At 32.7% G+C, this 72,089-nt stretch overlaps 5 protein-coding genes across 7 annotated transcripts in view; 1 reads left to right on the top strand and 4 right to left on the bottom strand.

Annotated features, from left to right (window-relative positions):
- Window positions 1–5,146, bottom strand: part of LOC107629005 (Transducin/WD40 repeat-like superfamily protein) — an 11,126-nt gene extending 5,980 nt beyond the window's left edge. Inside the window, exons 1-10 of one of the 2 annotated variants that reach the window (XM_021117906.2) lie at window positions 4,986–5,146; window positions 4,804–4,909; window positions 4,655–4,708; window positions 4,520–4,569; window positions 4,204–4,237; window positions 3,759–3,846; window positions 3,430–3,521; window positions 3,046–3,120; window positions 2,803–2,891; window positions 2,053–2,182 (exon numbers count right to left, since the gene is read on the bottom strand). In XM_021117906.2, coding sequence (XP_020973565.1) covers window positions 2,053–2,182; window positions 2,803–2,891; window positions 3,046–3,120; window positions 3,430–3,521; window positions 3,759–3,846; window positions 4,204–4,237; window positions 4,520–4,569; window positions 4,655–4,708; window positions 4,804–4,909; window positions 4,986–5,044 — 777 coding nt within the window. In that variant the 5' untranslated portion in view covers window positions 5,045–5,146. The remainder of the gene's footprint in view (window positions 1–2,052; window positions 2,183–2,802; window positions 2,892–3,045; window positions 3,121–3,429; window positions 3,522–3,758; window positions 3,847–4,203; window positions 4,238–4,519; window positions 4,570–4,654; window positions 4,709–4,803; window positions 4,910–4,985) is intronic. The other variant, XM_016331671.3, reaches the window with a different exon arrangement.
- Window positions 5,147–5,304: 158 nt separating this feature from the next.
- On the top strand, window positions 5,305–11,589 carry LOC107629006 (mRNA capping enzyme family protein). Its single transcript, XM_016331673.3, has 14 exons — window positions 5,305–5,480; window positions 6,048–6,532; window positions 6,995–7,134; window positions 7,227–7,295; window positions 7,384–7,455; window positions 7,888–7,989; window positions 8,304–8,360; window positions 9,835–9,973; window positions 10,244–10,308; window positions 10,410–10,460; window positions 10,638–10,700; window positions 10,855–10,978; window positions 11,058–11,119; window positions 11,246–11,589. The coding sequence occupies exons 2-14, from the start codon at window positions 6,460–6,462 to the stop codon at window positions 11,339–11,341; spliced, it is 1,113 nt and encodes a 370-aa protein (XP_016187159.1). The 5' UTR covers window positions 5,305–5,480; window positions 6,048–6,459; the 3' UTR covers window positions 11,342–11,589.
- A 965-nt stretch (window positions 11,590–12,554) lies between these two features.
- Window positions 12,555–13,194, bottom strand: LOC107629008 (histone H3.2). The gene has a single exon (XM_016331675.2). The coding sequence runs from the start codon at window positions 13,102–13,104 to the stop codon at window positions 12,694–12,696; it is 411 nt and encodes a 136-aa protein (XP_016187161.1). The 5' UTR covers window positions 13,105–13,194; the 3' UTR covers window positions 12,555–12,693.
- A 2,685-nt stretch (window positions 13,195–15,879) lies between these two features.
- LOC107629007 (uncharacterized) lies at window positions 15,880–20,176 on the bottom strand. The gene is made up of 4 exons (XM_016331674.3): window positions 19,450–20,176; window positions 18,108–18,391; window positions 17,805–18,032; window positions 15,880–16,529 (listed from the first exon to the last, which is right to left on the bottom strand). The coding sequence occupies exons 1-4, from the start codon at window positions 19,913–19,915 to the stop codon at window positions 16,086–16,088; spliced, it is 1,422 nt and encodes a 473-aa protein (XP_016187160.1). The 5' UTR covers window positions 19,916–20,176; the 3' UTR covers window positions 15,880–16,085.
- A 23,358-nt stretch (window positions 20,177–43,534) lies between these two features.
- LOC107629009 (transcription factor bHLH122) lies at window positions 43,535–47,710 on the bottom strand. Of its 2 annotated transcripts, none has more exons than XM_016331676.3 (7): window positions 47,364–47,710; window positions 46,020–46,796; window positions 45,131–45,483; window positions 44,767–44,937; window positions 44,541–44,606; window positions 44,391–44,459; window positions 43,535–44,177 (listed from the first exon to the last, which is right to left on the bottom strand). In XM_016331676.3, the coding sequence occupies exons 2-7, from the start codon at window positions 46,696–46,698 to the stop codon at window positions 44,124–44,126; spliced, it is 1,392 nt and encodes a 463-aa protein (XP_016187162.1). In that variant the 5' UTR covers window positions 46,699–46,796; window positions 47,364–47,710; the 3' UTR covers window positions 43,535–44,123. The 2 variants fall into 2 exon arrangements, with proteins under 2 accessions (XP_016187162.1, XP_088365321.1); XM_088509195.1 differs by having other exon boundaries at window positions 46,947–47,366.
- Window positions 47,711–72,089: the final 24,379 nt, after the last annotated feature.

The raw sequence follows: 72,089 nt of genomic DNA, 5'->3' as shown, positions 1-72,089 counted from the left end.
AGTAATAAGGAACTCTATGACTCTTTGCACGAATACAACTTTCACATTTAAGTAAGGAAGAATCAATATTCTTAAACAAACTTGGAAACAAATGTTTGAGATATGAAAAATTAGGGTGTCCTAGTCTATTGTGCCAGAGCATTATTTGGTCCTTTATAGGCATAGAACTAATACCACTAAATCCTTGAGCTACTTTATCTTCCAAAATATCCTCAAAATGATAGAGCCCGTCCATCATTTTAGCACTGCCAATCATCTTCCCCGAGGTCCGGTCCTGAAAAATACCATGAGTGTCAAAGAATGTCACAGCACAATTGGAATCCTTGCAGATTTTACTAGTAGAGAGAAGATTACAGGAAAGTTTTGGTACATGTAGGACATTTCTTAGGTCAATATTTTTGGACAACTTAATGGTACCTTTTCCAGCAATGGATGAAAAACTACCATCAGCAACTCTAATTTTCTCATTTTCAAAAGGAGAATAAGTTTTAAATAAAGGAGAGAGGCTGGTCATATGGTCAGATGCACCTGAATCGACAATCCATGGTGCATTCAAGTTTGAGGTGCAGTTAAGGGACATAGGAATACTAAAATTACCTGTTTGAGCCAAAGAACCACTAGGAGTACTAGATAAAGAAATGGAATTTAACAGCCTTATGAGCTGTTCAACCTGTTCCTTACTCAAGGATGATTTTTCAGCCTCATGAGCAGTTGGGGTAGCACGTAATTTGGGACCAGATTTGCTACCTTTAAGATATGCTGGTTTCCCATGAATCTTCCAGCAGGTTTCTCGGGTGTGACGAGGTTTATTGCAGTGGTTACACCAAAGATTGGAGGGATGCTTCTGATTTGATGAACTTTTAAGTGCAGCAGGTGCCACTAAGAGTGCATTAGACTCCAAAGTCTGTTCAGTCTTGCCTTTTCCCATCATCACAACTCTACGAGTTTCCTCTCTTCTAACCTCAGCAAAAACTTCTCCAATTGAGGGTAGGATTGCTCTTCCAATAATTCTGCCACGAACTTCATCTAACTCCACATTGAGGCCTGCAAGAAATTGAAATATCCTCCCTTCTTCCACTGTTTGTTGGTGGTGTTTGGCATCAGCGGCTGAAATCCACTTATAGTTATTGAAGTGGTCAAAGTCCTGCCACACCCGCTTCAATGTGTGAAAATATTTGGTGACGTTGTCACTCACTTGTTGAATTTCTCTAACTTTTAGAGTAAGTTCATAAATCTGGGATTTATTCCCAAGATCAGAGTACATCTCCTTGACACTATCCCACAATTCTTTGGCAGTGGTATAGTACATATAGTTACTACTGATATCCTCCATTGAGTTCACCAGCCATGTCATCACCATGGAATTTTCGGTATCCCACACATTATATTGTGTGTCAGTGACGTTAGGCTGACTTCGCTCACCGGTGAGATATCCAATTTTCCCTCTTCCACGAATGTACATCTGAACTGATTGAGACCACCTAAGGTAGTTTGACCCATTGAGTCGAAATGTGATGATCTGAATTGAATGGGAGTCACCACTAACTAGAACCCGCTGCTCAGATTTTAAATCTGATGGAGTAGGAGTAGTATTCTCCTTTTGTTCATGATTAATGACGGAGGAACTGTCAGCCATATCTATAAATCAGAGGCACAGTGTAGAGATTCTGCTCTGATACCAACTTGAAGTGTCTGAATATTATGTATATTCAAATGTACAGGAAATCATCTCTTTATAGAGGAATTACAGAAATAGAAATAACTAGAAAATGGGAAATATACTAGCCTAAAATTAAGAAAGATTTCTAATCATAAAATTTCTAAAAATAAGCTAAACTAAAACTGGAAAGGATATTATAATTAATTCTATTTACAGAAAAGATTCATGAAATAAATTAGGGATCTGATTTTGATTTGATCTAGTCAACACAAGGTTTAAACATTTGGTAAACAGAAATGGATACTTCGAAATCAATATATCATTAGTCACCTAAACTAAAATGGCTAAAAGTCAATGGTGCACATTGACAGAGCACATGCAAAACTTCTAACCTGATTTTCAACATTTATTTGGATGCTGTTTAGGGTACTAGATGAACCAGATGTAAGCTCAAGAGAAGGTAGAGCTTTCACTCTTCTATCCCAAACATTGATCCCACCATGTGTATCAGAGGCAAGTATCCTGTTATAATTCACTGGAAAATTAAGAAGAGGATGATGATGGGAAATACATTCACAAAATGAGCATAGTATAGGATGTTATTTAGGATCAGGTGTGTAATGCAACTATACTTAATGAAACTTAGACAACAGCATATGAACCGCATTTTATCATCCTCAACTGAGCAAAAAAGTGTATAGTTAGAATAGTACATTATTTTGCTGTGCCAAAAGTACAAGTTAGTAACTATTGGAATAACATATCATTATTTACTGCTATGTTTTACTTCTCTAAATTTTTCCATAAATTTATCATGTCATGTTAGTTTGCGTTTCCCAGAAAAGAAGTATCTGTTCAGAACCATTATTGTAGAAAAGTCCAGTTTACATTCAATATGTAGGAATATATGTACATTAGGCATTCGCTAACTTGTTACTCAATATTAGGCAATCAACAAATTCCTGTTGCTTGAATTTTGAATCAAAATTTTATAACCCACATTTCATAGGCTTAGACAAGCACTGGCCCTTGGTAGAAAATGAGTACCATGTGTTAGGACTCATCACTCTCATCAGGGAAGGGAGGGGAGAAAAATAAAGGAGGGAGGGGGGGGCTTTATTGTTCAAGGCTCATCTACCAACCATGAGTCATTTGACGTGAAGGCAACATCAGAGAGACCTTTGTGTCCGTTGTACCCATGAACTGTTGCTGTATTTCGTGTCCTCAACACCTGCATTACATAAATCAAGGGGCAAAAAAAGATTAGGATATACAAAATAACATCAGTAAAAGGCTATATAACATAACATCATTGAAGAAATACAATGATAAATTATGAATATAGCAATATTGGATGACATAAGCAGATAAGAATGGAAAGTTACTTCAATTGGCTCTGATGATACATATCCAACATCAAATATAAGTACTTCACTACTTTTTACAGATGCACAGACAACCTGAAATAAATAAAGTAACAAGTAAATCACGGGGAAGACAGAATATTGAATCTTGTTCAAACTGCAACAGCAAAGCAATTATTAATAAATTTTACAAAGCACTGGTTTTACATCAAATGCACACCACTTGTATAGGGAAAAAGCACCCAAAAATTTTAACACTGTCCTTGACATGTAACAACAGTTGCACTAGATAAAACTAGAAAGGAAAAACCAAACCATTTTACACAATACACGTGGTAGACAACATCAAACTCTAAATTTGAAACTACAATGGTGAATAGGAACACAATTATAGTCAGTGAAAACCTCATCCTGGTTAATAGGATTCCATCTAACAGTATCAAGTTGTCGTTTTAGTGAGAGATGCAGTAAATGCTTGCTTTCGTCTTCTTTCAAGCCTGGCATAAAATTAACAAAAACTAAGTTAAACTCGGTATCACTTCTTTCGAAATGCCCTCAAACCAAAGGAGATCATAAATAAGAATGCTTCCGAATAAAGTAACCAATAAATCAATAAGTGAATGAAGCCCAAACTAGAGCCTTATTAAACATGTTCAACAGCATAAAATCAGAAACCATTGTCAACTCGGTGTACCAAAATTCGTTAAGCATGCTAGTACCAAATCCATACTTACAAGTTTGTTTATGTGTCTGACAATAAAGAGCTTCAAAGTCATGAACTGTTAAGCATCCCAACTTTGTCACAGATGCCAAGTATATTCCCTAGAATATAATTCAAAATGGAGTTTAATGAAAAGAAATACAAAACAATTAATGAAATTATTTGAGTTTTCACATAAACGAAAAGATAATTGCATAAAATCATTCCAAGATAACACAAGAAGAGTAACTAATTATACAAATTAGAAAGCACAAATGACCAAACAGAGGGCAATAAAGTCCTTGAACATGCAAAATTTGTCTCACTAGTCACAACTATTAAGCCGCAGATAGAAGTTTCACCTGAAAGTATATCTATGTGTACATGCCAAATATTTACTCTAAAGGCACTATAGTGGCATTAATGCAGAAAACTTCTCATTTGAAACATGCAATCTATCACCATAAATATCTGTATACCTTGTTGTCAAAGTCCACTGCAGAGATGCCTTGCCTGTTAGTAAAGAAACATAAGCTTTTGTATAATAAAAATCCTAATGAAATGAAATCAGATGTAAACCAAATGAAACATTTCACATCCGACAGCACATGCCATTGCTTCTTTTGATAAATCAACGGCAATATGGTTTGAACTAAAAGTTTTATGCAAACTACATAACCCTATCATGATTAGCCAACTTCTACTGGCAATATGGTTTGAACCAAAATAATAATTGCATGATTTGCATTTTTAATATCAGTTCATTTGATCAAACACAGAAGTTGAAAGACTAACTTGGATGGAAGATTTCCATCACCATTTGCTCTGGTAATAGCCCGTTGGATCTGTACGGCAAGCAAGCACAAGTAACTAAAATCACAGACTTAGGAAACTCCAAACCCCAATTTTCACACACATGATTATACCTACATGCGATTCGCAAGGCGTCTCATCTGCATGATACAGATGCGGAAAAGCACCCACCTATGACAAGATATAAAGCACATCATCAGAAGATGTAGATATCAGATGAATCATCATTGAAATAAGTTTAATCTTTTCTGCACTTCTAAACACACCTCAGAGTAGGAACGACTTAGCAAATCCAGCATCTCATGGCAATAGTTAGGTTCAAATCTTCCATTCAGTTCAACATTGCTCCTTTTCCAACGGCACCTTGCAATTCTTACCAAAACTGATTTCAACACCCATAGTGAAAATATATAAATCCATTTTTTCAAAAAATAAATAATAAATTTACCTAGGAAGAGGATGAACCTTTTCCGCTGAGGGTTTCAACGGGACCAAGTATTTATCCATTTCACGCACTTCCCCTTCTCAGAATTTAAGCTGCTGAATTTCTAATTCTAATGTCTCAAACAACAAAGGTTAGATAGATGCAGAAGTGCAGAACACTGAGAACAGGCCTTTCGCGCAACATTCACTCTTTTCTTTTCCCGCCAAAATAAAAATGGGCCGCAAGAAAGGCATATCGTATTTTGGGCCAAATGAAAAGCCCAGACCAGCCCAGCCCAATCCAGAAGGACAACCATCTATTCATTCTCTCTCGCTCACTCTCCTTGCGATGAATGTGGATCCGGAAAGAAATTGAGCAAATTACTTTACTTTAGATAGTTAATTAATTTAGTTTTAGTTTTAATTTTATAATTTATTTCATTTTTTTATCTCCCTAAAATATATTGACTGGTATCGCTGCTTGTTTAGAGGAGCTTCAAATTCTTCAGATGTTCTTCAGGTTGCGTTTTGCATCTTGCAATTTTTTTTTCCCAATTTATATGAATTGAAGTTTGATGTTGGATTTTAGTGGCTGAATGATGATTATGAACATGCTAAGTTAGCAACTTGGGATGCTCCACTCTGAAATCTTTATAGTGGAAAACGCTATCTGTTGGTTTTGCTTAGAACTTGAATTTCTTTTGTACTTTTTTTTTTCTCTTCTAGTTTTTATGCTTTACCTTGGAACTTCTATTTGTGGTTTTGCTACAGCCTTGAATTCTCTTCTGCTATACATATTTTTCAGTCTAGATTATAGCTTTGCTTTATATATCTTTTGTTGATAGTACTGATATACTTGTGTACAATAGTGGATTAATGGAGTGTTGTGATTTAACTGAAATTTTAGCCCATAAAAAGTTTACACTTCAGGTCTAGAGAGTAAAGAAGAGTTAATATATGGTACTCAGATTGCAAAGTTGAAAAGATCATTAATATACTATGATTACAGAAGTAAAATATTATATGTGCATGTCTCTTAAGAACCCAAGTGTCTGAGTGAAGCATATTCTTATTGTTCGTTGTGCAGGCTGTTGAAGAACGCTGGTGCTTGAGCAATCTGTAATTAGTTTCAAACACATATTAGTCTGGGTTGTAAAGTTTTCTAGATTTAAAATAAGTTATTTGTTAACTATGGGGTGTTTGTTGTAATCTCATTCTTGTGGCGTTAGTCTGAATGCCAGATACTTGTTAGTTATTACTCCGTAAAAGATTAAAGGAAAAAAGAATATTAGAATAACAGTTGAAAGTGGAATCGAATGCAATTCTGTCACAAAACACTTGGAGGAATATATAGATTTGATTACAGTACAAGAAAACCCTAGGAAGCAGGCTTATCCATAACCTTCTACATACATCTTAGGAAAATAACCCTAAGCCGCCTCTGTCCCGATCCTTTGAGGTACCTGAATACCCTTTGTTGCCATCCATCACTGGTACTCATGAAACGAGGATATCCGGATTCTCCTTCATCCTCGTTTGGTCCACCACAATCTAAAAGACCGCATACTCAAGGTGACTTTTTGATGCTATTTTTCACCACCTCATTTGTTCCTTTACTTCAAGTTCACTGTTTTGAAGGGTGATATTTATTGGTTTTTGATCTGCGTAGCTTGGTTTAGATGCTCTAGGCTTTTGTTTGGTTGTTCATGAATAGACCTTGTGGAAAAGTTATAATGTGGAGGAATGGTTACAGAAAAGGAATAAGTTTTGAGCTTATTGGAGTCCGAATTTAATTAACAAATAGAGTGTGGTTGAAGGTTCACCATAATTTTTGTGATGCCATGTTTTAGTTGGGAAATATAGGTAAAAAAGTTCGTGTTGACTGTGTAATGATACTAATCTAAGTTAATAGCATGTGTGTTTTCTTTCCTTTTATAGTGGAAACTTCAAGGGATTGTATAAAGATCATGTCTATTTTTCTAGCAGAAAGCTTGGTTATTGTGCTCATGTTATTTTCATTTTTGCTATGTTTAGGTGATGCACAATTTCTGGAGGATGAAAGCACAAAGATTTTTGCTAGGAAAGTAGCTGATCATTACAGTGCAAGATCCAACCAGACTCTAGAGGAACGGGAGGCTAGTCCTATAATACATTTGAAGAAACTTAACAACTGGGTATATGGTGTATTTTGCAATAAATATTTTATTAATGTAAGAATATTATATGACTTTTTATTAATAGTTTGGTCAATTATTTTATGGAACAGATTAAGAGTGTCTTAATTCAGCTTTACACCCGTCGGGGAGATGCAGTCCTTGACCTCGCCTGTGGCAAGGTGTTAGTGTTTTTTTGTGGTTTTTATAGAACTCATTTGTAGCTTTTGAGCTGAGCATTCTTTTATTTATTTCATATATGTTCATCAGGGTGGGGATCTTATCAAATGGGACAAGGCCAAAATTGGATATTATGTTGGTATTGACATTGCTGAAGGCTCAGTAAGTGTTTAAAATTTTCTGAAATTTGCTGCTTTGGTTATGCATATGCCTCTTAATGATAGTCTTCTTTTTTGCTTTTTAACAATATCCCAATATAGTTTCAATTTCTACCCAATTGCATTTGGAGAATTTTGTTTTTGGGACGTTAGGGGCAAACCTTTTGTAAAAATTAGTCACTTCTTTGTTCTAGGTAGAATTCAATCTTCACTATTCAAATTTTATACTAGAAACTGATAGCATTTTCATGCCATTGTGAGTAGTAATGAACTTGTCATTGCACTCTTATACTTCCTGATTATGAGCTTATATTTGATAAGCTCAAGTCCTTGCTGTTCATTGAAACGTTATTTACCTTATCGTGTCAAACTATCTGCAACTGCATTGTATTTGTAGCCATTAGTGTCAGCTCACTGAATTCAACAATCTATATAGATCAAAGACTGTCGCACACGATATAATGGAGATGCTGACCATCATCAGCGACGTAAAAAGTTTTCATTTCCTGCTCGCCTGTTATGTGGAGATTGCTATGAGGTGATTAATATTTATGGCTATTAATGTTTTGAAGTACACTTCACATTTCGACTATTGTCATTCTTGCATACATCAAGAATTTGCTCCTTTAAAATTATGTTTATAAAACAGCATGTTATTCTTGGCATCACTTGATTATAGTAGAGGAATGTCACAAAAATTGTGGTAGTCTAAATTAAATGTTTAGAAGTTAATTATCTTTCATAGAAAGTAATCCGAACTTTATGAAATTCTCTGTGTTTTCTTTTTTTTTTCTTTTTTGGGTAAACAATATTTGATTTAGGTTTCATTCTTCTTGTCATTAACATTTTCAGATTCGCTTGGACAAAGTTCTTGCAGATGATGCTCCATTTGATATTTGTAGCTGCCAGGTAAATATGCACCGTGAGTTAATAATAACCCTCCAAGTATATATAGAAAAATAAATGGACTTTTATTGCTGAATAAATATATTTAGAGAAAAGTATGGTTTTTGTCCGTAATGTTTGGGCTAAGTTTTAAAATTGTCCCTAACGTTTAAATCTTCTTATTTAAGTTCCTAACGTTTCAAAATCGTCTCAATGTTGTCATTAACGGTGGGACAAAATTGAGATGATTTTGAAACGTTAGGGACTTAAATAGAACAGAAACGTTGGGGACAAAAACAGTACATTACTCTTAGAAGAATTACCAAATCAAATAAAATAACAGTGAATTTTAATGGAATGAATTGCATTACGAATTCAAGATTTTTACTCATACTTATAGAATGGCTAGTATATAAACTTTTAGGAAAAAAAAGTGCATGATACATATATAATAAATTATACCTTTTACTCTTTAATATATCGAACGTTTTTAATGTTTAATTTAATTAAACTTTATTTTTAATTTTTAAATAAATTTTATTTTTTTTCCTTTAATAATTTTAATTTTTTTACTATAGATAATTATTCAATTTATTTTTTAATTTTTCTCTTAATAAAAAAGGTATAATTTATACTTTATTGTATATGTACTTTGCTCTTTTTCTGTTTCCTTCAAGTTTATGTACTAGTCATTTTATAAAAATTTTATGATGAGTAAAAATCTTTAAGAGTAAAATTAAAAAAGATAAATTTACTTAGAATGAAAGTAATGTGATTAAGAATAATTTACTTAGATGGAAGCAAAAAATAATTGAATAACTATGTATCATAAAAAAATTGATATTATTGAATGATAAAATTAAATGTTATTTCAAAAAGGTATAATTTATACTTTATTATATATATATCATATTCATCTTTTTTTTTTTTCGGAAGTTTACTACTAGTCATTCTACAAGTATTTTATGATGAGTAAAAATCTTGAATTCGTAATGTATTGTTTTTATCCACAACGTTTTCGTCCTATTTAAGTCTCTCCTAACATTTTAAAATCGTCTCAATTTTGTCCCACCGTCAATTCTGTCAATAGATCACTAACGACAACACAACATTGAAACAATTTTAAAATGTTAAGGGCTTAAATAAAACGATTTAAACGTTAGGGACAACTTTAGGACTTACTCCAAATGTTGGGGTGAAAAACGATACTTTATTCTATATTTTAAGTGGCCTATCATTGTAATTGGCATTGTTTCTTTTTGTGCATCATATTTTAGTCTAATCTTATTCAAATTTATTCGCTCTTTTTTCCTTTTGTTACGCTTAATATGTTGCCTATATATATATGGTTGATTTCTGCCCTTTTTTTCGTCAATATATGAAACTAAATTGTCATACTGCTTAACACTCCATTATGCCACTTTATAAATATTTATGGATTTATTTCCATATTAAAAGTGTATATCGGTGCCTAATCTAGACTTTTTAAATACTTCAGTTTGCATTGCATTACTCCTGGTCTACGGAGGCTCGTGCCCGGCGAGCATTGGCTAATGTTTCAGCTTTACTTCGCCCAGGAGGCATTTTCATTGGAACTATGCCAGATGCCAATGTGATTATCAAAAAGCTTAGACAAGGTTGTTGGTGTCCTACAATCTTTCTGCTATTACTATTCTAAGTAAATTTAGTTGTTTATAGAGTCCTATGTATCAATTTACCCATGAAACCAACCTCTGATTGAAATAACACGTTGTGGCTGCTTTTGTTTTAAATGAATGAATCTGATGGAAATAATTATTACTTTGGTTAAGATTTCTGGTTCATAAATGTGCCTTTGGTTGGGTACGGCAGATCATTTTCTTTTTTAATTCTTGATTGGAGATGTGATTTTCACTGTGAATATGCAGCTGAAGGGCTGGTATTTGGTAATAGTGTCTACTGGATCCGTTTTGATGAAGAATTTGCTGACAAAGTAATTCATTTTATAGATTCTGTAACTGCTTTAGTTTTATTTTACTTTTTAAAAATATTTTTGTGAATTTTTCTAACTTTGACTCTTCCTATTTGATTCAGAAATTCAAATCTTCCAGCCCCTTTGGAATAAAGTATACATTCCATTTAGAGGTATCATGCTTTACATGTCAAGTTAATGTTAGATGTATGACTTTGTGTATGCACATCTGCAGAACCTTTGCATAATCGGTGTTATCAGTATATGACATGTCTTATGTTTAAAGTCCTTCAACTCTTGGACACCGAGAGTACGAATTGTTTTCTTTAAGATGTGGCCTATTGTTGCAGGACGCTGTTGATTGTCCTGAATGGATTGTCCCCTTTCAAGTATTCCAAAAATTAGCCGAAGAGGTATCACTGCCAGATGTTACATAGATCCTTGCATATTTATTGCAGCCCCCACTTGTTACATTAAGATGAATCTTTATGTTATTTTACAGTAAGCATTGGATTAGAAAGCCTTGCACTACAAACTTTACTGATTTATGTTTTCCATTTACATCAGTATGATTTTGAGCTCGTCTTTGCAAAGAACTCGCACGAATTCGTGCACGAGTACATGAAAAAACCGGAATTTGTAGAGCTCATGCGAAGGCTTGGTGCATTGGGTGATGGCAACCAAGATCAGAGTAAGACGTTGTGCCCATGCTATTTCCCATAGAGACTCATGAAAACGCAATTGTTCATATCTTTATGTTTCCCTATCAGGTACACTATCAGCTGATGAATGGGAAGCAGCTTATTTATACATGTCATTTGTATTGAGAAAGGTGAGTAACTGTTATTTTTTAGTGCTCATACTGATAATGGTCCCATTGTTGGTTTGTAGAAAATTGGTTGCAAGTCGCAACATAGTTTAAGTGTTTAACGGGGTTTTTTTATTTGGAAACTAACAGCGAGGTCAACCGGACAAAACCCAAACAAGTGATCGAAAAGAGCGAGGATCAATGCACATCGAAGAGCAAGACATAATGTATATTGGCAGTGATTAGTGCGAGTGACACAAGCAATGGCCAGGTTATAAAGAATGCAATCATGGAGGTGAAGCTGCCTGTGGTTGCCATGTTCTCTAATGATGATTTGATTTAATAACAAACTTGAGTTTTGGCAAATTTTCAATTTGTAATACATTTGGGAGTTTTATAACTTAAATTTCAAATTCTCTTTAAATTTCAAATTCTCTTACATATTCAATATTTTAACAAGTGAAACCTCACCCGTCCTTAATAATTTCACAAAATCCCTTTCTGCCCCTCAACAAAAGCATAATTTTATTGAAACTCCTAACAATTTACTTATGTGAACAATTTAATTGGACAAATTGTCCCATCTCCTTTTCTTTTCTCCTCTCCTCCGCAATGTGAACCAGAACATCACTAGGCCAACTCTTTTCTCCTCAATATTATTTTCAGTCACCTTCATCACCAACATTCATTACTACTCTCTGTTTTCGCAACATCAACCCACTATCACCTTGCACCAACTCACTACCACCTTTCAATTGTATAATTTTATTTGTTTAAATACTTGAATTTGGTTTGGAATATGATCTTTAAGAGTTGTCTATTTCTAAATTTTGATAATTGAATATAGAGATTTACTTAAAATATTAATTTTTATGCGCAAGAGTAATTTGGTAATTATGGAGGCATCGGTGTTTTAATTTATTTAATGTAAAATTCTATACTTAGAGTAATTATGGAGGCTTGAGTATTTTGATTTGTTTAAAATATGTTTAATGCAAGGTTCTCTACTTGAAATGCAAATTTGCGATTTAATGTGAAACCAAATAAAGACCAGAGCAAGCTAGTGACAAAGGGATTGTGCAGATAAGGGACAAAATAAAAAGGGAGAAATAGTAGCTGTGGCAACACTAGGATTGCCGATGGTAGACAAAGAAGTAAGAGAGATATGACTTCTTGATTTTGGTTCAGTCAAAAAAAAAGAATGATGACAGTAGAATGGTGCAACAAAAACAGAAAATGATGGTAAATGTTGATAATGATGATGGCCAAAAATAATAGAGAGAAGAAAAAGAAAATGCAGAAAATGGTAGTAGATTAACAGATTTTGCTCTCGTTAAGTGGCGGAAAGATTTCATAAAATTGTTAAAGGCCAAGGTGAGATTTCAGTCGTATTTTAGCATATTACTCAAAATTTTCATTTAATTTAGCAAAATAAAATAGCTTCCGTTGACACCATGAAAAGAAAAACATGGTCATTCATTCATTTTAAGTTATGAGCAAATTCCATTCTTGTAGAAAACAACATGGATCTTCATAAGAGAAAACGTAGATTCAATTACAAAAGATGAGGAACTCTAAGAGTTAGGCACATATAAACCCTAAGCCCTCTCACCCCTGATCCTGCGAGCAAGCTGAATATCCTTAGGCATAATAGTGACTCTCTTGGCATGAATGGCGCAGAGATTGGTGTCTTCAAAGAGACCAACGAGGTAGGCCTCGGCAGCTTCTTGGAGGGCAGAGACGGCACTGCTCTGGAACCGGAGATCAGTCTTGAAGTCCTGTGCGATTTCCCTAACCAGCCTCTGGAACGGAAGCTTCCTTATCAGAAGCTCAGTGCTCTTCTGGTACTTCCTAATTTCTCTCAGCGCCACCGTCCCTGGCCTGAACCTGTGCGGCTTCTTCACTCCACCGGTCGCCGGAGCAGATTTCCTTGCAGCTTTTGTCGCCAGCTGCTTCCTTGGCGCCTTTCCTCCGGTGGACTTTCTTGCGGTCTGCTTTGTGCGAGCCATTTGGGAGTATCAGGGGAAAAAAAGTGGAGATTTGTTTTCTTTTTTTTCTAGTGAAAATGGAGGTTCTGAAAATAACTTGGAGATGTTGGTGGTTTGGGAGGTGTATTTATGGGGTGTGCGGGCGGGAACTTCTTAAATGTTTTATGCGTTTGTGAAATTTTTGTGGCGCCATGGGATGTTGACCGTTGATTTGTTTAGTGATCAACGGCTGATGTGTTTTCTCAGATGAAGCCACGGATTGTGATCCCCGTCACTATGAGAGAACCAATAGCATCATTCTAAGGCGCAATTCAACAAGCAAATGCTAATCTACCCCGAAGTTTTTTATTCGTTGAGACGGGAGATAGATATCATAACAAAAATAATAACAATTTGAGTTTCAACTTTTAAATATGAATAATCTATATTGAAAATGACTAAATGAGTGTTGAAACAAGACTAATTTTATCCTAAAGCGATTTAATTTTGGTAATTGCCACGGTACGATAATAAATTCATACGTACCGATATATTTAAAATAAGGACAAATAGTAATAAGTCATGTGGTATTTTTTTTTCTACATCAGCATTTAATTTTTTTTTAAATATATATTATATCACCAATTTTACTAATATACCATTTTAATTAAATTAAAATAAAAATATATATTTTATTTAATTTTATAAAAAATCTTAAACATCATTTCTTTATTTGATTAGACAAAAATATCCTTTTAAATTAATCAAATTTTAGAATTTAATTAACCCTAATTTTATAATTTCAAATAATTGAAACAACAAAACAAAAACATATTAAAAAAAAACAAAAAATCAAAATTATTCTTCATCTAGGTTAAACATATTAAAAAAACAAAAAACCAAAATTATTCTTCATCTAGATTTAGAAACCCTCTCGTTCACGCCTCTACAGGTTTCAGTGTTCTTCATCTTCTTCTCTCCTCTTCCCCTTTTGCTCTTGATATAGCACTGGGAATTGGTGGACTTCCAAAGGTATCTTTAAATCCTTGTATAACGAAGTTTCTTACTAATTTATTCTGCATTTGCAAACATTGAACCCTTTTTATAAATTAATCTAGTTGGTCATTGGTGAAAAGATTTTCTACTTTGCTCCGATTTTTGGTTTTCCTTCCACGTTTAATTTGCTATGTTAATTTGGCAACTGCATGACAATTATGCTTCCACAATTTTATCTGATATGATAAAAGATAAATAAAGAAGAAATCTGTCTCTTAGTTCATGGTTCATTGTTTCATTGGGTGATAGTTGTAAGCTGATTATTATATATAACTGTTGTAGGGACGTGTTGTGGAAATATATGGTCCAGAAGCTTTTGGAAAAACAACTCTTGCTTTACATGTGATTTCAGAGGCACAGAAGCAAGGAAGTTATCTATAGATGCTAATTTTTGCCCCTGATGATAATGTCTATATTATTTTTGGTTGTAATGTGACCATAACTCTTATAGTTGTCAACTTGTCAATATGTTATTGTCAATCACAAGAGTCATTTGCTTTAATCTCTCTCCCTTTGATTTTCTGTATATATTGTGATAATACAGTGGATGTATTCTGAATCAAGTTTCAATGAATTCAAAAATTTTAGCAAGGTCTACATCTGAATTAAGAAGAACATTAGACACAGGAAACTGAAGTAGCATTAGCCCATTTTCCACAAGTTCGTGAGCTCTAGCATAGAGGAAATTCCCCATGTCTTAATTATCAGAATCATTAACAATGGAGTAATTCACAGTAAAAACAATAAGATTTACAGATTAATTAACACTTATTCAACAATTATTCAACCCATAACAAGTTCACAAATTAACTAACAACAATTATTCCATAATTGTTATAAAAAAAATTACCTAAAAGCTATAAGCCCTAGAATAGAGCAGAGCAGATCCTGAGCAAGAGGGGACAAGAGCACGACCGAAGAAATGACAGGTGGAACAGAGATAGCGCCAGCGACGATGAAACAGAGCTACTCAACAGAAAAAGGAGGCGAGCCCGGCGACGATGGAACCGAGCTGCGCGACAGTATTTTCAAAGCTGAAACAGTAGCTGCACGATACCGACGGTGGCTTCGAAGCTCGTTTCAGCGACGGCGGCGGGAGATGGACGGAGGTGAGGGAGTGAGATCGATGACGGAGAGAGGAAGGAGGAGCTCGAGGGTGATGGGAGGGATGGGTTCGCGTTTAGCCGTTGTGTGGAGCTAAGGTTGCTGGGTTGGATAATTGGCTAGGGCATCCCAGCAAAACGATGGCGTCTTACGTGCGACGCAGAGACAGATGAGAGAGATCGAGGAGCAGAGAGAGAGGATAGGAAGAGGAGAGAAGAAGATGAAGAAGACTGAAACCTTCAGAGGCATGCACGAGAAGGTTTCTGAACCCAGATGAAGAATAATTTTGGTTTTTTGTTTCTTTAATATGTTTAACACAGATGAAGAATAATTTTGATTTTTTGTTTTTTTAATATGTTTTTGTTTTGTTGTTTCAATTATTTGAAACTATAAAATTAGGATTAATTGAATTCTAAAATTTGATTAATTTAAAAGGGTATTTTTGTCTAATCAAATAAAGGAAGAATGTTTAAGTCTTTTTATAAAATTAAATAAATAAATATTTTTTATTTTTATTTAATTAAAAAGGTGTTTTAGTAAAAGTGGTGATATACTATATATTTAAAAAAAAATTAAATGCTGACATGGAAAATAAATTCCATATATCTTATTGTTATTTGTCTATATTTTAAATGTATCGGTACGTATGAATAAAAATAATATAAAATTTTAATTCAATCAATTAATTAAGTCCAAATATTATACTTACAAAATTTAGTTTCAAATCACTGTCTATAATATACATTGACATGTCATTTTATAAAATTTAAGTAAAACGGAGTATTGAAAATACACTCATTTACAAATTGCTACCATTAAAATTTAAAAAAAAAAAAAGAAGCCCTGAAATACAAAGTAGAAAATCATAGCCAATTGCTAGAGAAAGAAAAGTCTTGGAATCTAAAAGAGAGATCCCCAACGCTGTCCCTCTGGAGCTTCAATGGCTGATGAGAACCATCATCAGTTTCAATTGGCTTATTCTGATTTGAATGCACTACCTTGGGAGACATGTTTGCAGCACCAATGGAAGAGGCCAATGCACGGTCCCAAAGGAAGACATGAAGGAGAATTGGAACTTTGGTGTGTCTGTGCAATGAAAGTTTGTGGCTCAATGAAACAGTGTCATAACACCTTATGGCTCCTGTTGAAGACACCATCCATGGAAGCACTCTCTGATTCGAAACCCGAGAAACCACCAACAACCTACATGTATCTCTTGCTGCTCTGTATACATGGTTTAGCCCCGACCGTGTTGCTGGTGCGTTTTCTTCACTGTTATCAATCACTGATGAGATGAAAATGAAACCCTGTACAAACCATACACCAAATTATAAGTTAAAATTGTGATCAAATAAATCATAATCACACAGACTGTCTTGGTTCTGACATAAGAATAAGATATTGAAAATAAAGTACAAAGAATAAAAACATAAAAATTATTATTTTTATTTTTTATTTAATAATAAATTAAAATAAATTATGAAAATATAATAATAAAAAATATAATTATAAAAAATAAAATATAAATTATGTCTCTATATTCTTTTTATCAAGACATTAATTCATGATTCTTTTTAGAAAAAGTCTAGGGCATCAATTTTTGTGTTTTGTGGCCAGCACTTAACCATCAAGAGAAAAGTTTTTTTTGAAACAAAGAAAGCTCAACACGTTAAAGTGGAGCAAAGAAAAGCAAGAAATAAACATAAAAAACAACCCACAAAGCCATCAACCCCTGGCATCTCCAGTGCTGCTCTCAGCCTACCCCAGGATCACAACCACGCCCTTCTTTATAACTCAACACCGTCCTTGTGTGGATTACCTCAATACTTGTTCTGTTATTCTTGAATATTCGTGCATTACGTTCCAACATGATGTTCCAAATCACTACAAAGAACGCTATCATCCACATCTTCTGCTCTTGTTGTCTGTGGGGCATGCCACTCCAGCTCTCAAACAACTCTTTAATGGTTCCTGGAAATACCCAGTCTCTACTAAATGACATCAACCACTTACACCACACCTGCCATGTTACCTCACACCGAAGAAATAAATGCTCAGCAGATTCTACTTCCTTGGTACACAGGACACACATACTATCACTCAGGATGTTAACTCCTAATTTAATCAACCTCTTCTTGGTGTTAACTCTACCAACTAGCACAAACCACCCAAACAGCTCAATCCTCAGAGGTACGAAACCTTTTCAAAAGGAACTCGTGAAACTATAGCTTGTGATCTCGGCCGACAGCGTCTCCGATTGTATGGCCTGTAATCTATACTAAATGAGTTATAGCTTAAATGGCATAGACTCCCCATACTTAATTAAGAGGTTGCGGGTTCGAGTCTCCTATCTTACCATCAAGAGAAAAGTAAGTAATCTCCCACCATTAGATGTAATCTCACACCATTAAAAAAACTATTGATGACCAATTAATGATTACAAAACACAAAAATTACTGCCCCTATCACTTTTTCTTTTTATATCTCATCGGTCAAGTATATTTTTGTGTTTCTATTTTTAAGGTCTTGAGCCGTTAAAAAAATGCAGTCATAATTTAGTGGGAAATTGAGAGAGAAAGTACCTCTTCGGTGCGACTAATGGCAAAGCCAAGTTTTGTGTCATCATCTTTGAGTTTGATCTCTATTGAGAGCTCTCCCCCAATTGGAGCGTACCATAGCCTAACTGCTCTAACAACACCTATGTCTACTCCATGATAGTCCTCAAATCCATAAAGGCTTTCATTTGCAACGTTTGAAAAATCAGCTAATGACCCTGAATTCACCGTTGAAGATGCTGTCTCTCCAGATATCTGTCACACAAGAGGTAAATATTAAGAACCATTCATCGCAATTGAGATAAATAATAATTAACAACATTGTTTAACCTTAGTGAGTAGTGACTCAGTTTGGATGTTCATAAAGACAAGAGGAACCCCTGAAGCCTGAGCTGCATTAAGCCATGCATTTGCCCTGGCTAGAGTGTCCTCCACGTCGTGGTAGCGAGACGCCACTCGGTCGGAAGCTTTGGGAAGAAATAACATGGAGATGAAGTTGCCAGAATTGGGAACTGAAAGCATCTCCTGCATCTTCTTCTCCCATGGATATGATACATATCCATCTTGTGCCTTACTCCTTGTTAGTGCACTTACCATCCTACTCGCCCTTGAACCTGCAAAGTGAACAAAATGCACTCATTTTTTTTTTTTACCAAAGATAGAAGACTCGAACCGCAACCTCTTAATTGAGTATGGAGAGACTATGTCATTTGAGCTATTACTTATTGGTAACAAAATGCACTCATTATTGTCTATTTTTTTATGTAAAATTGATAATTAAAAAACAACTGCATACGAATTTTATTTAATTAATCCACGTTATTGTCATAATTAAGCAATTATAATCATAGCACTTTTCCTTAAATTAGTTGAACCAAATGTCTTCGTCAGTTAGAAAAGGAAGTCATGTGTATCACGCATCAACTTTGTGCTTCAATGTAGCAAAAAGGTTTGCCGCTTTCGTATGACAATTTATTGCCGCAAATTACTTGGTATACAGTAATGGGAATTCAATCAAACCCTTGGCTAGTTGGCTCAAATAATGTCAAAAAACATTTTAGGTAGGAAAATGTGAGAAGCTGAACAAATAAATAAGATACTTTTTTATTTTCTATATGATTGGGTGACTTGCGGACAAATAATAGTGTTTGGGTAGATGCAATTCTTCATCCTTGTTTGTAAACGTATTCCTAATTCCTAATAATATAAAGAATTTTAAAAAAATAAATGAATTCTCAAAAATATAATTTTAAAAACTAAATTCATCACTTCCTGGATTTTTCTGTAATTACAAATGGCCCACGCAAATTCTTAGGCCCCGGATTGCAGAAAATCACCTAAATAGTTAAAATTTCCTACCATATCTAAATGTTTTTTTAGCAAGAAGATGATATTAATAAAAGGAACTAGTGGTACCTTATCTAGCAGTTATTACATGGTAACCTCAAATGATCATATTATAATATAGTAAGTAAACCTGAATTTTAACACGATCGTGCGTCTATTCATTCGTTTTATGTATAGCTTAATTAAAACTAACTAAAGAGAACTATAACTCAAATGACATAATCTCTCAATACTCAGATCGCGAATTCGAGTTTCGTTCTTAACTTTGGAACAAAAAAGTAACTATAAAATAAAATTGAGCAGAAAATAAGAGAGAGTAAAAGACCTTGTAAGCGGTAGCATTCACTTTCGGTTGTGTCCAAGAAGCCAACGACGTAATTGGCATCGGCGATGGACCTCAAGAGGTAGTTCTTCTTGCCGGAGGAGGAGTCTCCGGGGAGGACGCAGGCCTGCAGCTCAACGAACTCATGAGGTCCACGTCGGACTCTTACAAGGACGGACGTCTCCTTCTTCTTGTATGCATCATGAAGGATCTTGTTGAGTCCGGTCCGACCGTTCTTGAAGGGTTGCCTGAACCGGACCAAGGAACCGGCCGATGAGCCAATCCGGAGCTCCTCTACTATATCGCCGCTTTGAAGCACGTCGGCGGCGCTCCATTCATCGGATTTTGAAGTTGCTCGTAAACACTCTATGGAGATAACTTTCAATTCCCTTGTTGGTGACTCTGAACTACTGCTCTCTGAACCTCGATCCATGGTCATATTTTTCTTCTCTTTCTCTCTCTCTTTCATTTCATTTTCATATAATATAAGGGTATAATGACTCAATTTTTTATCACACAGTTTCTTCTTACACTGTTCAACATATGAAGTGAAAATTGATAATTAAATAACCTTAAAAGAGGATTTAATTAAATTTATCACAGGTGGGTCTTCATATAATATATTTGATTGATATTTGATATCATATTAACTTCGCCCTTATATTATATAGTATACACAACAAGTTGATTTGAGAGAAATTAAAGTTGGTTGGTTTTTGGCTTTTGCATTGAAGAAGCTGTTTTGTTTTGTGTACGTGTTTTATACGGAAAAGTTTAGGAATTAACTCCAATAAGAACCAACTCAATTAATATTTTTTATTTTAGAAAAGTATAAATAGACAAATAATGTGGACAATGAATATATTGGATATTCAATTTATTAGATGTGTGAATAGTTATTCTACTATTAAAATTTAAGTTGATAATTTGGAGGTGCAGTGTATTTTTATTTTATTGAGTTAATTTTAAAATTTATTATTCACAAAATTTATTATTTATCTAACAAAATTTATTTATTTTTTATTTTAAAAATTAAAAAATTAGCGTAGTGAGTTTTTTTATAATAAATTTATTTTTTTAACTAATTAACTCCAATAGAGTATATTTTTAGTTAATTCCTTAACAGAATCGGCTTTATATACGCTGCTTCAAACGTGATAAGTACGTCTAAGAAAAATAAATTGCTAGGATTTGGAAACTTCGGTTACGAATTATTATCTGAGGTAATGTGCGAAATGTGTACTGTGGTGAATGGATCTCTCTGTGGACGAATAAATTAAATAATGGTAAATAATATTCTACTATTCGTGTGTTTTATTTGACAAGCTAAAGAAAAGGAAGTCAAATGAATAACCACGTAATGTGAACCCAACTTTCCGTGATTTTATACTTTATTTTTTGTTTTCATTTGATGTTGAATAAGTATGTGTATTTATATTAACTGATGAATTAAAATAATTTAATTTGTTATTATCTATTGAGCTGAAACCATTCTACTATAGCTATGAATGGAATAATATTATGTAAACAAAATAAGGCACGAAACACTATACGTATTTATTTCGTTTTCCGTGTAAATGAAATGCGTATATTTTTATTTTGTTTTCACTGTAAACGAGATATATTATTACAAATTTTTATCAGCTATAAAATAATGTACAATTCTTTATATTTTTCACAAATATATCATTTTTTTTTTCGGTTTTCTTTCGAAAAATAAGCCAAAATGTCTAGTGGTAGTGGATATATGATTGTAAGTAAGAAGGGGTGAGATAAAGGTTGCTAGCACTGATGGAAAATGAAAATTTTTTGTTTCGTCTGTTTTGCCTTCATGGCGACGAACATGTGCAGCTCATATTTGATATCCATAAAAAAATCATATCAGAATAAGTTAAGAAGCTTTCGCACCACGACTGATACACGTTGCAAGTCCAGTGGAAGACATGGACGTGGATGGTGAAGAATCCGATGAGGAGTATGTTGCGGATAGCAACGATAATGGTTCTTCTGAAGATGATAAGGAGGAGGAGTTCGTACCCGAGATGCTGGTTGAGGCATCACTTCGGTATTTTCTTCCTGCCCTGCAACTAATTCTAGCCTTATCAGCTGTACCCAGTCACTATCAGATGCTGGATCTAGACTCGATGCACGAAAAAATCCGTTTTTCAACACAGGTGAAGAGGATTACAACTTAAACGGTGGTGTAGAGTTTTGGGTTAGCCACAGATTCAAGAGTAGGGATGCTGTGATACAGTGTTGAAGAATTACAGCATCTGCAGAAGTGCTAAGTACCGAGTAGTGGGGGATCGATTAAAGTACCATATTCATTGCTGGCAATATGTAGCTGGATGCCCATGGAGTATACGTGTTGTCCTCCGACAAAATCTCGGATATTGGTGAGGCCTCGTTTAACTGTGGTGTAATTAATATCATTCATCACTGCTATATTTTATGTAAATGCCAACCATGTACGTGTTATTTCGTTAGGGAGGTGCGTAGGGTTAGAGGAGCGCACACGTGTTTAGCACCAACCATGTCTCAGGACCATCGACAGTTAGACAATAGCCTTATCTGCCGTGTCATCTTGCCATTGATACAATCCAATTCATCCGTTAGCATCCCTGTACTATACGGTGCAGTTAGATCTTCGGGTGTCCGGCCGAACTTCCTTGGCCCGGTGCCGATGGTCAGGGACGTCCTGGGGAAGGTGTAGGACGTCCCTCTGCTGGCTGGCAATAGGTTGCACGTCTCCCGCTAAGTCCAACAGCTTGGGGTCATCAAGCACATTCTGCCCCGACAAGTGTCTGACATGGCAAGCCTGCTAATATCAATCCCAATACTCCTGCGTCAGCCAATAACCTGTGCACGGTTGAATGGATACCTGGTATCCCTCCCCAAACCGGGTCCTCCACCGATCGTAACACTCACGAAGCTTGGTAGGCCACCAAACATCCTCGCCACGTCCTATGGTAGTCAGGAACCTATCAACGTTGACCGGGTCTCCTATCAATGGCTGCTCGCCAATAAACTGGCGCTTCACCCGATTGACATAGTAAAATTCAACTATATTGAAGCAAACGAAGGGAACAATAGAAATCCATGTTCTACACTCTGTCTCTTCCTTCAGCCATAGCAGGCAGATGTCCTACAGTGCAGGGTCATCGTAGGGCATCCACATAAACTATAATGTACGTTGTGAAATAATCTTCAGTGACAGGTGTGTTGAGTTTGAAAAACTTGAATTATTATGATAATCAAACATTATTAATTAGAAAATTGTAAAATTATTATTTGTTTCAAATTGTTGGGCTTATGTGTTTATTAGTGTGCAGAATTAATTTTGGGCCAAAAGGAAATATAAGCCCAGTGTGATCAAAATGTGATCAGCCTTTGTGCAAAAATATTCCATACTATATGGCTAAATTATTTAAAGGGATAACAAAAGCTAATTGGGCCAAGAAATATGTGCACTGTCCTTGGTCCAAATTGAAGGAAGAGAGAAAGATTCCAAACAGAGCCACGGTTGCCTACTACATTGCGGAATGGAATTTAAAATTCAAATGAATTAATTGCTTGCATAGGTAACTGAAACATGAAATTAAATTGAGTTAATTTTATATTGAATGTTTGTCTCTTCTCTCTCCTCTCTCTCTTGTTTTCGGTTGTCAATCAATCAGAATAAGAAAAAAAGAAAACAAGCTATCAGAGAAAAAGTTAACAGTGGCCTATGAAAGAAGAAAAGGCTATGATGAAGAAAGCCAGTGAAGAAGGAAGATCCGAAGCATGGCATGGCTAGATTTTTACCATTGAAAGCAAGATTTCAATAAAAGCTTCAAGATCTTCCATGCTAAGAATAGGAAAGATCCGCTTATGTCATAGAAGAAGATCTCAGTTGCAAAAGTTCATTTCCATTTTTGTCCATCAAAGAATGAAGATAGCTTCTGGAGCTACCAGATAGGAGGAAACAAAAATGGAAAGCTTAGAGCTGTCAAGGATCAGAGGTTCATCAAGGGTCAGAGTTCTTTCTTGGAGCCAAAGTCAAGATCAATGGCTTAGAGTGAAAGAACTTGATGAGAAGGGTTGAGAGAGGTACATGCATGTTGGTTTTGTTTCGGTTTTTCCTCTCTCTTCTCTCTGTCCGAACCGCTGCTGTTTGTTGGAGAAGATGTTACTGGCTTGGTTGAACTAGTTTCAACCTTGGAAGCTTCCCCTTCTATAATAAGGGTGAACGGCCAAGGATTGAGACAAGGAGAGAAAGTGTAAAGTACAGAGTTCTCATAGCTACTCAAACTTCTTGAGTTCTTATCCTTCAAAGATGTTCATTTTGTTTTTCTTTTTCTTAGTATTGTCTGTCTGGGTCTCATGGTAAAAGACAAACACGGTGAGGTTTGTAAGAAAAAGCCAGTAAGAGGAAAAAGGCAGTAATCAATATTAGAGAAAAAGCCATAGATGTCTCAGAGTTTCTTTGTACATCTGTTTGTTGTGTTTCATGATCCTGTGAGAATTCCCTTGTAAGTTGGGTTAGCACTTTGCGGTTGAAAGCTTGGTAGGAGTCCAAGTGAAGTTTAGATTTGGGGATAGAATCTAGATGTGTCCCATATAGGAATGAGTAGTTCCTAGGGAAGAATTGGTGTATGTAATCTGATGATTATAGTGAAATTTTGTCAGTGTCGTGATGGAGACTGGATGTAGGCTGCATTGCACTTAGCAGCTGAACCAGGATACTTCTGGGTGTGATTCTCTCTTTCTCTTCTACTCATATTCTGATTCTGTTGTGTTGGAGACAAAAATGAAAAATATCTCCTAACCGTTTACAAGACAAAAAGAAAATGTCTCTTGACTTGTTATGAGACAAAAAGCATAAATATCTCCTGAAATTTCTTTGAAAAATAAAAATTAATATTCAACAAAAAATTGGCTAAGATTCAACCCCTCCTTCTCTTAGCCACTGATTACCATCAAGGTGCTAAAAATGTATGAGTAATTTATGCAACTATGACCAAATAAAAGGGTAACTCTCTTACCTCATCCAATTTTAACTAATCCAATGCCCGATGCCATTGCAGGACTCTCTGCTTGTGCTGGTCCTTGCTCTACTGTGTCATACATATCTACCTGTGAAAATTTGCAAGAGTAACCACGATTCAATTAATTGCAAATCATATTGAATTACGTAAACGAAGAATAATAAAACCGTAGTGAACAGTTACCTCGCAGCCATGGGGTACATGTAAACATATCGCTCAGGTGGATACTATTGGAAAAATCTCTGGTATATCCAAGATATTAGCAAAGGAGTGCATCATGCGATGTCTGTGGTGGAGCAATGTGCTGCAGAGCATAGAAAATGGTACATCCATGCTAGCACCACAGATCCCCAAGACAGATAACGGCACCTCTGAGAGTAGGGATGGCAAAATTTCCCGAGACACGGAGATCCCTGCGGGGACTGCCCCGAATGGGGATCCGATTGTGGGGAATTTTTCCCGCGGGGATGGGGATGGGGGACAAAATTCCCCTGAAGCAAACGCGGGGACCCGAGCGGGGATCCCCGCCCCGTCCCTGCTATTCCCCGAAATTTATGAATTCCCTGAATTATCCTTAATAATTTATTTCTCATATATGTTTTTTATTCATTTCTCACACAGACATATATATAGAAACCCAAAACTTCTAATCTTTATTTGCATAACCCTTCTTCAATTCAGAGATCTCTAAGGTTGTCCATACTTTATCCAACCTCTCTGCAGTCACCCCCTCGTCACCCTTCTCATCGCATCATCGCATCGTCACACCTCACCGTGCCATCACCCTTACCGTGTTGTAATTTCTATTTGCGGCGTTCCTTTTCGTAACTCTGCCGTCGTGTTCATTCTCCTCTCTGTTGCCGCGTCTCCCACCTCGTCCACTGTTTTGTCCTTGGCTCATCGTTGCGTCCCTCAATTGTGTTATTTCGAAAGAAGTCATCATCGTGTCATTTAGACTTTTTGTATAAAATCTTGCAGTTTTTGTATAAGATAGATACTTGCAGCTCTATTCATATGGAAATTAATAATTAGTTAGAACTATTATGTAGAAGGGGAATGGGGTCCCCGCGGGGAATGGGGATGGAGAGCAATATTCTCCCACGGCGGAGAATGGGGCGGGGATGGGGAGCAAATCTGAGGGCGGAGATGGGGAGCAGGGAGGCATCCCCGCCCCCGCCTTGCCCCATTGACATCCCTATCTGAGAGTCATCTAGTAGTGGGAGCCACCGGAGATGGACCTGATTATTTGACTTATCAGTCATTCGGTAACCCTCAATCATCAACAGTATGTAGCTCCGCATACCGTCAGAGGATGGCTGGATCATCAGTATTGGACATCTGTCGGAGTCGCTCCTGAAGCCATGTCAGCTTGAGGGAGAAAGACTCCTTCCTCTGCTGATCCTGCTGCTGGACTGCAGGAGGCCTGGCACTGAGTACCCCTCCACCAACTCCCAAGTATCGGTCCCCTATCATGTATGAAAATCACAGAAGCACCCACCGACTAGCTCTCCATGTGCGCATAGCTCGAGGTGGTACGCGACGTCCTACATGGTGATGGTGCACTCACCCCATGGCAGGTGAAAAGTGTTGGTCTCAGGATGCCAAGACTCCACAAATGCTGATATCAGGAAATTGTCGAACACGAAATCTTTGAGTGGCACCGTGTCGTCGAAGCCAGCCTTCCTCAAGTAGGGGACAATGGCATTTCGGTGGTGAAAGTGTGTGACTCACTATCCTAGAAAAAAATAGACGAGACATTTGGTAAACAACGAAAAACACAAATAAGTAAAAATATTTATTTAAATATTTACTTAAATAACTAACCACAAATAAACCATCAACTTAATAACTTAATTTAAGTAATAACAAAATTAAAAAAATCATTTACTTAAATATTTAATAACTAGAAACATAAACATCTCGTTACTTAATTAAGTTAACTAAAAAATATTTAGTTAACTAACTAATAACTAAATTTATTAAAGAAAAATAAACCTAAATAAACATTTAACTAACAAATTCATGTCAAAGTATGTTTAAAATCATACTCTATCAGTTAAACTATTACTAACAATATATTCATTCATATAACATATACTGCATACTACTTCTATAAAAGTACCATAAGTTTGGGTACACATGTATGGTTTAACATAAATATAAAATAAAAAATAATACCAATTTTAAAGTTGGCTGCCTCAATGATGTGCCAAGTCGCAGTTGGTTAATGTCCGCATCATGTGCATTTGCGCGTGCCATAATTTCGTAATAATTCAAAAATTTGATTAGAAAATAGCATAAATGGGAGAAAAATTGAAGACATAGATGAGATAAGGACTAAAACTGGCGATGTGGACAAAATACATATATACAAGTTTCTTCCACTCTTAATGAAATAAGAGTGCATGTATCTCGTTTACATGAATGTAAATGAGATAAGGTCGTTACACGCTATGTGTACAAACATGATACGGCCACGTCGACTCGTGTCTTATCTCGTTTACAGTGTAAATAAGATACGTATATTTTTATTTCGTTTACACGGTAAATGAGATAAAAAAATAAAATGTATTTTAGTAAAAATGCAAATTATATATTTTAGGAAATAAAATATTTATTTTATTTATTTAAAATAATTCCTTATTTTTCTCTCTCTCCGGCATATTGTATACTTGGATTTGAAATTTCCACTTTTTTGTTTGTTTGTTTATGTGATATGAAATAATTTCCACTCTCTTTTTGTTTGTTTCATGTGATATGAATTTCTACATGCAAATTTGATTATATTATTATAGTAGTAAAATATTACAAAAGATATATGTGGTTTAATTTGACGTAACTAATAAGTAATAATAAGAAACTTCTATCATAAGTGTGTATGATATATATGAAATAAAGTATTATTTTGATCTCTAATATTTAAGTTAAATTTTAATTTAATTTTTAATATTTTAAATATTTTATTTTATTTTAAAAAATTTTAAACATATTTAATATTGTCCTACCATTAAATTCGATACTAATAGTTCGTAGAATGAGTGATATAGATATTAATAATATTACTAATTAAATTATTTTTTTTTGTATAAAAAAATATAATTAAAATTTTTTTATAACACATTTTTTTCTTAATTTTTTTTATATAAAATTTTAAATTTTAACCATCAATTATTAATATTTTAAAATTAAATAAAATTTTTTTATTAAAAATTATTAATAAATTAATTTTATTTATTTATATATTAAAATTAAATATTATTGACTATTCAATATATTAATTGTTCGTGTAAAATTCAATAAGCTATCTAAGGAGGAGATAGGGTCAAATCTAAGATGATATTTGATAAACATTTTGCAGAGAAAGACGACTACTTCAAATATGCACTTTAACCACCAAAGAAATGTTTATAATATGAGATGGGATAATAAAGCTCTGCATAATACCTACTGAAAATTTTAGGTTAAAAACAAGTTGGATCCTAAAAATAACTAAAATTAGAATTTCAAACAATAATTTTCAACGTTTGTGTGAATGTATGAAGGGGTCCAATAATATCGTGTCACATTAATTTCTCTCACATGCATTACTTAAATTTCTCAAATTATGCTATTACTATACACTATACAGTAAGAGAGACGTCACAATATGCTTTAGTCACGCTAATGCGGTTGGCATTATGTTATTTATTATCTTCAAACTCGCACCAACTAAATGTTTCGTTGTCGGCTTAATTAGATTTCAATAAATATTTTGTGTGTGTATAATAAATTTAATGATAATCAAGTAAACCAAGAATGTTATGGAATTTGAGTTGAATGTTTTCACTTGAAATATGAATATCACTCTAAAGTCGTAGCACACAGGTTTCACAACATATCAATAAGTCAATACCATCATCACATATTCCACTGAGAAAACTGGAATATAATGTTTCATGGCCGAAAAGTTTGCTAAGTAATTATTTGTCTTGTATTGACTAGGAACATACATTGTCCGATCCGGACCGTAAACTAGACTCGGATAATGTTAGGTAAACAAAAAAAAAAAACAGCCAGAACTTGCTATATTTAGCATAAATTAATTGTCGCAACAATTAATGAATGTTAAATAAGGCAAGTTATGAATGTTTTTAGCTAATTTTCTTTGGTTACCAAACATTTCCGTGATTTTATTGAATCTTAAATCGGATAAAGATCTCAAAAATAAATCTGGTCATTATTTATGCCCAACTTCACTTAGTTTATGTGTATTTTAAAGGAATAAAAGGACTAAAAAATGTATATATATTTTAAAGTAATTTTAATATTATGTTATATTAATTATAAGCTTATTATTTTGTTTTTAATCACACTTGTTGAATTAGAAAATAGATCAAAGAAACTTGAAATTAAAATTTATGAATAAATTCAAGTTTAAATATGGATATCAATTTTTCACTAACAAGTATATTTTTTCTTCTTTATAAATAAGTGCATCATAATTTTTTGACGTAACATTTATCAAGACTCGAATTTTACCGGTTTTAGACCCAGTTTTAGTGCGACTCGAAAGTAATAAGATTTTACCGGGTTTAAAGTTGGGTAAGGGTCTCAAAAATAGACCAAGCCATTATTTAAAATCGGATACGAGACAAAGCGAACTCGACTTCACCTGACTCATGTATATCTTAGTAGTGACCTCCACAATTTCATTGGCCCCAATCAGAACCTTCAAATTGCGTGAAACCAATGCGCCGTCGTTTAAGTAATGTCCACCATGTCATGTAATTGCGTCAGATCAGCATTCTGGTGACAGAGATGATCGCAGTGGCAAACCGGAGCCACAATTACAAATTTGGAGGTTCTAATTGGAGCCAACGAAATTGTGGGGGTCATTCTGAACATCGGACTAAATTTCATGGGTCAAATTGAGATTTAACTCGTAAAACCACACACTATTTAACAGTGTTAGATGGTTTCTGAGAAAGTGACAGGTGTCTCCCAAACTTTTTCTTTCTTTTGTGTTTCGCTCCTCAACAAAAAACCAAAACCTTCTTACCTGGTGGAAGGTTATCGAAAAATATTTTTGTCCAATGGATTGAAGAGAGTTAATCTGGCAGCAATCCCAAAACCACCATTTAGAAGAAGAAAACGAAAATGCTAGCTTCTAATTGGATGATTAGGGTAAACAATGGATTGAGAACTCATTGTCCCTCAGGTAATGAAGCAGATCTCTCTTCTGCATCAATTTGAGCGCGATCTTTTCCTTTCAAATCAGGATTTAAACACGAATTTTGAGCGCAATTTTTCATTTGAAATCAAAGTTTAAAATGACATTCTCAAGCGCTTCTACCACACCAAAGATGCTCCTCAAGGTCTTTTCACTCACAATTTCCATTTAATTTTTGTTTTACTTTAACTTTTGAGGGATTTATTATTAGCATTATTAATATTTTTTTTGTGGGTTTAGATACGATGGAGATGAGGGCAGAAGTCGTGGCGATGCTGAAGTCGCTGTACCGCTGGAGGTGCAGGAATTGAGGGCTAACAAGGAAGAATTGCAAGTAGAAAAATTGAAGAACAAATAGGAAGTAGAGAATTTAACTCAGGAAATGGCTGAGCTGCGGTATCGAACTTTCCTTCCTAGATCCTTTATTTCTACACATGATTCTTTGAGGCCAATTTTAGCCATTTCCCTCCATGATATATATATATATATATATATATGATTTGAAATTATTTTATTGTGTTGTAATGACTCTAATTCTTTTTATCATTTAAAATGTATATGTGTGCATTCTTGAAATTTTTTTCCCTTAAGAGATAAGATATTTTAAGGAGTACTTGGCTATTTTATAGAGGCAAAATATTCAACATTTATGAAAAATATTTCACTCATTTTTTTTTGTTTTGACACTTTCTTTTAAACATTCTTTAATATTTTCGTTGTAACACTTTTTCTTTGTGAGAGAGTAATTAAATTAATTACATCCAAAATTTTTATTAGTTCTTCTCACAATAGCTTAATATTTTTCCTTTCTTTCTTTTTGTTTAGTGTTTTATTTTTATATTTTTTAGTATATAAAGTAAATGAACATGATGAGCTAAAGAAAATTTATATCTTACCCTGTGCTACAAAGATAAATAAGATAAGTGAGATGAAATCGAATTTAAAAGAGCAGAATCTGTTATTCACAAAAAGTTGAACATCCTTATATTGATAAAAGTGACGTTCTTTATCCTAATTAACTCCTAATTTAAAGTCAAACATTAAAAGAGTTTGCAACTGGATGGTTCTTTTCATTTAAACTCTGACGAAAATAGCTTCCATAAGTATCATGGAATTCCTAATTCTAATAATTCACTTGATAATTTTTATTTTCATTTCTTCAATTAAAAAAGCAGAAGAAATATTTAGCCTTTTTCGTTTGAGAATAACTATTGTATGACTAAAATTCAAGTGATAGATTGCTGACTAATATTAGAGCAGGGGATGCCTTTATCTTGACCATAGTAGTTAGTTGTTCACTGTCCCTTTTTTCTTTTTCTTTATATTGGTTTATAGCTTTATTGGATCAGTAATTGAAATTGGCCAAACTTATAACGTATATTACTATATGCTTTTTTAATATAATCTGAATTCACCAATTTAGTAAAAGTTGGCCAATAACTCAAAGGTCAGTCCATATTTTTATTTTCATTTCTTCAATTACAAAAAAAGTAAAAAAGGATTTAGCATTTTCTACTTCAAAATAACTATTGCATGACTATAAGTGGTAGATTGCTGATTAATATAGGAGCAAGCCAGCGGAATGTCTTTATCTTGAGTGTAACAGTTAGTTGAACATGGAGTCCTTTTTTTCTTCTTTTTTATATTGGTTTATAGCTTTATTGGATCAGTAATTGAAATTGGCCAGAACTTATAATTAATGTTTATTATCATTTTTTTTAATATAATCAGAATTTACTAATTTAGATTAGCGTTTGATTCTGAGTTCAACTGCTTCTTGAGTTGCAGGTCTTCTTGCAGAAGGGGAAACGGATCGGCCAAGGCGAAAGTAAAAGTGACGGCAGTTGGAAGTTGAGAAACTATGCAGTTTATTATCTACAATTCTTTAGAAAGCTATATCATTTGACATCAGGTAATGACTTTAAAAATTTTGACTCCAATAATATTATGTTTCTAATTCCAAGTTGTTCAAAGTGAGTTTATAATGAGATTTTTTGGCAATTTTAGAGCAAAGAGGATTACACGCAAAATATATATAGAGAGAGAGTAAAGATGATAATGTATTTAAAGAAGGTTACTCATGTACAATTTTATATTTAAATTCTATGTTTTTATCGTATATAATTTGTCATATTCTTATTTTTCTTCTTATTTTGACTATAAATTGTTTTCTTAAATTTTGAATGATTTCCTTTTTTATTATTAGCTTAGGTGATTGAATATTTACCTAATTTACTTTTAATTAATCTAAATTATAAATAAATACTTTGTGTAAAAAAATTTGTTATTATGAATAAATTGTTTATAAATTAGCTACAAGAGACTCTTATGATATAGCAATGAGATTAAGTAACAATTTAGATATTTAGAATAGTTTTACATTCAAGTGGATTTCTATTTTTTGTTATTATTTTCACTGTTATGTACTTATGTTGGACAACAATTTTCCTTCAAATACTATTTAATATACTATTATGGATTTATGATTCAGAATGCCGTGTATTTAACTATTTATTGTTTTTTAATCTATAAAAATAATAGATGGATGAGGACAACTTGGTACTAACATAAAGTGGTGACTGTGACCTTTTATAATTATGATGAATGTAACCCATGCATGTACAAACTAAAAGCACTAGATTTTTTTCATAAATTCATCTTCAATTAATTTTAGGTAAGCAATAAGTCATATAGCTTTTGTTGAGATGCTGATAAATCACGTTAAATGTGAAGGCTATTATTTCTTTTAGTTGTAAATTTTACATACGATGATGTAAACACCATCAAATATTTATTATCTGTAAGGGTGAACGTGAATCATATTAGATAGAAAAAGTATAGGAAATCAAGTGTGTAACCAGCCAAGAATTGAACAACTCAATTAATTATAATTATTAATAATTAATTTTAAATTTTTTAAATTCAAAATTTAAATAATTAAAAACTGATTAAGTAAATCTAATTAAAAATTATAAAAATCTTTTCCATTTCTTCCATATTAACCCATACACTCCAACAACAACACACACAGATTCTCTCTTTCACCGTCAGGTCCTCTCCACTCCTGCCCTCACGTAAGACGACCTCAAAAAATTTACTGCCGATAAAATCGTCGAGTATGTCAAGTCCGGCGTGGTCTTCGGCAACAAGTTATGAGAACGATAATAGGTTGATTTTTTAAGAAAATACCATGAAAATGATGCTTGTCCATCTCCTTGGATTTTGCTGTATTTGTGTTACTTCCTCTTTGACGCCGGGGCGTGACAGGTGGCGGAGAGACCGGAAAGACGGAGGCGGAGATGTTTTGTAGTTCAAAAGGGTGAGAGCCGTGAGGACTTGTTGTGGGATGGCTGGCTTTGTTGCTCGGACTCCCACTGAAAGCCAATAGTTTTTGGTCGGATCTTGGTCTGTGGTCAGCAGGACTGAGTAGCTCTCTCCGGAGTAGATGTCTATGTCATCCACCGTGAATGGTTCCACGTAGTTTCCATCGGCTTCCACCACCGTCACTTTGTACAAATACAATAATGGTTACATTACTTAATTTCATGTATGTATAGCTCAAATACTTATTCAATTCAAAAGTAGTGAAAGAAAATATGAACGAATAATACTGGATGTAAATTGAATTTATTGTTTTACATAGAGTTAATATTTAATTTGGTTATTGAAATTGAAATTTAAAGTCAAACTCAAATTAATCTCTAAAATTATAATTGACTTAATTCGACCCCAAAATTTATAATAATAACTCAAAGAAAAAGGAGTGATGGAGCACGGGCTGTTTTTGAACAATTACAAAAATATATAAAAAAAATATTTATTTAATATAAAAAAAATATCCTAATACTTAAAAAAAGAAATGTCCAGCTATAAAACTTTAAAAAACCCATATAATTCTTAAAAAAAAATAGAAATATCCACATCTATGATACAAAAAATTCAAAAAATATATTAAAAAATATCTATTTAGTATGAAAAAGAAACATCATAATGCTTAACAGAAGAAACATCCATATATATTAACTTACATTTATTAAGACGGATTTCGAGAATCAATCCATTACAAAGTTGGCAGAAGTTGGCTAGACCCTAGTTGGTTTCCTAGCGGTACTCTTTAGTTTGGATCCAATCCGAGTTACACATTTGCGGATCGGATCGGATATCAGATATTTGATATATCCGCAAAACATAAAAATACTTTTTAAAAGCTTATTTTTATTTTGAAAAATCAATAAAATCTCTTTTTTTACTCTTTTAAACATGTTTACTTTTAAAATAATATTAATATATTTTTCTTAAATAATAAAAATAAAATATTATAATATATATGATAACTATTAGTTGAAAAGAAACATAAAAGAATATTTACTTATTTATTTATTTATTTTTACGGATAAACGGATATATGGATACCTACATAAAATCTGCAATGTGATCCTATTAGTGTGTGGATCCGATCCGATAGCCTTGCGGATCGGATCCATATCTGCAATTTTCGGATCGGATTCGGATAAATACCGTGGATATGCGTATCAAATCCGATCCATGAACACCCCTACAGTATTTTCTATGAAAATAAAAAAATATAAAAGCACAATCAAATATAAAGATATTTCATAAGATTTTTAGACCATTATACTATATATTCTATTATTTTAATTTTAGGTTTTATTTATCAATGTTTTTACAATTTAAACTTTGGAGTATTTATTTGTGATTTTAGACTCTTGGTATAAATCATGATCACTTTTTGCAAATAATATCTATTTTAATGGTTTGCTTACTTTGTAACTATAATATTACCCTTAAAGCTAAGTTGAGGCGAATGGTAATTATTTAAAAGGTTTGGTTGATACACTTGAAGATCTAAAATTTTATATTGATGATAGTTATATTATTGTATTGTCTCTAAAATCTATACAAAATTAAGGCTTATATATTCAATAATTACTATATTAAAAAATTTCATAGATGCTACAAATTTTAAAAAGTTATCTTTTAAAAATATCCCTAACTTTTAAAAGTTGCAAGTATAAAGAGTCCGTTTGGAAACTCCAAAAGTTACTTTCTTTTTAACTTTTGGTACAATTTTTTAGATAAACATTTAACTTTTTAAAAAGTTATTTAAGAGCTTTTGAAGAAGTTAAAAAATGTGACTTCTCTCATTTTTAAAAGCTATTTTATCACTCCTATTTAATGCACAACTTTAAAATAAGGACTTATATAATAACTTCCCAAACACAAAATAACTTATTTAAAAGTTGTTATTAATAAAAGTCCTTATATTTTAAGCTCATTTTTTAAAAGAACTTATTTAAGAAGTTTAAGCACATGAGTTTTTGATTTATCAAACGCAAAATGAGGTACCTATACTTTTGAAAAGTAGACGCATCTCTTCAAAAAGTTTTACCAAACTAAGCCTAAATCCGTTCAAAATTATATCTTCAAAAATTTCACAAATACAAAATCAAATTATTAAAATAAGTATTACGTTACATTATCATACGTTCAAATTCTTCCCGTGATAACAAATAGATCTGGACAATATATTATTATTAATGCATCAATTGATTCTTTTTGTTTATGACATAAATATAAGTTATTAACTTTAACTCAGAATATGATATTAAGGTCTTCAATAGAAGATGAAAGCGCCAGAGAACGAAAATAATTTGTATAATGGATCCTTAATTTAGGAGATAGAAAGCTTGCACATTGAAAAAATAAATATGATGTAGTACCTACACTACCTGAACTCTTAATTATAAATTTTGATGACTCAATTCATGCAATCGTTGAATTAAGCATGTTTAATTAAGGAGTAAGTATTGTTTTGGTCCCTAAAGTTGAGTGTGAAAATCGAAACCGTCCCTCATCTAATTTTCGATTTAAAATCGTCCTTAACGTTTTTTTTTCGTATTAAAATCGTCTTTTTAATTTTTTTGGACAAAAATACCCTCATCACTACTAACACAATTACCTCAACCACCACCACCACCACCACCACCAACACCACCGCCACAACCAGCACCAACACCAACACCAACACCAACACCACCCCCACCCACTACCACTCCATCACTATCTGCATCACACCAACCAAAACTCAGAAAATCAACATCATCATCGTTATCCTCATCAGAACCCAGAGCTCAGATCCAGAACTCAAACTTAGAAAAATAAACCCAGAACTCAAACTCAAAAAAACAAGAACTCAACTCAAAAAATCATCATCATCATCATCAGAACCTAGAACTCAAAAAATCATCATCATCGTCGTCATCATCAGAGTTCTAGAGGAGGCGGCGGCGATGACGAGGGCGAGGAGGAGGAGCAGAAACGGCTCGACGAGGAGGGCGAGGCGGTAACGACGAGGAGGGCGAGGCGGTAACGACGAGGAGGGCGAGGAGCGGCGTCGGCGAGGAGCGACGAGGAGCGGCGGCGGCGAGGACCCCTTCTCTCCCCCCTCCTCCCTATTTCTCCCCCCTTTCTTTCTCTCCCCACCCCCCGCTTCTCTGTATCCCTTTCTCTCCTTTCTGTCGGCGACGGCAGCTCCAAGCTTCGCCGGCGCCGTCCCCCTCCCCCTCTTCCCTTCCCCTCCCCTCCTCTCCCCATTCGTATACCCATTTCTTCCCTCCCTCCTCCCACTCGTTTTCTTCCCCCCTCCCAAACACACGTTTTTTTTTATAACTTTTATTATTAAAATAAGAATAGGGGTAGTTTAGGAATAATATAAAAAAAATTATTAAAAAGGACAATTTTAATACGAAAAAAACGTTAAGAACGATTTTAAATCGAAAATTAGATGAGGTACAGTTTCGATTTTCACGTTCAACTTTAAGGACCAAAACAGTACTTAACCCTTATTATACATAATTTAGAATTATTAGTTATATCATTGTGTTTATATTTCTAAGCTCAATAAATGTATATAACAAATATATTATTATTCAACTTCTATTTGTTCTTTTTATATTTTTATTTTTAATTCCACAAACTCAATCATCTACCCGCATATACGCGAACCTCTTGCTAGTAACTAATTAAAATAATACTAGTTGTAAAATTGATTTGTCACAAAAAAATAAAATAAAATAAAAAAGAACGTTCCTAGCTCGTGACTAACAAGTAAAAGTTTAATGGTGAAAAGGTTACTTTGCAGATATTGGCCCATAAATGTTTTGTTCAAATCAAATTAAATGAGATTAATTAAGCATAATCTTTTTTACATTACAATGTTTTTAATATCGATATATATTTTGAATCTCCCTTGTCCTTTTTTTTTTTTGTCATTAATCTCCATTGTCCTTTCAACAAGACTTAACCAATGAGAATGCTATATAATGAAGATGATGGATATTTTTTTTGGTCAACGATCAGAGATAGTTGATGAATTGATTATAGATAATGAGAAACAGAAGGGAACGAATAAAGGAAGAAGTCTCATAGAGGATTTTGCAGGTTTTTTTTTTTGGGATATAGTTGCTATATTTTTGGTGTGGAGGGTTTTGCTAATCAAGGCTAACATTTTGATTGGGTCCTAGGCCCAATCAATAATCGGTAACCCATCTCAACATGCTCCAGAAAATTAGAGTTAAATCGCAAAGCCCAACAATACCAAAAGTCCATGAAATGAAAGGTCACTGAAAAGTACCAAAAACACGTATCTTCACTCTAAATAAATTAGTTCTTAACAAACTAAATTAATTCTTAACAAACTTTTTATTCAATATTTTAATTCTAAAAAATTTTGATTATTCTAGATGTTTACGAAAATATCTCTCGTTATATAGATTGGTTTATTTATTACTTTCAATAAATTTTTAATTTTCGTATTGAACAAAAAAATTTAATAAATTTTATTATAAAACAATTATATCCTAAAAAATTATTAAAAAATTAATTAACCCCCTTACAAAAGGATCAATTCGTTTCAGAAATTTTTTAAATAATAAATTTTTTTTAAAGAAACAAATCATCTAATTTAAAGTTTATTTGAAATTAATTTAAGAAAAATTCTATGATACTAACAGTCAAAATAAACATAGCATGCGAAATATGCATGTTTAAAGAGGAGAGTGACATATGGGAATTTTTTTTTTTTTTTACAAATGCTGTTTTATTTCATTTTCTTTATTACAAAGCTAATTATTAATAATTCATGTTTTGAGTAACTCTTGGGCAATAACTGCTTTTGGTATTGGGTTGGAAAATTTTTTTGAATGACTAATAGGGGGCTAGATAACATTAAAAATAGTTGATAATAATACCCAAAAAAAAAATAGTTGATAATTTATTGACCTTTTTTTTAAAGTCTAGTTAAAAATGACTTTTTTTCCCCTTCCACACACCAAAAACTTTCGCTCACCGTGATTAGTAAATAGACAATTATACCTGTCCAAAAAAAAAAAGACAATTATACTTACGATTGCCAAAAACAAAAAATATAGCTATGATTGTTAGTAATACTTAATTAAGTTTTGGACTATATTATGATATCTTAGATTAATGTTTTGGATTTTTTAAAATAAATAAATTAAATATTTTATTTATCGAATATATAATTTAAAAAATATTTATTAATCTATGTAATATTATTTATTTCATTTATAGTGAAAAAAATTACACATACATGTATCTCAAAATCATATTTTTTTACCCTAAACAAGATACATGTTATTATTATTATTATTGATTTGCCATATACCTATTATGTTCCCATTGTAAAGGAGATCAAACTAAAAAACAACAAAAAAGGGTGTTTGTAGTATATTTTTAGTCTATTTAAAAGGTAATTAATATATTTTGTTGAAAATAATAAATATTTAATGATTTTTAATTATAAAACTATTAAAACCTAAAATTTGGATGAATTATATAAATCGATACGATCTAAATCGTAATAAAATTATATTAATTTAAATTTAAATAAATGTGTAATATAATGTAAAAATATATTGGTTTAATTTTTTTTTGAATTTAAATTATATTTTTTTAGTTAATAAAATTTTAAATTTGAATTAAATTCATCCAATCAATAACTATTCATAGAAATCAATAAAATTTCAAAACAAAATAAATTATGAACTGAAAAATAAATTCTTTCAAAATAAGTAGAGACATTCGCATGCACACATTACCATTTTTTAAAAACTTAAAATAAATAAAAATAAACTTCTATACTTATTCACCATAATTAAAATAAATGAAAACTATTAGAATCAGTAAACATTCTTAGTTTATAATCACGGTGAGAGAGAGTTTGGTCTTTGGAGAGAAACAAAAAAAAAAAAAAAGACATTTTCAACTAGATTTAAAAAAAGGATCATTAAATCATCAACTATTGTTATCCGGTCCTTATTAGTCATTCAGACAAATTCTCAGCCCAATACTAAAAATAGTTATTGCTCAAGAGAACATTAATTAATAATTAGCTTTGTAACAAATCAAGTTAGGTTGGTCTAGTGGTTAGCTCACTAGTCCGCTTAAGCAAGTGTCGAAAGTTCGAATCCCGCCTTGTGCATGCAGCAACTCAAGCAGATTCTTTTCAATGAAAAAAATTGAATGTGTCAATTGTTTAATCTAATTCTTCATGCTATGTTTACTTTGGTAATTAGTACCATAAAATTTCCCTTTAATTTAAATGTTATCTCGAAATGTTATAATGCCCATCTATCGTTGTCCATCATGTATGTATATAGCTTGAGTGTGACCCACTACAAAAAACGGAAAATGTAAAAAAAAAAAAAAAAAAAAAAGAGTGATTATGAATTTTATCATGTTTTGGCCAATTACTTAAATTAAATGTAGTTGCAAAATATATTTTAATTTGTGGAAATGATGTTTATGATGGGTACTTTTTTATTACCGAGGGTTTAGCATGACCCTTGGATATCACTAAGGGTTATATAGGGATATATATGTCCATGCATATTATATTATTTATAAAGTCTGCGACTCAGGTTTATGGGAGGAATCTCAGCAACTTTCCATCTCCATTATTTAGCTACTACGGAGCTTTTCATATCCAATTGCTTTTAGGCTTTTAGTTATTGCGCAACACATATGATTAGTACCTTCTAATCAACTTATTTGATTTAGAAAATCTGTCCCGTATTTAGATTTATTAATAAACTTTGTATTATTAGACCCAATATCCTTGGAACTTTATTTTCTTTTTCTTTTAATCCCCATCAATATTATAGGCATAGCATATAGCCGCCACCATAAATATTACTTTCACAGTACATCTTATAATATTAATATAGACGCCTTTTTGCTTGGGTACTTTGGGTTGAAATAATTGTTAATTCTCACTCTTGATTTACATTTAGTTCCTGTAGAGACCGAAAAAGTAGACTAAATGCATAACCTTATTAATTGATTTTGATACTCCAACAAGTCAACAACCTTATTGATAACTGTAAGGATTTATTTATATAATTTAGAAAGAGTTTTAAGTGTATCGAGAACATTAATATTTTAGTTATTTTAATCATTGATTTGAATTATAAAAATATATATAATATATATTAATTAAAATAAACGGTTAAAACAATTGAAACACTTGGTATTTTTTATACACTTCAAATTTTTGGAAAAATTTTAAATATACTAAAAAATGTCACTGTTTCAGTTATTTTAACTATTGATTTTAATTAATATATATTATATATATTTTTTATAATTTAAATCAATGGTTAAAACAACTGAAACACTTGTGTTCTCCATATATTTAAAACTCTTCCAAAATTTTTTCTATAATTTAAACTATAATACTATTTATTAATTTATCGTGTAAGGAATATGTTTGTGACTTTCAAGACAATGTACAACCCGTCTGAGGCACTATTTCAAGAGTTTTATAAATATAAACATTAGATTAGATAATAATGTAACATTTATCTAAACAATTAATGCAAAACACACGGGTATGAGAGAAATAATTTTTTTTATTATTATTATTATTATTATTATTATTAGTAATGCAAAACACATGGGTACGCGAGAAATAATTTATTATTATTATTATTATTATTATTATTATTATTATTATTTGTTGAAGGGAACAGAAAATCTCTGCATCAGAATCCTGAGCATAGAAAAAGACAGAATAGTAACATAGGTTATAGCTATTTAGGAAGGTCCCCACTGAATGAACCCCGTGAGGTTCACTAACTTTCATTGTTTTGTTGTAGTTTCTTTACTTTACTAATTATTTTACGATGGAGAAGTGTTTGTGTAAAAAAAAAAAAAATAGTATGTATAATTTATTTTAAAAAATTAATAAAAATAAAATGACATACTTTTTTTAAAGTTATCAAACTATTTATAAAAATGATATATATCTCTTTACTATTTTTTCTTTTTTCTATAGTATGCACCTTCTATTAGCATCATAGGTATGTGAATGCATGTGATAGTGGCTGGTGTGAATTGAAGTGTCAATCATATTTTATGGGATGAATTTTATGATGTCTATGAATTAATATTTAATTATCTTTTATAATAAATTTTATTTTTATATTTTTTAAATTAAATATTAAATTTTAATTCTTCTTAGTAATTTAGACATTATTTTTTAGGCATTCTAGCCATCACCATTTTATGGATGCAATAGTGAGTAGTGAGTAGTGACATTATTTTTCCAACTAAGGCCATGCCTTTAATTTGTACCTTCACAAAGTAATCCATACTGAGTTACTTAACGTTTAGGGAAAACTTTGTCCCTTTTTGTTTATATTTTTATTTGTTGGCTTGGTAAGATAGCAAGGACTTTGCCATTGTGACATCATATGTGACATGGCCTTCACTTAAATGGATTTGGACCCACCATATTTGGCCCATTAGCTATTAGGAATAGTGACTCATTCATTACCCTCCAACTCTCTATTATCCATAATTCCATATGACCTTTCCTATCTTCAAAAGTAGATTAACTTCGCAGCTCGGGTTTTTTTTTTTTTTTTTTTTTTTTTTTTTTTTTTTATAGTATAGAGAAAGATTCGAATCTGCAACCTCTAAGTGAATATCATTTGAGTTATAACTCCTTAGCAGTTTAGGGTTTATTTAGATGACAAACAACAATGATATATAATCAACAAATATTATTATTTTAGATCAGTATTTGGCTAACAGTAATTTATATTTATATTTAAAGATATTTATATATAAAAAACATATAATTTATATCTATATTGATCAAAATTTGTACACATAAAATAATATAATTTGTACTAATATTTTTAAAATTTATACACATAAATTAATAAAATTTATTTGTTAAAGACAATTTAATATTTATACTGCTCAAATAATAACAAAAGATATTAAAAACTGTTAGTCTCTTAAATTTTAAACGAGAAATATATTGTATTTGGGTTTAAATTTTACCAAAAATCGTGAATGAATCGTTAAATAGAGAATGTATGTGAGTATGAATATGTGTGTAAATTGTATGACAAAAAAAAAAAAAAAAACTTCCAAAAGTAGAAAAAACTCATTCGCTTTTAGTTTTATATCTGCTTTTCGTGGAATAATAACTTTTTTTTTTATTTTGAATTTTAAACGGTTGAGACAAGTACCTATCATTCACTACTTATATTAAAGATGTGTATGTACACCTAGATTGTAATTAAGGATACAGAAATACTATACATGTAAGTGTTTTTGTAGTCTAAGTTTAATTAAATTGGTATAAATTTAACAAAATAAATACGCGCATGTGTTATTACTTTTTTTCGCGCTTTTTTAGCATAATAATTTTTGTTGGATGGCACAGAAATTTATTGACATAGTATAGAAATTTTTATACATATCACAAATTTTTGCTGCAAATATATTTTGTTGGTTAAATAAGTTAATTGTGGTCTTTCAAAAATTTGTTGTGTTTTGTTGGACATATTTTATTAGTTAATAGTCAATGTTGTAAGTATGTAATTTTTTAAAAATTCATATTATGTATTAAAATTTATGTGTTGTACATCAAAATTCTATACTCTAAGAGATGAAGAAAATTAAAAAGACATCGATGATGATGATAGTAAAAGAAGATAAAAAGAAAAACAAACAAAAAAAAGAAATCAAACAAGAGAAGATGTTGAAAAAGCAACAACAGCTTGAAGTTGTTGAAAACGACGACTATTGTTAAAGAAGAAAAAGAAGACGACGACGATGTTAAAAAGAAAATACGCTAATCTAGCTTGGTTAGGATTTGGTTATTGAAATTACTTGATTGCCTAGCTATATTGTGAAAAATATATAAAATATTTATATTTTAAGATGTATTGTCTTATATTATCCAGCTCAGATTTTTTTTTTATCGACCTTTAAATTGATCATATTTTAACTCTTTAAAATTTCTCCTAAAATAAAAATGTCCGAGTTAGTATGATGCCTTCAACACAACTAGAATTTATTTATTTATTTATTTATCTATTTTTTTACTCTCTCAAAAGTGCATGCATGCATAATCTTATTTATCTATTTTTTAACTCTCTAAAAGTGCATGCATAATCTTATTATATCATGGCAACTGTAGAAAACTCGAATTCCAGAGGGATTAATTTTTGACTTGTTAGATTAGAAGATTCAATAAAAAAACCAAACATAATGAAAAGAAAAAAAAATGCTTTGATATTGGCTTACAGGTGACCAACTTCTTACCAATCCATTAAATTGGAAAAGACAAGATATAATTAAGCTTTAATCCTTACGTAATTTAAAATTTGAATTTAATAACCTTTTTAATTCCTTCAACACTTGATGGAAAAATAACCCTCTTGTTTTTTACACTCTCCTAAGGTTAATTAACATCTTGGAACATACATACATAACATAAATCTATCAAACATGTCGAAACAGACTAAACCATATTTATTACATTAAACTAAGTTATAATAATAATAATAATAATCTAAAATATGTCAACCTAGATTCAAACATATTATAGAAAAGGGAGGGCAATCTATATATTTTTTCTCCTTAGAAAAGAAAAACAAATAAGAAAATAAAAAACCTCTCTCATTACAACAAGCTAAGTAAGTGTATGATGAACCAAGAAATTGAAACCATGTCATGTGATGCGAAGTTGGTCCCCCCATGCATGCATGCATGCTTGCCATGCCAATGCCAATGAACACCCGATCTTGACGTTCCTGCATTCATTGGTCCCACGATAATGAAGATGCATCATCATGCATGTAAACACAAATTTCCCTTTGGATTTTGCTTATGTGGCATTATCATCATCATGGTCATAAAATTTGGAGCCTCAAATGTGAACTCTTAGTAGTAATAAGAGAGAAAGATGCTCTCTTATGATGATGTTGTTTAGGCCAAATTATTACAAATCTGTACAGAGATTGTGTCTCTCACATATCTCATATCTCACTATCCCTTCCCTCTTCTCTTCTCTTCTCTTCTCTTCTCTTCTCTTCTCGTTATTGCTGCTTCTTGTGTGCACACGTACACTTGGCTTGACTGTCCGAAAGAGTCTATACACACACACACATGAACAATTATTAACTATAAAATGTGCAATGTTTCTCTATTAATCACACAATTTCACTAGTAATACAACATATTAAGTTAATGAGTTCAATTTCTTATACTTATTCCAAGTTGATTCTACTTATAATTATAGTCCATAAACATAAACATAGTGTAACGTAAAGGGATAATTGATTTGTTTATGTGGGAGTTAGTACCTCAACTTGGTTTTGAAGTTCTTTGATGTAATCAACAGCCAAGTCCAACATGTCTGCTGTGTTTGTTTGCTGAAAAGAGAAAAGAGAACAGAACATTGATCAGTTATGGCCTCCACAATGCACGTGCGTGCAATAAGTCAAATATCTTACCTTGTCCATGTTAGGGACGAGATCCTGTAGTTTCCTCATTCTCTCACTAATTTTAGTTCTTCTAACCTGAGAATGGTAATTCACATACAAGACAACATCATTTCTTTGCTGCTTTCCAAGTCATGAAAGAAATTGAACAAAATTGAAGTATCTATGCATAGAACTATCCAATTTGGCATCTAAAACTTTTAAAAAATGAGTTCAAATAGTGGGATGTGAGTTCTACCCTCTCTGCAATGCTTCTTGGATGAGTAGCACAGCCCCGCTTGGCACGAATCTTGCACACGACAGAATCCGAGCACTGGAGAAACTTCTCAATGGCTGCTATTTCCGATGATGTGTTTGGCATACTCAACTGGTGAGCCAATGGAGCACCAGGAGCCTGGCCTGCTTCGGTCTGATCGATACAACGAAAGAATTTTACAACAAATCATCATGTGTCCTTGAATTTGCATTGCCACAATGTAAAACTATTTTACAAGTCATCAAGTGAAAATTACATATTAAAATTGTCTCATTATGTAAGCTAACTTGAGAGCCAAGTTTGTAACCTATATACCAACATTAACATAGCTATAAAAGTACTGTACCTTAACCTGAGTGTCGGCCACATTCGCCCCGGCAAATGGTTTCACATCTTCGTCTCTGAACCTTTTCCGACCAGCAATGTTGTCGGACATCATCGAAGAAGAAGAATCGTCCCAAGAACCAACGGTTAAACCTGACATAAAATCGCTGCTCTGGCTTTCTGCAAAGGCTTCAGCACTCTCTGGATTGTTTATTGTATTGGATGTGCTCCTGATTTCAGCTATTGGAGTCATTAGTCCAGAGGATGAAAAGGTTGGTGGATTCTTCAACCTCGCCACCGGAGAAAAATTTGCATCCTCACTAGTGTTGCTAGCAGCAGCTCCCATAGTTCCCATGCCTCTTAAAGCAGCATAGCCTGAAAAAATAAAAATAAAAACAAATTAGGATTGTTCAGTGTCATTATCATTGGATATTTTTAAGTGACAAAGTAAAAGATTATGCAAAAAAGATCAAGTCTAAAACTAGCACAAAACAAAGATACACAAAAGTCTAAGACGACAATAATTATGTTTTTCACTTGCTCTAACAACAAAAATGTGTCTATAACAGAATTTCACTTTTGGGTAGTTTTACTTTGACCCTTATTAATCCAATCTGATTTGATTTAGACTAATTGTCTCCAATTAGGATTATTTACAAAGACAATTCAACTTCACAAGATTTTTTTTTAATTATTAGAGATAATTCTATTCGAGTAATTTCATAATCTTTTTTCCCTTTATGGGAAATTAGAAAGGATAAACAAACAGAGAAGAAAATTTTGGTCTCCAAAAAAGATGGGAGGGGAAAAAAATTAGACATACCAACACCCCACATACTATACCCAAAAAGGAAAGTTTTATTTTTTATTAATGAAAATAAGAAAAAAGTTAAAATTGTTGCAGTACATACCTTCAATGTTCAGGTTTGAAAAGAATCCAGCAGGTGAACTACCATGCCTAATAAGATTAGAAGCATTTCCACGACCAGTTTTCATCTGATTCGGCAAAGGTGGTCTTCCTGAACTTTGATAAAAACTCTGAGTTGGAGGATTATTACCACTCAAAGATCCATAATTATTGTTACTCATACTATTCATCTGCTGCTGTGGTTGCTGCACCAATGATTCATTATTCATTGAAGAAGGCAAAGGCTGAGGCTGAAGGGTATTATTGGTATTAATGGTATTAATACTAATCTCTTCTTCCTTCACTTGCGAGATTTGCTGAACTACTTGTTGTGGCGGTGACAGATTTTTATTATTATTATTATTATTAGTAGTAGTAGTAGCAGCTGCTACTCCAAGTAATGAATCATCTTCAGGTTCATCATTTGCAAGGCTATTCATGAAGCGTGCGAGGATTTTCTCAGTTTCTGGGCTTGAAGGTTTGTTGAAGATGCTTTCGTAGAATTCCTTGTCAATGATGCTAGAAAAATACGAACTTGGTGCCGATCGGAACCTCGTTAGCCCCGAAGAATTGCTGTTGTTGTTGGTGGTGGTGGTGTTCATCTGCTGGTGATGGTGGTGGTGGTGGTGGTGGTGGTGGTGATCCAGGAACATGGGAGGGTGCCGGTGAAGATCTGACTCCATTTTTCAGCTTCAAAGCTTGAATCTTTTGATGATTTTCTTCACACCCAACTCCTCAGATCACACAAAACTTCTCACAATTCTCGCTTTCAGCCCAATTCCTGTTCATCAGAGCAACAAATAAATAAAACAAGGCCAAAATAAAATAAATAAAATAAAACATTTCTTTTTCTTATAAGAAGAAAGAGAATTCTAGAGATCCAAGGGGTAATAAAGGAAACTAAAAATATCTTATATAGATAGATACTAACTTGAGAGAGTTACTTAGAAGTTAGAACTATGAATTGTGAAGTATGGTGCCTCAAAATCAGCAAGAGATCAAGCAAGGGAACATGGAGAAACCAAAAAAATACAAAAAAGGAACAGGAAAATTGAATATAAAAAAAAAAAAAAAAAAGAGGGGTGTGAAGGAATGGAAGTAATGAAAAGATAAGTTGTGTGGTTTGAATCACATAAGCATCAAAAAGTCATGGAAACTAACGGCAACCGGTTCCTATGTTCCTGTTCCTGAAAGTGAATCAATCCACTTAGTTTCACTGAGACAAGACCAATTGCAAAGTTGCAACAAAAGCAACATCTGAACATAAACTAATGAACATAGAAACAGTAAATGCTTTTTTTTTTATTTGGACCGAAGTATATAAGTATATAACAATAGAAAAACCTACCTCAATAGCTTCACTTGTTTTCTTTTGTTAATAAAAATTACAAATAATAAAAAGAGAGGAATTTGATGTTATTGGGTTTATCCTTGGAAGTGGGTTTGGTGGTGAATGGTGATGGTGGGGATAGAGAGATAGATAGATGAGATGGGTCTTGGGAAGAAGGTTCAAGAGAAAGGGGTGCAAAAGGATTATATAATAAAATGGCATTCCATTTTGCTGCTCCCAATCAGAAGTGAACACAGCCATAAATCCCAGCTATCAGATTTGGTAATGTGTTTTTTCTTATTTTATTTGGCTCATGTGGTTTTACCATAACACCCCTCCAATTTTGGGAAAGAACAAACAAGGATAAAGAAATAAAAAAAACAGAGCTAATCCTAAATTTAGAAGCAAAGGTGAATAGACCCAAATGGGAATGAATACGAGGTGAAATGACTTTATTGCCTGCCCCTAATACCACTCTAATAATACTGCGCCATCACCACCAACTGCACCATGACACTTTGAATTCACACACAAATTGCAATGCCGGATTTGGATGACATTATTACACTCACCTGCAGCAGTTTTGGCCTCATACACTCTTCCAAGAGTTACTTAAATGTCACTGTATTCATTCATTCACCAATCCTTTAAGCCTTTAAGGTTACCCTATATATATATGTGCCATTAATTAACTAGTATGTCGCTCACCTCTTATAATTTATATTACAGGAAATTTTGTTGGTGTTTTAAGAATATTCGTATTCAAGTAATTTTATTTATTGCGTATATTTTATAATAAAGATTAATAGTTAAAAATATCAGAAATTATTTTTTACATAGAGAACAATGGTGTTTTCTTTAAATACTGGGTTGGCGTGATTTTTAGAATTATGGAGCCGTCAAATATGTTGGCAATCATGTAGATCCCGTATTGTTTACCACGTAGTTTGCGTACTGACGTGCTGTCCATGCGAGAGGGCAAGAGACAAGAGGCAACCATACATACTTAACTCATCAAGCGAAGGTGTCTTTATCCAAGGATCACGCAGGCCAACCAAGCAACACGTAGAATGCAAGTTGAGGATGCTACGACACGTGCATGCCACCAAGGTAGCACGCAAGTTGCGTGTTGATGTCGCTGCGCCACTTGTCTAGCATGTAGCAGCACGCGAGATGCGTGTTGTCCCATGTCGGCATGCAGGAGGCAGGCCCCCTCCGGAAACAAGCGTCATTAATGGTGGGAGGGGAGGTTGGTAGCGCACCCGTCTATACTAAGAGGGTGGTGGGGCTCATTGCTCATGTATTGTTGGGAGGTGGTGGGGTTGGAGATTTAGGGTTACCTTTCATTGTTAAATAAAATGAGGGTGGGATTTTCACTATCTGATACTTAGGATTTTGAGTTAGTTTTTTGGAAGTTTGACAAGGAAGGGATCTTTTCAACTAACTCTTTTGTGCAGGTGATGCAAGCAAAAACACTTTTTGAGGACATCTCCAGCTACAGTTTTACTAAAACAGTATGGAAAGGCTTGGTTCCACCACGAGTGGAGTTATTTGTTTGGTTTATTCTGATAGGCAAAGTGAATACCAAAGAAAGGTTGTATAGGCTAGGAATTATTATCCAGGGTGATCACGTGTGTATTGTGTAAAAAAGGTGTTGAACATATCTATCACTTGTTTCTTGGTTGCGAATTTACCTGGCAGGTGTAGGGTCCTTGGCTATCTGACCTTGGGAGGCAGTGGGTTATTCCGAGTTCATTGAAAGAACGGATCTTTAATGACAAGGATTCAAGAGTAGAAGCAGTGTTCCACAGATAAGATGAGAAGACACCACATCCAACTCAAAACCTTAAGGTGTCAAGTGTGAGCCTCCACATCAAGCGTCAACTCCCCCTCTTTCTAGCTCCTCCACCACGGGTATTTATCCATCACACCGCCGCAAAACACCGCGGGACACGCCGCCCGAACCACCTTTGTCGGGAAGACTTTCGATACTTCACCTTGAATACCCCTTAAAACCAGAGCTATTAAACCATCGGCTCTGATACCACTTGTTAGGCCAACCGTGGAGAGCTCTCGACCACCGGAGAGAATTCGGGGAGGAATCAAGTAAGAGAACATAAGATGAGAAGACACCACATCCAACTCAAAACCTTAAGGTGTCAAATTAATGGGTCTCTCATCTTATAAACTACTCACTCTTCCTTGCTTTCTTTGATGTGTGACTAACTTCAATACTTCTCACACTTGCAATACTAACACAGGGATTGGTGTAACTTGGATCCTTTTTATTGTTGATGGCAATGTTGGAGATAACATAAGGGATGGTTTGTTGGTGCTAATTTTTGGATTTTGTATTTTGGCTTTGAGACTGTTGAAGATCTTGCTGCTCCACTTTCTTGTGTTGAGCTCTTTTGTTCAAAAAAAGTTGAGAGTGAGATTAGAATACTCAAAATGGTACGTAACTATACGTCTCCTGAAGATCATGTGGTCAGTTATTTGGGACATCCTAATTATGTAAGTTTGTTATTTTTGTTTAATTTATTAGTAATTACTTAGTTAACATTAATTTAGTAGTTTATTATTATTTATTTGGGTATTATATTATTTTACGTGTAATGTTAAATATTAATATAAATTACAATTAATGTTAATTTTTTTTCTAAATTAATATATATTTTTTATTATTTATTAAAATATGGTATTTTATATTTTGTAAATATATATTTTGTGAGCCAATAATATATAGTTATATGTTATAGATAGTGAAACTAACAAAGAATATAGATGTGAGTAATAAGAAGTTATTAATTTATTCGTATTACTGTTTATTAAATTTCTTTTTGTGAGTTGAACTTTATCAGGTTAATAGGAATCTTTTGCCCCATAAGCTTGACCAACCAGAGACGTGGCATCCGGATGGTGATCAAGTCTTACGGACCACCGAATTTTACCAGCTCTCGATAGTTGGACTTGGAATAATCAGAGGATATTCTGCGATGCTAGCTGCTCTTGTGGAAAGGTGGCGGCCGAAGACACATATGTTTGTAATATCAGTGGGTGAGATTACAGTGACACTGGAGGACATGTTATACATATTCGGCCTACCAATCGACGAAGAAGTTGTGACTGGTTTGACCGATAGCAGTCACGACTTCTTGATCACGCAGAACCTTGCGATATTCGGCAGTGAACCCCAATTGAGCAGTTCCTCCAAGAATTAGATAAATCTTTCATGGGTTCGCCATATTAGAGACACACAGCCTTTGGACACATGAGAGTCTGTTATGCGCTATGTTAGGTGTCACATCTTTTGTTTGTTGGGTACCACACTCTTCGTGGATAAGTCGACGGCATATGCCCACGCAAAGTAATGTGATTCTAGTCATTTTACAAATATTTCATAATGAGTAAAAAATTTTAAGAGTAAAATTATAAAAAAATAAATTTATTTAAAATCAAAGTAATGTGATTAAGTGTAATTTATTTATATATGATTAAAAAATAATTGAATAACTATGTACAATAAAAGATTGATATTAGTGAAGAATAAAATTAAAATTTATTTATATGTATTATTTTTGTCCCCAATATTTTCGTCCTATTTAAGTCTCTAATGTTTCAAAATCATCTCAATTTTGTCCCACCGTCAATTCTGTTAATAGAACCCTAACGGCAGGACAATATTGAGTCAATTTTAAAACGTTAAAGACTTAAATAAGACGATTTAAACATTATGAACAACTTTAGAACTTACCTCAAATATTAAGGACAAAATCTGTTAGGATTTGGTTGAATTAGTCCCACATTGCTCATGATAGCAAATGGAGTGGGTGGCCTAGGCTATAAATATGAGGCTAAGTTCTCCATTTGTTTTTGCACCAGTCAGAAACACTTTAAGCTTGTATCTGATTTTTCTTTTCTTTTGTACTCTTTATTAGAGAGTGTTGTGAGGTGTAGTTAGATATTTGCTTTGAGAGAGTGTGGGTGTACTGGGGTGCCGGTGAGAGAAAGAAGTCTATGTGTTGTAACAATTTTCACATAGTGATATTCTCTGGTTGTCATTTGACAATGGCCGTGGTTTTTTCTCCGGTAATTGGAGTTTCCACGTTAAATTCTTGTGTTGTGATTGTGTCTATTTTATTTCTCTGTCAAAGGTGTTTTCTCAAGGGGGAATGGTGTCTTATTCCCAACAAGTGGTATCAGAGCTTCGGTTTGGTGGGATTTATTCTTAGTATGCTCTGTGGTTGCAGCCTAGTCTGACCTTCCACATCAGAAAAGAATTTTGTCCTGTGACTTGAGGTTGATCTTTGGTTGCTGTTGTTGTTGCTGGAAGGCAGTGTGACACTGTGAGAGTGCAGTTTGGAAAGGTTCTGGCTAAGGAAAGACTTGGTATTTAAGTGTGTCCATTGTGACCCACCTCTCTTTCCTGGGGACCCTTCCTAGTGCACGGTTGCGTTATACTATTCCAGTATATGGTTGCAACAATGTCAGGATATTCAAGTGCTGTGAAGCTTGAAATAGAGAAATTTGATGGAAGAATCAATTTTGGCTTGTGGCAAATACAAGTCAAGGATGTGTTGATACAATCAGGTTTGCACAAGGCGTTGAAGGAGAAGATCTCTGGTTGCTCTCTCTATGAGAGAAGATGATGTTCTCTAGAAGACAAGAAGTATCCTCATGGTATTACCGCACTGCCATGGATAAGGATAAGTTGTGGCAATCGGGTCCACAATTGCACACGGGCATTGGTTGGCGTTGAGATGCAAGGTGTGTGGCGGAGTTAGGTCGATGGCTGAAGAACTTCCAGGAAAAGCCAATTTGGAAGTTGCACCATGAATTTTCAGCAAGGTTTCGATCTGTACCAAGGTGAAATGCTTTGAGTGGTCTAATTCCAAGTGAGTATACTTTCATGGTGGAGTATGATAGTTCTCTGAACTATGATTGTCGGTATAGACAATGACAGCAAAGAATTGTCGGTGTTGACAATGGAAGCTGAAGATGTGTGACTATTTCAATCAAGGTGGAGATTGTTAGGATTTGGTTGAATTAGTCCCACATTGCTCAGGATAGCAAATGGAGTGGGTGGCCTAGGCTATAAATATGAGGCTAAGTTCTCCATTTGTTTTTGCACCAGTCAGAAACACTTTAAGCTTGTATCTGATTTTTCTTTTCATCTGTACTCTTTATTAAAGAGTGTTGTGAGGTGTAGTTAGATATTTTCTTTGAGAGAGTGTGGGTGTACTCGGGTGCCGGTGAGAGAAAAAAATCTATGTGTTGTAACAATTTTCACATAGTGATATTCTCTGGTTGTCATTTGACAATGGCCGTGGTTTTTTCTCCGGTAATTGGAGTTTCCACGTTAAATTCTTGTGTTGTGATTGTGTCTATTTTATTTCTCTGTCAAAGGTGTTTTCTCAAGGGGGAATGGTGTCTTATTCCCAACAAAATCAATATTTTACTTTTTTTTGTATGCTGATGATATTATTTAGATTTATTATTTGAATATATATTATATATGGTGTTTAAATAGGTAAATATGTTGATTTTAGTACTGATAAGTGATGATAGATTTTTTTTTCCCTTAGTTCAACTCCGGGTTTAGCCCAAACCCTGTTTTAAAAAAAAAAAGTGTGACCAAGAGTATAAAAACTTTGTCGATTTTAAGATTAGATATGAGTTATCCAATTATAATTTAGAATGGAATATGAACCGAATCAAATCCTAATTCATCCGACCATAAACACCACTAACAGATTACTGCAATCTGAAAAGTGATGATATACCCAACAAATGAAATGACATAGAGGTACATATATAAGATGCACGATCTATATGACAAAATCTCAAATGATTAAAAAAAATAGATAGCTGCTACATGTCCTTTGAATTTTGGTGTGTGGGTAGAACTGGAATAAAAAGAAGGGAAATATTTTCTATGTTGTGCATTGGGACCACCGGTGCCACGTGGACGGTGGTGCAGTGAGATGTGTTAGAAAATTATTAGCGTGGACCCTTAATTGATATTTTTTAAGAGATTAAGATATTGATGAAGTTGACACACGTTCAGATTGGGACATAAATTAAATTTTACCATACCATTTTCTAACACTCTTAATTATACTTTTAGATATTTTAATATTTATTAAAATCAAGTCGCCAAAACAGTAACACGTAGTCAATATAGCTGTTAGCTGAATTGTAAAATACAGAAAGATAGTAATTTACTTCTTCTCTTAGCCATGTGAGTTAGAGTATGAAGTCGAAAGTACATATATAAGTTTCAATAAAAAAAAGGGCCTTATAGTGTACAGATGTGGGTGTACAGATTTTTGTCTTTTTGTAGTTGAAAAGTGTGTCACTAAAAGTGTTGCTTAAAGAAAAAGTGTTACCCTTAATCGTTAACTTGGCTCTGATACCAAATTTTACCATTTTTATTCAATTTTTTACTAGTCCTTGATGTATATTGTGATTTCATTTTTATAGTTTTTAATCTTGTTTTAGTTTATAATATTCTTTTATTTCTGAATTTTCTTCTTTAATCTTTAACTTAGATAAACTTAAAGGGCTATTAATTTTAGATTCTCTTATTTGAAAATTTGATGAAAATAATTTTTCTGATGGTTCTTTTAATAATAGAACTGGGTTTTCAATAGCTTTATATTTTGGTATTTCTGTTTTTACAATTTTCTGAAATAATTCATCGACATAAATTCTTTCTCTGTTTTTAAATATTATACTATGATGGCTATTTGTTAAAGCATAATTTATTGCATATGTAATTGAAAATGGTTCATCATCTTGTTTCATTAGATTCTTTCTGTGAAATTTATAAGCCAAACTTATAGATCTTCCAAGATTTTCAGTTGATAAAGGTATAGCATACCCAAGATGGGCATTGAATTTAACATTTACGTTTGCCAAGTTTCCATGAACAATTCCAATTATTTGATCTATTGGGTCATCAGTAATTCTTTTGTCACAGATTGCTAAGCTTATTGGTGAATTAATTCCTTTCATATATGTAGATTTGATTAAGACTTGTATAGTACTAATATGAATCCATCCAATTTTAGATTTTTTTTGTTGATCCTTAATTTTTCCAATCTGTTTACTTAATTCTTCATCATTTATTAAAGCTATTTCAAGTTCTCCATTGGCGGATTTTATCTTTATAGGGGCTTCAAGTTGAATTTTTCCATAGTATATTATATTTTTTCTATTAAAAACTTCTTTTAAAAGGTTTTGTTTATTAAAATTTTCATTTGATTTGAGATTTAATTATGTTTTTAGAACAGCCTGTTTTTCATTATCTAATAAAGCAGTTAATCTATAATAATCAGATTCTTCTGTTAATTCTAAACTTTCTAAATAATTCATAAATGAAAGACTAGGATGAAGATGTACCTTTCTGGAGAAAAACTTCCTTTATTTAGTATATTTTACATAAGATGTTTTTATCTCCAGAGGGGAGATTGTAAATACTAACTCCAGAGGGGAGTTTAGAACTATTTTTCCTTTAAGGGAATTCTTCTTCAGACTATAGAATCGCCTCGGCTGCTTCCTCCTTGCTCTCCTAGCATATGAGTACTCTTAGCCTCCTGCTTTCTATTTTCTGATATTTTCTACAATTGCCTAAGCAACCTATTTATAATGGTTGGGTCTGATGGACAATTCCCATCCTTACCCTTCTTATGACGTCATTGCTTACGTCATTGTTTATTATCTTGCACCAGCTACATTGTTGGTGCTCTATGACCTAAGCGCTTACGTCACTATGCAATAATGTTGAGAGATGCTTCAGATGTGCTGTCTTCCTCTTTCATTATGTGACCTTCAGATGCGTTGTCTTCTTCCTTTATCATGTGGGTTGATTCCGTTTTATTATTGCTTTCTTCAGATAGCTCTGAGACGCATAGCTGGCACTTGTGGTCTTCTCTGTCTTTTATCAAATAGCAGAGATTCCTCTTTATCCCTTTAGGGAGCTTTTCTAAGAGTCCAGATAAGTTGTAGAATGCTGATTCAAATTCCACTAAGAGTCTCATCTCTCTTTCTTCAATTTCATTCCTTTTACTAGACACAAGCAAAGTATTTCTGCTTTTATAATTAATTCTTGTGTGAGATTCCCTTGTTATCTTTTGAGTTCTTTCGAAGACCCTTGCTAGTGTGCTGGCTAGCCTTCCTTCATGACTGTAGATTGTTAAATCTTGAACTTGATCAATTGGTTGAAAATTTCCTGGGAAGACGGACATGAATATTACTTGGTGTGCTGGAACCAAGCATTCTTCTTCTTCGTTAAAAATAGGTTGACTGTTCGTAAATTTTAGGGATATATCCCTTGGATTTACGTTGTCAATCATATTTTTAAATCTCTTCACTGCATCAACGAATCCTGCAGGAAACTCACTAATAATTTTTAGATCATTAAAAATTAAAATTGTATCAATTAATCCATACTGGAAAAACTGATAGGTGTCCGATGGGGATGCATCTGGAAATATAACCAGCTTTGTTAGCTGTTCTTTGGCAATAGGATAATATCCCAAAATTGCTCTTCTTTCTTCAGTCCAGTTCAGGACTATATTAAGGGTTTCTCTGAGATTTGATCTACAGACCCTTTTCTTTTCTTTGATTTCAGCCCTTGTAGGAATGTTTCTTATTATCCCTGTTCTCTGGGTTTGAATTGGAGCTTTATCTGCTCTTTTTAGGGTTTGCTCTGGATGAAGAGCTTCATATTCCCTGAAAGATTCCTTTGCTTCTTCCAGTGTTAAAAACCCTCCTTTATGAATTATCCTTGATTGATGTGTAAATGGTGCTGCTTTTTCCCAGGCATCATATACTCCTTTCATGGGGCCATTATAAATTACATAATATTTTTTATCTTGGGTGGATTTTTTGATAATTTCAGCAATTGTTTTATTTTCTGGAATTTTTTCTTCACCTGATTTGTCCACCACGCTTAGCTGGCTGAGCTCTGATGGTTTTGGTTGTTGTGTTGATTTCATTGCTTCGATGGCCTTCTTGAGGGATTGGATCTGTGTCCTTATTTGCTGACAATGCTTGCATTTTTCGAGTTCTTGTTCGTATTTCTGAATTTCTTGATCTAATGCGTTGTAGACGAACTCCATTCTCTTGTTAATGTATCTGCAATAACATTTTTGTCACCCTTAATATATTCAATTTTTATTGGATATTGTAACAAAAATAATTGCCATCTTACCAATCGTCCATGATTATAATCAACTTTTAAATTATATCGTATGAAACCTGTTAGGTAGCTTGAATCTGTCCTTAATGTAAATTCTCTGTTCTGTTGGAGTAAAAGTCCCTGAAATATACCTGCAAAGTAGTTCCTTTGGGGAATTTTTAGAATCTAGTGATTCTTTTTCTTGCTCCAAACTTTTTATAGCTTTCTTAGCTTTTAGACATCCTGACCAGGTTATGTCTGAAGCATCTGTTTCTACTATTAAGTAGTCATTTTCTTCTGGAATATAAAGTTCTGGAAGTTTTTCACATAATTCTTTAATCTTTTGAATTTGCATACTATCTTTTTCATCCCATTTCCATTCTTTTTTAGTACTTATTTTTGGAAATAAGCTTTTAGTGTATTCTGTTATATTCTTTAAGAATCCTTGATCAGAAATATAATTTATACACCCTAAAAATCTTTGTAATTGTTTTCTATCTTCTATTTTATTAGGAAATAAATTTACCTTTTCTAGGACATTTGGCTGAAGTTTTAGCTTTCCTTGAGTGGATAGAATTAATCCAAGAAACTCTATTTCTTGTTTTGCTATTCTTGCTTTCTTTTTGCTAAGAACTAATCCTTTTTCTTTACATCTTTCTAAAACTATTAATAATTTTTGAAGATGATCTTCTCTATCCTGTTTTGTAAAAATTAGTATATCATCAATGTACACTAAAACAAATTCATTTAACTCTTTTAGATTTTCTTCCATAAATCTTTGATAAATACCTGGAGCTTGTTTTAATCCGAATGGCAATACATTCCATTCATAGAGCAACACACTTGTTGATTCTTTTGTTGGACAAGTAAAAGCAGTTAGTTTCTTTGTTTCTTCGTCTAAACGAAGTTGCCAATATCCTGATTTTGCATCAAGAGATGAAAACCAAGTTGCTCCTTTGATTTTTTCTAAAATAGAATCTTTTCTTGGAAGTTTATGAGCATCACCAATAGTTGCTTCATTCATCTTCTTATAGTTAATAACCATTCTTCGTTTTCCCCTTTTAATTTCATTATTGTTTTCGACATAAAAGGCTGGAGCCGCATGAGGACTTTTACTTAATCTTATAATTCCTTTTTCCAAAAGATCTCTACATTCTAATGAAAACTCTTCTCTATCTCTTGCGGAATAAGGGATTTTATTTGGAACATTTATCTCTTTTGTTGGATCTTTTAATTTAATGCTTACTAATTCGTTATTTGTATTTTTAATATCTAAAGGATTTTCAGCACAAATTTCATCCAAAAGTTCTTCTATCTTTATTTCAAGATTATTTTTTGGGATATTTATTTGAAAGTATAAATTTAAATAACATGTCTCTAATATAGAAAATATTTTAAATTTTAAGATCTTATCTATAGTAGTAGTCGGTATTTTTATACGTTTTGATTTTTGATTTATTGAAGAATCGTGTGGAGCTTTTAAAACTATATATGTTAGTTCTTGAATGAATGGATGATATAGCTTTAAAAAGTTATTTCCTATGATAAAATCCATTCCAGAATCTAACATGTATATAGATGGAACAATGAACCTATAATTTTGAATAAAAATTTCAACCATCTCTGCTTTTTGGTCAATTTTATGTATTGATTTGTCAGCTATTCTAACTCTTAATGGTTTCTTTAATTTTTTCCAATCAAGTTTTATATTTGAACTAGCAAAGCATTGTGTTGCTCCAGAATCTATGAAAGCATTTATAAATTTTTCTGTTATTTTTATAGTAATAAATGTAGCATTATTACTCAGTCTCTGAGTCTGTTTCTGAGACATATTCAAAAATATAGTCTAAGTTATCATCAGATTCTTCTAAAGGTTCCATGAAACAAGACTTAGCAATTTCTATTTGTTTAGTAAGATCCTTTTTATCTTTCTTTTTCGGACATTCATTTGCATAGTGTCCTTCTTCTTGGCAATACCAACACTTACAATTTTCTTTTTTTAAATTGATATTTTCTTTTTCTTTGAAAATTTTTATTAAGACCATATTTTTGAGGTATCTCTTCATTATCCTGACAGCAAATTCTAATTATATTTGCAAATCTTTTTTGAGTTGCTTCTTGCATACAACGTTCTTTTATTTCCTCTCTTATTGCAGAGGTTGCTCCACCAAAATTATTTTCAATTGTTCCTCTATTTACTTCTCTTATAAATCTTCCCATAATAAATTCGTTAGCAGGATATGGAAGTTTTGTTATATACATACTAAGATAATGATTTTTATCTTCTTCTTTTAATTTGTAATAATGTATTCTATATTCACATATATAAGACTCCACATTACATAGATCATATATGTGAATGTTAGCTAAATGGTTTTTTGCTTCTTGATATTCTTTATTATAGACTTCTTGTTTATGATCTATAATATTTTTTCCAAAAAATTCTTTATATAGAATCATCATTATATATAATATCTTATCATAAGCTGTTATTTTTGTTGCTAATTCTTCTATTATTTGGTTTTCTATTGATGTCATATAATCTCTTATAGCTCCTTTAGTATGAAACCCTATGTAATTCCAAATGTCTCTTCCAGATAATTCATTAAGTTTTGGATTAGTAAAGGCTTCTAATAAGAAGGAATTCAACCAGTTTTCGAAAATTTCTTTTTCATTCGTTTTACAGTCTAAATCGAGCATTCTTTCTCCTTCCATTTCCTGGATTTTAGGAACGTATCTTGATGGTATTTTTGTATATTTTGAATCTTTATTTATAAACCCTTTTTTAAAAGCATAATTATCAAAACCTGTTTCCCATTTAAATTGAGATTGATTATCCCTAGATGTTCCAGCTTCATTTTTTACTTGTATTGGAATTGCTGGTTCTTCGTCACTTGAATAATCTAGGATGTGTTCTTCATTTTCTATATTTTCAGAATTTACTATTTCTTCTTCTATCTGAAATCCCTGTTCCATAATATTATTTTCTTGAGCCATTTTTAATTGTTTAAAAAGCATTGTAACTTCTTCTAATTTTTCTTCGATATTCATAATTTTAGTGGTGGTTTTACTTTTAAATCTGTTATGTTGATTATATTTTGAAATTTTTCTTCTTTTGGATTTTCTTTTTCCTTATTTCTTTGAAATTTTATGGATACTAGTATTTCTTCAAGCATATCTACTATAGAATTTAATTGTGGGTTAAAAGTATGATAAAGATGTGGGAAATCATTTCCATGATAACATTTCTTAGAAATTCCGTGTGAAAAATAAGTTTTTTCAGGTTTTTGAAGTCCTTCAATAAAGCTTATAGTAAAATAAAGATTTTGAGAAAAATCATTTTGTATTGATTTTAAGAATTCGGTGTCATTACAGTTAACATTAGTTAAAATCATTAATTTTTGATCTATTAATTTTGATAACTTAATTATTTCTTCTCTTAAATCTTCTAATTTACTTTTTTCCATTAGGTGACGCTTTTCTTTGTAAAGAGTTACGATTTTAAGTGAAAAGTGTGGCTTTAGAAAGTATGGTTTAAATAAATCTTTAAATCTGTACAGATTTAGATCTGTACCATATAATTTTCTTAAAAAAAAATATCTTAATTAGTTAACATATTGTACTCTTGACTCTTGAGAGTATGTAAAATTAGTTATTATATTGCGCATACTTAACCAAAGTTATGTATCTATAAGTACCAGTTATTAACATAACTTTTATTTATTAATTATTAGCCTTTACTGATACTTAAAATTTTGCTAAAAACAGTGTGTTAAATTGTTAATGCATGCACGTGGGTTCCCATTAAATTGTGCCGAAGTTGCGGCCAAAATAGCAAATATTAAAAGTTAAAACATGAGTACCATTTGCTATGATGCACGGACACTGACATAGATACGAAATACGATACGATACAGGACACACCGACACTGCAAATTTTAAAATTTTACATGACACGAGACACGTATACATATAAAATATAAAGTATTTTTTAAATAAACCGTAATGATATTTTAATATTTTATTGATATTAAAATATAAATTAATTTTTAAATTATTTTTAAAGTCTTATTTTAATTATATCAAGTATTTAAAATATTTTTTGTTTTAATAAATAATAATATATATTATATCTAAATTTATTTTAAGAATATATATTAAAAATAAGACCGGACACACTGACACGTAATGGTATTTAGGTGTGTCCAAGTATGTCCGGAGAAAATTTTTTTATTTTTTATTGAGACACGATTTGGACATAGCAGACACGTATGTCGGACGAGTGTCGATGAGTGTCGTGTTCGAAATGTGTCACGACAACTCAGCAAAGTGTCTGTACTTCATATATCATTTGTTTTCTGAAACTAAAACTGATACTGGAACATTGATATTAGAGCATTTTTAATATTTAATATTTAATTTTATTTTATTTTAGATATTATATAATATTATATAAATATTTGTAAGATTATATATTATAAAAATTAATTTAAAATTTAATTTAAAATTAATCGCTCTAATACTTAACTTTAGTTTAATTTAACAACCTTATATAATAAGATTACAATGTTTATTAAAATAAACAAATGAGTGTGAATGATAATATTTTATTATTTTTTTAAATAATACGATATTTTCTAATCATTTCAAAAAGTATATTTAATATAAATTTTAATTTCAAATCATTAGTTCTAAAAATTAAAATTAATATCCAAAAAAATATCTCATTAAAATTTCTCTTAAATATATTTGATGATTAGAGATTAAAATTAAAATTTAGTTCCTTTCGTACTTTTAAAAAGTAAGGACACAAACAGCTGAAATTTCCAAAAACAAAAATTAAAATTTTTATAATATTTTTTTAAAAAAATGATCTCATTTAATCTTTCAAAATTCAAATTTATTTATCAATCTATATTTATCTTAAACCAAACATGATATTGAGACATAATTCAATCCAATATTTTTTATATTAAACATAACAATTATTATCCACATACAAGTCATTTTTTTATACAAGTCTATACAAGTCATTTATATTCACGTACACATGTTTTTATTCGTGCTGTTACTGCACGTTCTTCTTCTTCTTCATTTTCTTGTTGCACATTCTTTTTCGTTATTTTTTATTATCGTCATCACCAACACCGTCTCCTCTTCCTCCTCTTCCTCTTCCTCCTTCTTTTTTCATTAGAATTTCTTCTCCTCCTTCTCCTTCTCCTTCATCATCAGTTATCTCGTTGTTGAAGACAATGAATAAGTCAAGTTCTGATTATCAATTGAACCATAACGAAATTGATTATTTTCCTGAATTCAATCAAGTGGTTGAGGTGTGGTTCGATTCTAGTTAATTTTTTCGTTAGTAGTTTATGATTCTTGAGGTGAATAATGTTTCATCGTTGATTGTTTGAATTGAATGTAATGTAAAAGTTATGCATTAAAGAAAATATTTTTCTGTATTTGCAACAAATTTGGATATAACACGAAGATATTTGAGTGTATTGTTTAAGAAATTTTTGTGTATGTGTGCTGATAAGTTCTGCATAATTCAAAACTCTTCCTATCCCTCCTCCTCATTTTTTGCTGCTTCTTCTTCTTCTGTTTCATTATCATCATCATCTTTTTTTTTATTCATCTATTTTTTTGTTGTTTTCTTCTTGTTTTACTCTTTTAACAAGAATAAAAACAAAAAAATAAAACAAAAAAGAAGAAGAAACACATAATACTGTAAAATTACTTGGAAGAGGATGAACTTACATTCATTCAACTAAAAGAAAGAAAAAAATAAAGAAAAAAAAGAAGAAGAAAAAAAAATGCAGCATTAGAGGAAACATTTTTCTGTATTTGCAGCAAATTTGAGTGTAATACGAAGATATTTGGGTATGGTATAACACGAAGATATTCAAGTGTATTATTTAAGAATTTTCGGTGTATGTGTGCTGATAACTTTTGTATAATTCAAAACTCTTTCTCTTCCTCCTCCTCATCTTCTGCTGCTTCTCCTTCCTTTTTTCATCATCATCACCATCTTCTTCTTTTTCTTATTCCCTCTCTTTTTCTTTTTTGTTTTACATTCTCAAGTTTCTTCGTGTTTTACTCTCGTAACAAGAATAAAAAACAAAAAAATTAAACAAAGAAGTAGAAGAAACACATAATGCTCCAAAATTACTCAGAAGATGATGAACTTATATTCATTCAACAAAAAGAAAAAAAATAAGGAAAAAAAGAAAAAGAAAAAAATACAGCATTTGAGAAAATATTTTTCTGTATTTGCAGCAAATTTGGGTGTAACACGAAGATATTCGAGTGTATTATTTAAGAATTTTAATTGTATGTGTGCTGATAAGTTCTGCATAATTCAAAACTCTTCCTCTTTCTCCTCCTCATCTTCTGCTGCTTCTTCTTCTTTTTTTCATCATCATCACCATCTTCTTCTTTTTTTTCTTATTCATCTTTTTCTTTTTGTTTTACCTTCTCAAGTTTCTTCTTAAGAATAAAAACAAAAAAATCAAACAAAGAAGAAGAAGAAACACATAATGCAGCAAAATTACTTGGAAGATGATGAACTTACATTTATTCAACTAAAAGAAAGAAAGAAATAAGGAAAAAAGAAGAAGAAGAAAAAATACAGCATTAGAGGAAATATTTTTCTATATTTGTAGCAAATTTGGGTGTAACACGAAGATATTTGAGTGTATGTGTGCTGATAAGTTCTGCATAATTCAAAACTCTTCCTCTTCTTCCTCCTCATCTTCTGCTGCTTCTTCTTCTTCATCTTCGTATTTCATATTCTCATAATTTTTCTTGGGAGAAAAAAAATCAAACAAAGAAAAAAAATACATAATGTTGCAAAATCAATGAAAGAGACGGAGGGAAAAAATGCAGCAACAACAACAGTAATAAAAAAATAACGATGAAGATGAAACTCGCGAAAATAAAGGAGGAGAAACGCAAAAGAAGAAAGAGGAAGAAGAACGTGGGATGCAAAGAGGAACGTGATTTTCACACGCGCGTTATGCAAGTGGATTTGTTGAGTTAGGGTTAACTTGTATGACTTGTATACCAAAAAGACTTGTATGTGTAGCAGTACTATAAACATAATATAAAGAGTTAATTTAATCTCTGTCTTTCAATCTCAGTCTCCTTTCTAAACACAACTATAGTGTACAGTTTGTTACATAAAATATACTTTTAGTATTAAGCTATCAATGATATTTGAGAGACAATAAAAAATCAATTTAAATATTTTAAAATTGTCCTATTTAACTTTTATATCACTAGAATAAATATATAATTTTAGATGTAATAAATATATAATTACGAATATTATATGTATAAAATTATAGATGTTATATTATATATATATATATGATATATTCTTTTGAAAATATGATATATAGTATATAATTTTTTGTACATTTTATCCCAATTATCTTATTTAACGAGTCATCTTTTTAGATGGTATTTAATTGTTATCTAAATAATAAAGATTTAGATATATATAGGTACAAATATTTATAAAGAAAAATATTAGTTTTTATATTGCTTTTGTTTTTATTTATGTTTTAAAATTATCACAAACTATCATACTACTATCATTTTTAAATCATACACAGAAGGAATAAAATTGAAATTCAATATATATACGTCAAATTAATAAGAATTTTTAACCTCATTCAAATTAAACAAGACACCCCGCTTCAAAATATTTTTATATAAAAAAATTCAAAGAGATCCAATGTAACAATCGCTCGCCCCTCCCCCAATTTGAATTTAAAAACTAGTTAGAATATATAATTAGAATTTTAAATTTTATGGATAATAGTCTAATTATCACTCTAATTTCTTTTTTTTTTAATTTAAAATACTCCAAAAATATATAAATAGGGATAAATTGACAAGTGAAATATCACCTCTCTCAAACACTAATTTTTCTCCTCCTTCTTATACTTTTTATGTGCAAACACAATAATCAATCCTATAATCAATCAAAAGATATTAAAAAATAAAAAATAAAAAATTATGTTTTTATCACTTTATATACTTGACATGCATTATATTTATCTTATCATTATCATCTATGTTGTTAATGTATGATGCACTTTATAAATTCTATTCGATTATTTAATATATTTTATTATCATTATATTCTTTAAAAAAATGTGATATTACATGATTTTTTTATTTATTTCATTTATGTTACTATTTCTATTTTTTTAACTAAAGAGTAGATGCCTACCTATGTCATATATCTATAATATTATTGTTAATATGATATCATTATTTTTCATGGCCTCTCTTATCTTCAGCATATATTTTTATATATATCTCTTTTGCTTTTTGTATGTGCCTAAATAACCTTAATTGTAAATTGAATTGAGAGAATGATTAGAGAAGGTAATCGACAAACTTTTGAGATAAAAACCTTCAATAAGAGAAGGGGACTCCCTGTTACCATGGTACAAAGAGTTTAGGAAAGAAATAAAGAATTATTTAGAAAAGTATTATTTTTGTTATTCATATTTCTCATTTTGTGATTATAAAGTTCTTACCAATATATAAACCAAGAGTACGCTAAGAGTACACTCGTTATGGAATAATATCCTAATAAATTACATTGATTTTTTTCTAATCCTCTTTGATATTTTTCTGATTTTGTTTCCTAATTATGATATTCTAATACTCCCCCTCAAGGTGAGTAGTGGGATCACCAATACTCAGCTTAGTTAGAACTTTAGCAAGGGCTTGTCTTGAAACTGTTTTAGTAAGAATATCAGCCAACTGGTCTTCTGATCTCACAAATGGAAGCTCAATAATTTCATTCTCAATTTTTTCTTTGATAAAGTATCGATCCACCTCAACATGTTTTGTTCTATCATGTTGTACAGGATTCTCTGAAATGCTGATTGCGGCTTTGTTGTCACATTTCAACTGGCTTGGCGATTGTGGTGGAAACCCAATCTCAGTCATCAATTGACTTATCCACAATACTTCAGTTATGCCTTTAACGATCCTCGAAATTCTGCCTCAGCACTTGAAAGAACTATAACTTTTGCTTTTCCAAGTTACCAGGTTGCCTCCAACAAGTGTAAAGTAACCAGCTGTTGATCTTCTATCATTTGGGTTACCCGTCCAATCTGCGTCAGTGTATGCCTCAACCTTCAAATGGTCATTCATTTTGAAAATGATTCCACTTCCTGGAGCTCCCTTCAAATATCGAACGATCCTCATAGCAGCTTCCATATGATCTTCTTGTGGCTTATGCATAAACTGACTTACTATTCCCACATCATAAGCTATGTCAGGCCGAGTATGTGATAAGTAAATTAGTTTTCCAACCAGTCGCTGGTACCTTTTCTTATCTGCTAGGGTGGCACCTTCTACCATCTTCAACTTGTGATTAACTTGCATGGGCGTATCTATTGGTTTGCAATCCACCATTCCTGTTTCTGCCAGAAGGTCCAAAATGTACTTTCTTTGGGAGATAAAGATTCCTTTGCTGGATCGTAGAACCTTTATTCCTAAGAAATATTTTAGTCCTCCCAAATCCTTCATTTCGAAGTCTGTAAATAGGTTCCTTCTCAATTTTGCAATTTCTTCAGCATCACTTCCCGTTATGATCATATCATCCACATAGATTTTAGACAAGTGATTAAATCTCCTCGTTTTTTCAAAAAAAAGGGTATGATCAGAGTTGCTTTGTTTGTACCCATACCTTTTCATGGCAACTGTAAATCTTCCAAACCAGGCACGTGGAGATTGTTTAACCCATAAAGAGCCTTCTTTAATCGGCAAACTTCATGTTTTCCAAATCCCGTTGAGAAACTTGGAGGAGCTTCCATGTACACTTCTTCTTTCAACTCTCCATACAAGAAAGCATTCTTGACGTCAAATTGATGGAGTGGCCAGTCTTCATTTGCTGCTATTGAAAACAACACCCTGATAGTATTAATCTTTGCAACCGGTGAAAAAGTATCAGTGTAGTCGATACCATAGGTCTGTGTATAACCTTTGGCCACCAACCTTGCCTTGTACCGTTCAATAGTGCCATCTGCCTTGTGTTTAATGGTGAAAACCCATTTGCACCCGACTGGATTTTTTCCTGTCGGTAGGATACACTTTTTCCAAGTATCATTCTTCTCTAGAGCTTCCATTTCTGTATTCATGGCTTTTCACCATTCAGCTTTCGCATTGGCTTCTCAGACAGTTCTTGGAATGTCTTCTGTTAAGAGTCTGACGGAAAAAGCCTTTGCAACATCTGCCATTCCTTCTCTAGCCACTCTTATTGGGTATCTTGAGTTACGGAGAACATGTTCTGGTGAGTACCGATCAGGAGGCATCCCTCTGTTTCTTCTTGGAGGAAGAATAAAGGTATTGGGCTCTGGTTCTTCATGTTCCAGTGCTATATTGTTATTGTTATTGGCCTCATTAAAAATAGGGAGTAAATAATCAGATTGACAATTACTTACCTCTTGTCTGACATTCTCAAAAGGACTCTCACTGGTTGTATGTACTGAGTTGTTTTCTACGTTGAGTGAAGTATGCTCGGTGGCTCCATCTACTTGCTCTGTTTGAACAGTTTCTGGGCAACAAAGGTTATTTAGCCAACTTGGTGGTTCTTTATTGTTCTCCCCCTGAATGCCATGTTGGCGGCTAAAGTAAAATTCGGATTCTAAAAAATCACAATCCATGGTCACATGAATACGACGAGTGATTGGATTGTAGCACCTATACCCCTTTTGGTGTGTAGCATACCCAACGAAAACACATTTTTCTGCACAAGGATCAAGTTTGGTTCTATTGGCTTTGGGAATATGGACAAAGACGGAACATCCAAATACTCGAGGTGGTAAGGTTAGAATAGGCGGGATTGCAGTTTGAGTAGCCAAGACTTGTAAGGGTGTTTTGTGGTGGAGAATTTGGGTAGGTAGGCGATTTAGTAAGTAGGCAGAGGTCGCTATAGCTTCAGGCCAAAAAAATTTTGGAACTTGTGCATCAAAAAGCATGGCTCGGGTCATCTCAATTAACTTACGATTTCGCCGCTCAGCCACACCATTTTGTTGGGGTGTATTTGGGCAGGAAGTTCGATGAATAAGACCATTTTTCATAAAAAAGTCGCGCATTGACTGGTTTATAAATTCTCCACCATTATCTGAGCGAAGTACTTGGATTTTCTTGTTGAATTGAGTTTGAATTATTTGGTAGAAAGCAAAGAACTTATCAGGTACTTCAGATTTGTGTTTTAAAAAATATACCCAAGTCATGCGAGAGAAATCATCCACAAATAATACAAAATATTGAAAATTATTATGGAAAATAGGAGCTGGACCCCACACATCTGAGTGTATTAGAGAAAAAATAGAATTGACTCTAGTGTTGGTTGGAGGAAAAGAAACTCTGTGATTTTTTGCACGAATACAAGTTTCACATTTGAGGGGTTCAGTACTACTTGTAAAAAGACTAGGAAATAGTAACTTAAGGTACCCAAATGAAGGATGTCCGAGACGCCTGTGCCATAACCAAAGTTGCCTAGTAACCGTTCCATGAGCAAGCATAGCATAACCCTGGTGTGCTACTTCATCAACGTAGTAAAGGCCTTTTCGCTCAGTACCACGCCCAATGATCTCCTTTGTAAGAATGTCCTGTAAAAAACAAAAGGTAGAGTACATGAGTACCACACAATTTAGTTCCTTTGTTACTTGGCTAACAGACAATAATTTTGATGATAGTGCAGGGACATAGAGGCAATTTTTTAATTTCAATTTTTCTGAAAAAGTAATGGAGCCTCCTCCTTTAACATCAATTAATTCTCCACTAGCTGTTTCAATATGATCTTTTGAGGGTATAGTCAAGCTATTAAAATCATGGAGGTCATGAGTCATAGTATCAGTAGCCCTACAATCGAAAATCCATTCATTTATCTTTTTAATTGGATTTTGATTTTGGATATCCCCTCTATATTGAGTCGCAGTCTGGGTTGAGCAGGCAAGGAGTTCAGTAGTCCTTGCCCTTACCGCCGCTGCTGCCTTGCCATAGTGACTTGCTTCCTCTCTTCTGGCCTCGTCACCGCTGCTGGTAACCTCTGGGATGCTCACAGCGGTGGCTCCCTTACTCTGATTTATTGATGACTTGGGATTATTTTTCCACCAATCTGGGTAACCCACAATATTAAAGCAGTTTTCTTTGGTGTTTCTTCTTTCTTCTTCCATCAATTACTTTTTTTATCAGAGTTGCCCATAATGGATAATCATATCCGTTTAGTTTGAAACCAATTGACAAATTGTCAGAATTGGTTTGTGATGATAGCATTCCAAAACTATTGCGTAGCATATTTGCAATTTGTAAAGAAATAGTTGATTTTGAGTCCCTAGAACCTAACTCTGCTCTGATACCATGTTACCATGGTACAAAGAGTTTAGGAAAGAAATAAAGAATTATTTAAAAAAGTATTATTTTTGTTATTCATATTTCTCATTTTGTGATTACAAAGTTCTTACCAATATATAAACCAAGAGTACGCTAAGAGTACACTCGTTATGGAATAATATCCTAATAAATTACATTAATTTTTTTCTAATCCTCTTTGATATTTTCCTGATTTTGTTCCCTAATTATGATATTCTAATACTCCCATCAATTTTATATAATAATATCTCTTAGTTAACATAAATCTCTTCTTGTGTATATCTAAATAGCCTTGATTATAAATTGAACTGAGGGAATTATGCTTCAATAAAGGAAGGTGACTCCAAAGACAAGATATCAATATGATCATTCGGTAAGAGAATGTGATCTCTAAAATATTTGGGATAAGAACCTTGGAAGGGGACTCCCACCTTTTATACCGGTTTGAACTCAATACCTTCCATAAAAGTTACGAGAAAAAATAACGAAAAAGGGAAGTATGACTGTGTTATTATTTCTAAAGTTCTTTCTGCTTTAAGTTATGATTATGTTGACTTTCCATAAGTTATTATCCTCACTGCTTGGATTATCTATGTCAACGTTACATGCTTTTCTTTTGTCCATTTATATTTTACGGTTCAGAAGAAAGGTTTATGTTGAGTTTGAAAACTTATATTCAAATTAAAATGATAAACAAACATTATTAAGGTATTGTTAAAGTATTTATTAAAATCATTACCAATTATTTGTTTGATGAATCTGGTTTAGTATGCATAAAAGAAAATTAATTTTTCTCTTGGCTAAGTTATTGCAAGCCCAATTTAACCACTAAACAAGTTTAGCTTAATGCAAATTTATTTCAAATCATGTGACTGAACTTTAAAAGGATAGAAAAACAAATTGGCTCAAAGTATTGAGAAGTCCATACTGCGATCACAAAAGGCATTCACTTTACAATTTCTCTCATTTATTGGTAGCTGAAACATGAAATTCAATTCACTTAAATTTGATCAAAACTTCCACCGAAAGCTATTATCTCTTCTCTCTCCTCTCTCTTACTTCGATCACATCACTTCATCTTCCAATAAAGAAAGAAAGAAAAGGAAAAGCACAGAGACTATGAAATTTTGAAAGGCAAAAAGATTGTTGCCATATCAAAGCAAAAAGGAGGACTTCAATCAAGAAGCAAATCTCTCTTGGTCAAAGTACATCAAAAGTTTGTTTCCTCTTTTGTGCTTCACTGAGAAACCAAGAAGAAAGCTTCAAGGCTTCAAGTATGGAAGAAGCAACAATGAAGAACGTGAAGCCATTTTGGGTCAAAATCAAAACTTGAGGCCAAAGTCAAGCTCAATGGTCAAGATTGAAGAAGTTTGAAGAAAAAGGATGAGAGAGAAAAGGTGAGCATGCATGCAATAGCCTTGGTCCTCTCCCTCCTCTCTGTTGAAGCCGCTGCTACTCTGATGTTGGAGAAAAAAAAGTGTGAGGGTTGAACTTGTTTCAACCTTGGAAGCTTCACCCTTCTATATTAAGGGTGAACAGCTAAGGGTTGAAAGCAAGGGAGAGTAAGTGAAAAGCACAGAGTTCACTTTCATAGCTACCCAAGTTGTTTGAATTCTTTTCCTTCATGTAGTTTATTTTGTATTTCTTTTTCTCATTTTTGATATGTCTGAGTCTCATTGTAAAAGGCAAACATGGTGAGGTTTGTAAGAAAAAGTCAATGAGAGGTAAAAGGCAGTGAGTTAAACAGTGAGAAAAAGCCATAAGATGTCTCAGAGATTCTGTGTACATCTTTATGTTTTGTGTCATGATCCTGTGGGGGAATCCCTTGCAAGTTAGGTTAGCACTTTGCTGTTGAAAGTTAGATTGAGGTCTAGTCAAATTTGGATTGGCTTTAGAATATGGATTTGTCTCAGATAGGATTGGGTAGATCCTAGGGAAGTATTGGTGTTTGTAATCTTGAAAAAGAGATAGTGAAATTTCATCATTGTTGTGATGGAAGACTGAGATACATTACACCTTATAGCTGAACCAAGATACATCTGGTGTTATTTCTTTTTCTCTACTTCAATTCTGTTTCTGTTACTTAAGGTAGCGTTTGGTGGAGAGACAGAGACGGAAAGACTGAGATTGAGAGACAGAGACAGGGATTGAAATAAATCTCAATATTCTGTTTGGTGCAAAATGGGAGACAGGAGTTGAAACAAGAATGAAACTCTAATTTAATTTGCACAAAGGGTAAAATTGGAATTAATTAATTGAAATATTAGTATTTTAGGTATAAAATGTTATTAAAGTTTCAGTCTCCATCTCTAAAAATTTCAGTCCCCTATGTCCCTACTTTTTGGAGGTATTGAAATACTGAAATTTTAGAGACAGAGACAGAAATTTTAGTACCAGTCTCTGAACTAACAAACACGATACTGAGTCTCAGTCTCTCAGTCTCTGTCTCAGTACCTCAAAACAAACGCTACCTAAGAGACAAAATAAAAATGTCTCTCAACTCGATACGAGACAAAAGTAAAAATATCTCCTAAGTTTCTGTGAGAAAGTAAAAGTACTATACAGCAGAAAAAGAAGCTAAGATTCAACCCCTATTTTCTTAGCCACTGATAACCATTAATTTATAATACATGTCATGTCATATTTTTTTAAATCCCATAAATGAACTGGGGATAGATATGGAATGATCACATAGCATTTCTACTGAGACCTTTTTAAATTCTCACCTCTTTCTCTTTTCCTCAAAGCACGCATAGGTAGTTACGATCACTACTACCGTATTCCATACTATCTACTTAGGTCGAATCCCTGTGGAGGAAACCCCCAACTGCCTGTCATAATCTTCCTAGATATAAACGCTCCAACGTCCAAGAAATGGTCATCCGAGGTGATCTACCTTAATTCAGATTCAGAGATAGGGGAGGATGAATCCAACAGCCCTAGCCAAGAAGAGGATCCAATGGAGGAGGACCGGAGGAAAAACTAACCTTTCGTGAAAAGTCTAAAGGTGGAATACGTGTCCTACTCTCCCGTTTCAACACCAGGTCAGATTCTAATTCATCCCACGCAGCAGATAGGATCTTCACCCCGCGAAAAAGTGTTGGAAAATTATTGTTGGTGTTTCGATTCGTGGAAGACTGAAGGATTCAGATGAA

This window comes from Arachis ipaensis, chromosome B3, assembly GCF_059453495.1.
Source record: "Arachis ipaensis isolate K30076 ecotype BB chromosome B3, ASM5945349v1, whole genome shotgun sequence".
Lineage (NCBI taxonomy): Eukaryota > Viridiplantae > Streptophyta > Magnoliopsida > Fabales > Fabaceae > Arachis > Arachis ipaensis.
The sequence above is the reverse complement of the archived record's forward strand: the minus strand, read 5'-3'. Positions and strand labels throughout refer to the sequence as shown.

Excerpts from the sequence above, each read along its gene's own strand:
- LOC107629006 (XM_016331673.3), top strand. The coding sequence starts at position 6,460 with ATGAAACGAGGATATCCGGATTCTCCTTCATCCTCGTTTGGTCCACCA. Across the intron at positions 7,135-7,226 it reads TGAAGAAACTTAACAACTGG|ATTAAGAGTGTCTTAATTCA; the intron begins GTATATGGTGTA and ends TTTATGGAACAG. Across the intron at positions 10,461-10,637 it reads AGTATACATTCCATTTAGAG|GACGCTGTTGATTGTCCTGA; the intron begins GTATCATGCTTT and ends CTATTGTTGCAG.
- LOC107629008 (XM_016331675.2), bottom strand. The coding sequence starts at position 13,104 with ATGGCTCGCACAAAGCAGACCGCAAGAAAGTCCACCGGAGGAAAGGCG.
- LOC107629007 (XM_016331674.3), bottom strand. The coding sequence starts at position 19,915 with ATGAAAGAGAGAGAGAAAGAGAAGAAAAATATGACCATGGATCGAGGT. Across the intron at positions 18,033-18,107 it reads CTGAGTCACTACTCACTAAG|ATATCTGGAGAGACAGCATC; the intron begins GTTAAACAATGT and ends CTTGTGTGACAG. Across the intron at positions 16,530-17,804 it reads CCATTAGTCGCACCGAAGAG|GGTTTCATTTTCATCTCATC; the intron begins GTACTTTCTCTC and ends TGGTTTGTACAG.
- LOC107629009 (XM_016331676.3), bottom strand. The coding sequence starts at position 46,698 with ATGGAGTCAGATCTTCACCGGCACCCTCCCATGTTCCTGGATCACCAC. Across the intron at positions 45,484-46,019 it reads TTCAAACCTGAACATTGAAG|GCTATGCTGCTTTAAGAGGC; the intron begins GTATGTACTGCA and ends TTATTTTTTCAG. Across the intron at positions 44,607-44,766 it reads CAAGAAGCATTGCAGAGAGG|GTTAGAAGAACTAAAATTAG; the intron begins GTAGAACTCACA and ends TACCATTCTCAG.